Source organism: Sander lucioperca, chromosome 3, assembly GCF_008315115.2.
Source record: "Sander lucioperca isolate FBNREF2018 chromosome 3, SLUC_FBN_1.2, whole genome shotgun sequence".
Taxonomy (NCBI): Eukaryota; Metazoa; Chordata; class Actinopteri; order Perciformes; family Percidae; genus Sander; species Sander lucioperca.
This window is the reverse complement of record NC_050175.1, coordinates 24336490-24408578: the sequence shown is the minus strand read 5'-3', so window position 1 is coordinate 24408578 and position 72089 is coordinate 24336490. Positions and strand designations below refer to the sequence as shown.

The 72089-nt window shown below is 38.2% G+C and overlaps 2 protein-coding genes and 1 long non-coding RNA gene across 4 annotated transcripts in view; 2 read left to right on the top strand and 1 right to left on the bottom strand.

Annotated features, from left to right (window-relative positions):
* Positions 1-1816, bottom strand: part of LOC116067667 (vitamin D 25-hydroxylase) — a 3797-nt gene extending 1981 nt beyond the window's left edge. The window contains exons 1-3 of the mRNA XM_031324134.2: positions 1456-1816; positions 735-876; positions 1-609 (exon numbers count right to left, since the gene is read on the bottom strand). The exon at positions 1-609 is cut by the window's left edge and continues 24 nt beyond it. Coding sequence (XP_031179994.1) covers positions 1-609; positions 735-876; positions 1456-1692 — 988 coding nt within the window. The 5' untranslated portion in view covers positions 1693-1816. The remainder of the gene's footprint in view (positions 610-734; positions 877-1455) is intronic.
* Positions 1817-12074: 10258 nt separating this feature from the next.
* calca (calcitonin/calcitonin-related polypeptide, alpha) lies at positions 12075-15639 on the top strand. 2 transcript variants are annotated; one of them, XM_031276633.2, is made up of 5 exons: positions 12075-12214; positions 12630-12721; positions 13104-13229; positions 14582-14763; positions 15617-15639. In XM_031276633.2, the coding sequence occupies exons 2-4, from the start codon at positions 12636-12638 to the stop codon at positions 14742-14744; spliced, it is 375 nt and encodes a 124-aa protein (XP_031132493.1). In that variant the 5' UTR covers positions 12075-12214; positions 12630-12635; the 3' UTR covers positions 14745-14763; positions 15617-15639. The 2 variants fall into 2 exon arrangements, with proteins under 2 accessions (XP_031132493.1, XP_031132492.1); XM_031276632.2 differs by lacking the exons at positions 14582-14763; positions 15617-15639 and adding an exon at positions 13840-14362.
* A 1496-nt stretch (positions 15640-17135) lies between these two features.
* LOC116067708 lies at positions 17136-46136 on the top strand. The gene is made up of 3 exons (XR_004109295.2): positions 17136-17673; positions 44441-44573; positions 44893-46136. It is a non-coding gene; the product is annotated as an uncharacterized LOC116067708 (long non-coding RNA).
* Positions 46137-72089: the final 25953 nt, after the last annotated feature.

The following is a 72089-nucleotide window of genomic DNA, read 5'->3' as shown; positions in this document are numbered from 1 at the left end:
TGTACAGCATGGCCCAGCGCAGGGTGTTAGTAGTGGTCTCTGTGCCAGCAATAATAAGCTCACCAACTGAGTAGATGAGGTTCTCATAGGAAAAAGAGGAGCTGGGTTCTCCTGCATTCTGCTCCAACTCATCCAAATAGGCATCAACATAATGGCGAGGTGCATGTGGCACCCTGCCCTGTGAGAAATCCTTTATAACTTGCAGCAAGAAGTCATACACCTCAGCAGCATTGCGGAACAGCTTCTGGTGTTTTCCAAAGGGCACATACTCAATCCAAGGGAAGGCGTTGTAGAGGAGGGCCCAGCCGCTTACTGCTAGCTCCACGTTCTCACTGAATATCTCAATCATGTGCTGGAAGTTGCGGTCGTCGTAAGTAAAACGCTGTCCAAAAATGATCAGGTTGGTAATGTTGGACACAGCGTTGGTCACCAGGTGTTTAGGGTTGAAGGGCTTTCCTTTGTGTTCATCAATGGCATCGACAAAGAACATGCACTCCTCTGAGATCTTCCTTTCAAACTGTCTCTGGCCGCTGCCGAAGTAACGGAAAGAGTTGCAAGCCAGTTTACGGTGTTCAATCCAGGCTTTGCCATATTTACAATTGAGAAGCCCTTTGGAAGTTGGAGAGAAAAAGAGTAAAACAGAGGAGTTTAATAATGTATCATGGCAGCTGCAGTTATTCAGATAATGTTGAATGACAAATAGTATGCATTGCAATCATATAACATCATCTTACCACCCATTTTGGTCATTTTTACAAATAAAGGCAGCGATGGGCGATCAGCAAACACCTCACTTTGATGGTAAAGGCATTCCCTGACACAGTCATATCCGGTTAATACCACTGTCAAGATGCCTCCCAAGTCGAGACTGAAAATCTGAAAGGTACACATTGCAACATTAGCACTGTACTCCTTTTGTTCTTTGCACATATTTCTATGCAAACAAATGTTTGTGTCAAGGATTGTTAGATTTATACCAATTGTTGTCATGTTGCATTTTGCTTGTGTCCACTCTTTGGCACTAACGTTAGTCTCCATGAGCCAGACAGGAAAGTAAGTGAATAAAACAGACTCTCACCCCTTTTTCTACATTTACAGATCCAGCTCTATCCAGCTCTGTGTCTTAACTATGTTTAACTTAAAATACCACATTGTGCCACCAAAAGGACGTCTGTGTCTTTGTATGTATTTTTGGGAGGGGGCTTTCATTTTGGGGAACCCCTGTGAGCCGGTTATTCTCCTCCAAATGCTACAGACCGCTAAATGTTAGGGCGAGTCTCTTTTGTTCCTTTCATAACTAGTTCCCTATGTGTGCATGTATGTGTGTGCATGCGCAAGAGTGTCATAAGAAACCTCTTGTAGGCTATAAGGTCATGCACTGCACAGTTTGCAGAGCACTCAGTTAAAAAGCACTGCAGTCATAAAATGCGCTGTAGGTTGAGTGCGAGTCATTACCTGTCCATGAACGTCACTCTGCTTCTTGAGGAAGACGTGCGGCTCGGTGGCCAGAGACATGATGTTTCCTATCACTGGGATGGGAGATGGACCAGGAGGAAAGCCCGGGGGTCTTCTCTGCTTGACGAGCTGGCGAACCAGCAGGAAAGCGAGGCAGGCGACAGTTAAACAGCCCACACCGAGCAGAGCCTGGGCGCAGGACACCGGCACCAGATACGGCGATTTAATTGAAACCATCTTCTCTAAAAGTTGCTCTTCCACTGCTAGACTACCTCTGCTGACTCCGGCTTCTCCTCAGAGCAACCGAAGCACATATGTAGGCTATCATCTTGCACATTTTCTATCCCCCGCCTCTAAAGCCAAGATTGGCCAGAAAAGTCAGAGTCAACTGTTGGTGAACTTTGTTCTCCTCTTGATCAATATTTTTGGTGGTTTTATGGTGTGTGTGTGTGTGTGTGTGTGTGTGTGTGTGTGTGTGTGTGTGTGTGTGTGTGTGGGGGGGGGGGGGGGTTAATGTTTTTTTGTTTTTTTTAAGTTTTTGGTTGCTTTTAATGAACCTAGAGGGAGCAACACACCATAAAAGCGACAAAGCAACAAAAGACTTCATCAAACCCATTATTAAAGTTCTGAAACGTTAAAAAACACTTTCACAAGCAGTAGCCTAATAACTGACATCAGACAATCATGCAAGTAGGAAATATATCATATATAAGCCTTTATGGGAGACTGGGGGAATTAAACCGACGGGCACACGAGTACCCATTTCAAGGAAACTAGACAGAAAGGCACAGTCTGGAAGCGGCTTTCCCAGTAGGGCTCAGGGTTTAAATTACAGGGGTGGGGGTGGGGAGTCTGACCCCTAATTAAAGGGATAGTTCAGATTTTTTGAGTATGAAGTAGGCTACTTATCCATAGTCAGTTTATTACCATAGACCAGGGGTCACCAACCTTTTTGAAACTGAGAGCTACTTCATGGGTACTGAGTCATACGAAGGGCTACCAGTTTGATACACTCTTCTGAAATAACAAATTTGCTCAGTTTGCCTTTAGTTATATATGATTATTAATGATTAATGATAGTCATTTATGTGAAGACACTGATCACGTTAATGATTTCTCACAATAATTATCAACAATGACTTAACAAGGTGGGAAACAGATAATATCAATATTGAATTTCCATTTTTAGAACAGGCCTGAGGGCTACTCATGTGGGCCTTGGGGGCTACCTGGTGCCCGCGGGCACTGTGTTGGTGACCCCTGCCATAGACTGTATAAATAATGGAAGTAGCAGCAGTGACGTAACCCATTAGTTTTTTTGGACTATGGAGTTTGAAAAAAAGTTTGACATTTTGGCCATCACATCTTGGTTTTTTGAAAGGCGCTGTGCTAAACTAAACGCTAGGAAGCGCAAGTTTAGTTTTTTCGATTTTCAACCAATGAAGCAAGTCATTCAGCGGAGTTTTACCAGCGGGTAAACGCGCACTTTCAAGTTTGAATTCATCTGTATGAAGTACACAGAAAATTGGCAAACTTTCCCTTAAGTTACCAGCTAACGCTAGCACTAGCTAGCCAGCTTGGTTGTCAAGGTGCTACCGAACACTGAGCGAGACATTTTTAGGTGACCAAAATGTTCCAATTAACTTTGATGAAGTGAAAACACGCAATAAGAGGGTCAACGTTTAAGACGAAAACATATGGACAGCACCCAAAAACAAGTTCACAGCTATTTTAATGTAGCCTACACAGTGCCATGGTTAGCATTGCTAAGCCTCTACCATTATTGATTTATCGTCTATTTTAAAATAAATGGGACCATGTTTACAAATGACCTGCTTTATTGAAGAAGCCCTAAAAGTAGTGATTGAGACCATAAACTCATTATGAAAAAGTTTACTGAGGTAATAAATCAAGTAAGAGGTTGGGTTATTTTCTCATTAGTCTGGATCAACAGACTTCATTTCCAGAATAACCACTGTCTGCTGGATGTCCCTCATCTTCCGCTCTCTTTGTGTTGACATTCTTAAACTCTGTTTGCTTCGTAAAACAACAACCACAACCTACGAGCTAGCAAGCTATACACTGAAAATGGCAAGTGTAGAAGATAGTAGTTGCAGTTCCACATTGTCTTCACTTTCAGGATCCGGAAGTGCCAGGTAAAATTACTGTTTTTATCAAAGAAGTCTGGTGGCATTGAAGAGAGCATGGATATGTAACAGCTTCAGTTTCCCCATTGGAAAGGGCTGTCTGACAGCAATGTAAAGCCGTGATCATTATCTAAATAAACTACACTTAAACTGATATTGTTTTTCTTAGGTGGGCCTTGGCTGAAACTTGTCACTATATCCTGACAGTAGCACACACAAACAGATAATCTGAAAAAAACATGTTCTTCTGCCACCTTTAGTGCTTCTAATGGCATTTGCAAGTTTCCACCACGCTCAAAGATTTACAACCAATCAGAGCCAGTAGTCAGAAAGTTTGTGACCAAATTGAGCCAAAACCAAGCACCACCAACCGTCTGACCAGATAGAGCAATCGTTCTCATTTTACAGTAAAACAGTACACTAAAATATGTTTCTGAAAACATTTGAGGCAAGAAATAGGCAATGTAGTAAGAACTTCTTGATTCATATTTGATCAGCGCTGCCTCGTATTACAGTTTGACCACATTTCACAAGCAGTCATTGGCATTGGGTTAGATACTTCTCGGCTCTGGTTGGTTGTTTTCCTTATGCTATTTAGAGCAGCAGGAGGAGGCAGAGGAACGTGATTTATGTATACCATCAGGTTATAGTGACAATTTGAGAAAATATGACAAGTTATTTTTATGAAAGTTACCAACTATAGCTATATATATATATTATATATTATATATAACATCCATGGCACTGTCCTCGGTGCTGAAGTAGCAGGCGTATTGGTAATTGCGATTTTGCGACTTTTTCCCACACTTCTGTCAGTTTTGTCTTGGATCAATAATATTCTTGTTAGCTAGTTGATATCACATCCTTTCAGCCTGTGCGAATTAAAACCATCTTCTCAAAAAGTCTTTCTTCCACTGCTAGACTATCTTTGCTGACTCCCTTGGATTCTCCTCAGAGGAACTCAAGCACATATGTACTATTAGCATGTTTGGAAAGTGACCTTGGGTGTCATGAAAGGCGCTTTAAATAAAATGTATTATTATTATTATCTTGCACATTTTCTAGCCCCCTGCTAAGATTGGCCAGAAAAGTCAACTGTTGGGGAATTTTGTTCTGCTCTATAATAATAATAATAATAATAATAATAATAATAATAATAATAATAATAATAATAATATTTTTTCCATATAATTTCTTTGGTTATAGGTTGAGTTGTTGGATACTTTCAACAATGCATAAATCAGACTTGCACAAGCAGTGGCCTTAATTGACATCAAAGAATTATGTAAGCATTATTTAAATATGTCATATTTGGGGGAGACTTTGGTGGACTGAACCGATGGGCACACCCATTGTCTCCAGGAAACCATGGACAAAAATGCACACACAGTCTAGAAGCAGCATTCCTAGTAGAGAGGTGCATGGAATATGCACATTTGAGATCAATAATAGGTTTTGCAAATTTTCTCAGAATTTTAAATGCTCCTGCTGCTGCTTGGATCCTAAAAAGAACAAAGATGAACCATAATAGAACAGTTTGAAACTAAAATAGATAATGTAATTATGTTAGAGAACTCTAACTTTAGGTTTAACTGTTTAAGCTAAGCAAAAGCACTCACACGCAATGAAAAATTATGCTTAGTTAAAATAATAAATAAATAAATAATTAGTATTATGTACTGTAAGCAATCAAGGCGTTTGGGTAATTTTTACTGGATGGAATTAAAATGAAGTAGATTATGTGCACAATAGTTAATAATGTAACTGTCAGTCTTTATAACAGGCAAAGACACAGGACCGCACTATTTATATTGCTCATTATGTATTTTGCTGTATATTACTCATTTAGGCAACTTCATGGGTTCGAGGGGTTACAGGCCACTTTATCTTAATTGTTAGTATGTTGCTAAACATAATAAAGTTTGAGGTAGAGAAGTATTTCTGGAAAGTATAGCTAAACATTATGTCAATGGCTACATTAATTAAGACCGCAAATAAGCTTTGAATGAAGAAGGCAAAGCACAGATTGAAATATAGAAAAAAGAAACAAGGCAATAACTTCTTAGGTCATTGGGATAGCAGTCAGAGCAGAAGATAAGCCAAGTGTCATCTGGGGTCACTGCCCAGGTGAACAGAGCCTCCCTGATATCCCAACTCCCCCCACAATATCTAAATGATCCCACACCACTGGAAAATGAGCTGAATGGGACACAATGGAAAAGTATTTTGAATAGCATTATTTTTTGTTTTTCAATATGCACAGAATTATATAAACCAGGATGAAGGAACTATTGACAATTTTCTCAATACAAGAGCAGGAAACAAATTTTCTATTATATGTATGGGAGATATGTTAATGAGTAAAACCAAAACAATGATACAACAACTTCAAAGTCTATTTTTTTTTCTTTATGATTGTCACTGTATTACATTTATTTATGTTTTCTATAATATGTTCACCTATTTTCTTGTTTAAACATTCTGTTATCTGTGTCGACACCAGTTTCAACTCCTTATATATAATGTTGCCAATCCTGCTCAGCTTCAATTCATACGAACAAAGATTTTAACAAAATGAGGAAACTGAGTGAAACACACACTTTGAAATTGTCACTGAATCCCACATCAACCACAATATTACAAAATGTACTCACAGAAATCGTAACAGACTGAAATTGTTAAAAGCGATGTATCAAATAAGATTTGATCTTTCGATTGAATGAAGTTTTTAAAAGCCTCTTTTGTTCGTCAAAATTGAATTAAATTAGGTAAATGAAAAGCAAACACGTTTTTGTGTAACCCTGTTTTGTTTTTAAGCAAATAAACTTTGACCCAGTAAGCTGCTGCAGTTTCCTTCACCTAAACATGTCAAAGGTTAGGTCATGCACTACGTTTGGAGGTTAAAGGTTAAGGCAGGCACCGCATTCCAGACTTGCATACTGGTGTAAGATTTCTTAAGCTTGTTGGCTAAAACCTGGACTCCTCCAGACAATGCAGGACTGTGTGCGGATGTTCTGAAAATGGGCATAGATTTTTAAATCTAAATCCTAAAAAATCTGTATCTTAATTTTTAAAAGTTGCCAATATATTTGACATAACCCCCTATACAGTTTCATTTTTGTCTACACATTTTGCCTATACCGTCTGTAGATGGAAGTCAAGAATAGATAGAGCTTGCAAGGATTAATCCAGGAAAATAAAATCTCATTCATGGGGTTTTAAACTATAACCAATTTGCACTTTTGGAGAACCATACTGTCCACTTTGCTGTGTGGTCGGTTCATCACGACTAACTCCTCATTAGATATGAAGTTGTTTATCCAGCCGTTCCTGCCTGCTGAGCAGCTGGTAAGCTTTTTTTTCTTAGATGCCTAAAATGGTCTCTATAGACCTCTCCCAGTCATTCAGATTTGTTAGGGCTACCTAATGAGGACATTCTTGCAAATTACTTCTTTGCTTCCTGCCAGCTCCACACACTTAAAAGCTGTTCTGGAAGCGTTACACATCTGTCAAATTTAATCAAATAATCATGTTCTCACTCTTGCATTATCTTGATAGCGGTCAGATTAATCACGACCCCAGCAACAAGAGTGTCCAGGTGGTTAATGTTGACTATATTTGGCAACATGTATTCAGAAAAAATCACAAACCACAGTTATTTGAAAAATATTTGACACAATCACGACTGCTATGCTAGGCACTCTAAAGTTTAAAACATATTTTATTTATGTTTATATTATAAGATATTCATTTGAGCTGGAAATCAACAGAAAATGGGGTAAGAGAAGCCAAGGATATACAGGTGTAACATAAGGAGTGACAAGCCGTAAACATTAAAATAATCAACGTCAAATAATGTGTTCTTATGCCCTGAGGTAAAAGTAGGCAATATGGATTGATACTTATATATTATATTCTTAAAGGTGCACTTCACCAATTTTACACATGAAGTTCAGTTTATCATGAAGAGGTCTACTTAGCCTGTGAAAACAGTTGTAAAATGTCTTCTTTGGTTCTGGAGGGAGCTTTTCAAAGTTTAAAAAAATAACCCCGATGATGTCACCAGCTTGCAAGTAAAATAAATACCTTAAAAATGACGGTATATTTCATCACCTAATACTACCATATATTACTATATTGCTTTATTTTCACACTTAAAAGCTTGCTCCTTTGGGACTGGACCAAATTACTTATCCCCAAAATTTGTCTCTAAGAACCACTACCTCTGTCAGCATTGGAGGATTTTGGAACATGTTAGCTGATACTGCAAAAAAATATGTGATTCATACTTACAACCTGGCAAGTAATTTCAGATTAAAAGCCCACAGCAGTGCAAATGGAATCATACTGCCATTTCCATCAGTTTTGTGGTTCCAAATGAATATGTTGTGCTTAGGGGAGTGGACATGCTAAGGTGTTTGTGCAGATCAGGTAGCACAGTTGCTGTCAGACTTGTTGCACAGGACATTAAAGTGGCAAGGTCATACCATACACCACATCTACAATAACAGCTGTGAAAAAATAACTGTGTGCAATACATAACAGTTTCAATGTTTGTTTTCTGTGTGCAATAAGATAATGTGAAAAATCTCAGGTGCAATAATAAAATGCGATATCTATCTAATCTATTACCCAAGTAGTCGTTTTTAATACAGTGGTTGTTTCCAGTGCACATTTACAATTATAACTTTATTTATCTTACAGCAGTTTTGTCTTTTATATTGTTCTACTTTTATATTTAATATTTATTTATATAGTTATATATTTTCTCTGTATTTTTTGTATTGTATTTCTTCTTATAATTTTTGTAGAGTTGACTCTAAGAGCAATGCACAAAAACTACCGGTACGCCCCTGTAAACATCTATTATATGATATTTTGGATCTCATTTGTATGTAAACCTACACGTATCTGCTAGACTGCTCTCTTCCCAACATAATTATATCTCCTAATACAAATGATCTAGGTTCCTGTGATCCTTTTCCTCTCTTATTAAGGATCTGTCTACATTCTTGGACAAGGAGCACATTTTTTATTTATTTCTTGCTGACCTAGTAATTGCTCATAATGTTGAGATTTATTCAAGGTCCCCTCTGCAGGTGCTAATGGCCTCTGTTCAGCTTGCCATCTTAGACTCAACACGAGCGTGGAGGCTATAAATGGCGAAGACTTTGCAGATGACTGATGCACATTTCATTTCAGAATGATCCATTTATATGCTCACATTTTCACAATCCTTATCTGCTTACTTTAATATTTGATATTTAACTGTGGGATCATTCCAATAAGTGGAATAATGCAAGGGGTCGATATGAGAGCGCATTGAAGGAAATTCTCTTTGGTGCTTTTTATTCCCAGCCAAGAACGGTGCACTTTCATTTTGGGAGAAGACACATTCACACTCATTTAGCTGAGACTGTCGCTGATGAGCACTGCACTGAGCGTAACACTGCCCTCTCTGTCATGAATGCTCTCCTGTGTTGCAATTAATTTTCCAGGCCAATTCGTGCATGTGAACAGTGTGAGATAATTGCATTCTTGACAATACATTTTTCCCCTTGGAATGTATTTTCTCTGCCTCAACTCACATCCCTGGTCAGAGCAGGCAGTGGTGAATCAAGGCCTGGGAGCAGCGTGAGTGCAAAACAGCATGGAGAGTATTTACTTTTACACAGACGAGTGTAAGGTGGATCTTGACTTGTTATTAAACACTATTTTTTAAACATCTTGAAGGAAACAAAAACCATGCCAATGCTATTCGTGGACTTTTCATCAGCTTTTAACACGATCCAGCCCCACATTCTAATTGATAAACTTATCTATAATTTTAGTTAGATTAGATTTTAACATTGTAGGCTGGATTCCTGACTTTTTAACATCCAGAACTCAGAGAGTGAGGGTTAATGGATGCACGTCTGGGGAATTGATATCATCCACTGGGTCACCCCAGGGCTGTGTCCTTTCCCCTCTCCTCTATATTCTTTGTACCGACGACTGCTGCTGCTGGGCACGAAAACAGGTCGATTTTAAAGTTCGCTGATGACTCTGTAATAGTCAGCCTCCTACATGACAGTGAAAACAGCCACGGTCCTGTAGTTGAGGAATTTTTAGATTGGTGTGACAGTGCATTCCTTCACCTACATGTGCAGAAAACTACGGACATGTTCATTGATTTTAGACAGCTACCCACTAACATCAACCAAAATACCATGATCAAGGGGTACAGACTGTAGACTCTGCTGAAACCTAAACATTTCTTGGGACTATAGTGGATCACAAACTTAAATTTACTTTCCACTCTGAAGCTTTATGCAAAAAAGGCCAGCAGCGCCTGTACTGCTGCCTGAGGAGATGGTCCAACTTTCATGTCGATAGGTCCCACATGATTCTGTTCTACAGATCTTATATTGAATCTGTCCTGACCTTCTCTCTTCTCTGATGGTTCAGTAATCTTAACATCAAGTCCGAAACTGCACTAAACAGAGTTGTGAAGATGAGCAACAAGATATTGGGAGTTCAACAGTGCACTATATGTTGAGGACGTCAGAGACGTTGACAAAAGGGGTTGGTGATGTAATGTAATGGATGCTGATGTTGTTGTTGACTACCTTGTAAGGCTGATAAGCATTTTTCCTAACCTGTGTAGGCTACTTTGACGCTGCTACCCATGCACCTTGTACTTGTATGTATTTATTTGTTCTCATACTGTAACAGTTGTGTTCCAGTTTTTACTGTTGTTCAGGCTTACTCTATTACCTACCCCCCACTCGTGACTGTGTGTATATCTCACATGTATTTATGTGTCTTTTATGTGTTTATACCTGCTGCACACCCAAGCGCCCTTCAGGGACACAAATAAAGTTGAAGTTGAAGTTGAAGTTGAAAGTTGGCACTTTTCATGGAGGTAGAGACATCCTTCTCAGCTGCTTTAGAGAGGAGTTCACGTGACTTTTAGCTTTTGTAATTACAATAATATTGGTTAATTTGCAAACAGTACAGTAAGATTGTTTGAGCACTGACATCCAAAATCTATGTAATATACACATTTTCTATCTTCACATATATGCTTTACTTGGTTGACATTGCATGAGAAGCTGGAAATAAGATCAAAACCATAATCATTGTGTGTGTATAGTTGGAATCTCTTGTTCTAAAGTCTTTAGTCCACCATGAACAGTTACTAACATCATGTGGAGCTGTTGGAGACTAATTTAGTGCTTCTGGTAGGGAGCCTGCAGGTCTGTTCAATAGTACTAAAAGGCTCATCTACACTAATGAATTTCCTTGTGACGCAAAAACTAACTGGGAGGCAGGAAGCTTTATGACACATCATCCAATATTGTTACATAAAGGGAAATTACAAGATGGCAAGAGACCAACAGCCCAGTATTTCTTCGGAGAAACTGGATGGACACTACTGAAGTCTATGAAGGTTTAGTTTATCCATGGAGAGTATGTGACGCTATTCCCATATAAAAAAGGCATTATTTTATCTAACCGTGTTTAAATTATGAAAATGAGCAGGATCAAAACATTTCTCTCTGTTAAGTTAGAAATATAATTTGTTACATAGGAAGTTAAAATCTACTTTGTGCTCTGTGCTTCAGAAATTGCCAGCAAGGTTCAATGATCATTAGATCTAATGACAAGTTGGAGACAAATTACTTCACTTTGGTATTTACCGGCACACTTCTAAATTGTTCAGCAGTGTGTAGGGCAATATTATATTGAAAGATGTGAGGGAGCAAATTCTTTGGCTGTTAGATGTTGTACTGATGAATATACAGTATGAGCCATGTGCTTGGCCTTTGACCCTCTTCCCCTTGCCACACTAAAAATGCAACTTGAGTGAGTGACTGCAACACGTTCTTTTTGTTCAGCACATTCCATGCCATCTGGCAATGTAATAAAATATGACTCACTTGTGAACATTCACTTTCTTTGTAAATGTGATGAAATCCATTTTTTGCCCGCTCTGTATGTAAGTAAAAGTAGGTACTGTACACCTATAGAACCCATGCCTCTCATTGGCCCAAGTCGTGTTCATCTTAACCACCTAAAGATGAAATAGCATCACATTAAAAATCATTTTGACTTATTTTAAGGAGGCACTGGTGAATTATGCTTAAATTCTCTGACCAATATAATTATACACCCTGTAATATCAGGAGATTTACAGTAGGTGGGTCCACATGCACATACCATATTAATTCTCAAGAACATGAGACACTGACTATGACAGTGAGTTATTTCTGTCTTATTGTTTTCCCACTTACCCTGCTTAAAGAATGACTTAACTACAAATTATGTACCAACTAATTCAAATACCTGGCAGCTTTCTGTTAATTAGACACATTGATGACCATACATTGATGTCATTTGCATACAAGCTCTTTTATTGGCTTGCTGTAAGTGAAGTAGGACTTCTGATTGGCTAGCAGTTTGAGGTAAAACATTCAACTGGCCAATAGACTACGATCAAGTGCTCACTCACTTAATACAGAAACCCACGGGGAACATATATAAAACCCTGCACTGTGGGGAATGTTCAGCAGATTCACAAGTGAGACTATCATTGAATTCTTTATTACCAAAAGATCTGCTATCTCACGGTGAGTATAGATAAAAGATTGCTTTTTCAGTTGATTGTGCAAATTGTGTTGTTTAATATCAGATGATGTGTTTGTAGTAGACTGGATAACCACCTATACTGGTGGATTTATTACTATTATACTATCTATGGTAGGCTGCAGCTAATTCTGCTAATGGACAGAGCTGCTGTTATAGCTACTGGCAAAGCGTCCAGTGTTAGTAGTATATCACCAATAACTCTTCTATCTGCCTCTGCAAGTTCAGCTGCTTTCACAGCAAGGGAGTGTAAGAGAGAGACAGGAAGAGGATTCATATAGAAGTGAATGCATGCAGTAGATGAGAAAGTCCGTACGAAAAGAATGCTGTGGGCACAGATCACACAAAATTATTTTTAAAACTTTTCCTTGCATTTGGTATTGTGTGTGTTTTCCACAGGGAATCATGATAATGCAGAAACTCTGGACTCTCCTCCTTGCCTATGCGCTGATCATTTGTCAGATGTATGTCACACAGGCAGCTCCATCCAGGTCAGAGTTGTGGCATTATTCCTAAAAGTATAAAACATATTTACCTTGTAGAAACATTGTGATTTTGTCAGACTTTTTTGATGAGTTTAAGATTATTTCTGCAGAACGCTTTTCCTCGTTTACCATAACTAAATACACTATATATATTTACATATTATAAACTCAAAATTCCAAAGATCAGTTTGCTTGCTTATGGATGTAAAAATGCCATTTAACTTCCTGTGAGCTTTTAAAAGGAACAATAACATCAGATTACATAAAGTTTGCATTGTATCCCTACTGTTGTATTTGTCTGGACAAGTTATACAGTTCTTAAACCAATGATGCTGCAAAACCAGAACTAGAGAGACCAAATCTAATCTACTGTAATGTGTATTTTCAGAACTAGTAAGGAGTCTATGTCAGATGGAATCATACTATCGAATGATGATGCCCAAAGGTTACTCCGCGCTATCAAGGAGTTCATGCAGATAACTTCAGATGAACAAGACACAGCTGATGGAAACAGGTGTGGCTTTTAAAATGTTTAGGTATCATCCAAGTATAGTTAACCGTGATTATAATAAAGTTTAAGTACTATCTATCTATCTATCTATCTATCTATCTATCTATCTATCTAAAGCCGTTACAATCAATTGCAAAATATAACACACTTTTGTTTATAAGCTCAACAGCTCCAACTTTGGTGTTTATTATTATTCAAGGTATACAGTGAAATTGATGCACATTAACTCTCAGTCATAATCACTTAATGCATGGACTGCAGTTATTCATTCATTCATTCATCCATCCATTTATTCAGTATAAAATGATGTGCCTGAAAGACAGTGTCCTTGGTCAGAAAACTGAAGAGAGCATGATATCAAATAACATGAGAGAACATGCATGATAGACATTATTACAGAAAATGAAACTTAACAATAGCATGACAACATAACAACAATATTTTGATTAACAAGAGATCTTTGTATGCCTGTTGGATCTGTTAGCATGTGTTTGAAATATTAATTTAACGCATGACTTTTTGGAAAAACATCATGCATGTAATTTTTAATATTTATCTGCATGCCATGGTTACCGTAAGCCTGTTTCTGCATGTTTGTCTTTGTCTCTAACAGCTTGGATAGAGCCATGTCTAAGCGCTGCACCGGCTTAAGCACTTGTGTGCTGGGCAAACTCTCCCAGGATATTCACAAACTACAAACCTACCCCCGCAACAACGTGGGAGCAGGGACGCCTGGAAAGAAGCAAAGTCTATCAGAGCAATATGAAAACTACGGCAACTCATACAACTAAAACTCTCAATTTTATTCTATTCTTTCTGCCTGTCTGTCTGAGTTAACATATATGCTTGTTCATCTAGCACTATCCATTCACAAGACTGCTGATGCATGTGGATCCTATTTGTCTGACTAACTTCATGGAAACACTCTTGCTTTAATTTTGGCAGACATTGGATTTTGACACTTTTGAGACTATAAAACTTAGAATTACTGTATAGCTACAAACATACTGTCACTTAGGTGGTTCTGTACATTACAATAAAAATTAGAAACAGCTAAAAACATTGCTAATATTAAATAATTGTTCTCTTCATGGTAACTATGTTTCCCCTTAAATCAAATCATCTTTTACATGGAAGCTGTTTTTTAATTCATTCAAGATTAAAAACATACATAACTCATTGAAAAAAAATGAATGGAGAAAAGGGTGAGCATGGACTACCTATAATGCACAACAATTGTCTGTATATTTTCTCATTGTGTTTATTTGGTTGTTGATGATGCTAAACAATACTGTTCAACATGTGTCTTGAGTATCATAATAATCTGTGTTTACTATCTTTTCCATTCTTACAAGTAATGCAACAGCACAGAAGCGGGCATGCAACACATCCACCTGTGTAACCCACCGCTTGGCTGACTTCCTGAGTCGGTCAGGAGGACTGGGACACAGCAACTTCATTCCCACCAACGTGGGTGCCCAGGCATTTGGCAGACGGAAGAGGCGTGGCCCTATGTGAGCACAAGAGCAGATACATGGTGTGTTAACACTCTGTACATCAGTACTATTGCTGGACTCATTGAAGCTTACACTGTAGATACAGTACAAGAGAGCAATTTGAAACAAAATCATTGTGTTTTGAAACCAAATTGAGAATTACAGTTAGTAGAAAGGCTTCTTACTTGATTTTTTTCAAACATAAAATGCACTTGTATTTGACATATTTGGTGTTACATAAGTGCAAGATAGTCTTTTACATTTTTTATATATCCATCAAGGGAAATCTCAAAATATATTAATATTAAATACGTTAACGAATATATGGCCACATGTGGAAATTGGTTCTCTGTCAATCAACCAAGTATCAACTAAAGCACCATATACGGTCCAAGTGTTGTTGCGTTTGAACTTTACAGATTTGTGAAAGGTCTTTCATTATATGTAACAATTGGAATTGTAGAATTCCTGTAATGGACATTTTAAATGTCCTGAAATGAGATATAATGGTCAATTATGCCATGTTTTTGTTAAGTATGGACATTCACAAGTTACTCTTGCTGTAATGTGGTCATTCATATACCACAAGCTGACCAAACCAGATTTGCCTACAGTGCCAAAAAGTCACTGACTCCACTGTCCTTTTTTGTGACAGCTTCAGAGTATGAATTCTATAAAAAAAAGGTATTTACTGCGAGCCATTCTGGTGGCCCAAAAGGTCTACTACGGAACTTTGATCCCCATATCTCGTACTGCCCATATTTTCTATTGCGCTCTATTGTCAATCTATGAAATAAATCCAAATGCCCCACAAATTATTTTCTGAATCTGAATCTTTTCAGAAGTTGAACTATATATATTTTTTATTTTCCTATCCTCTCTTTGGCTCTCTAGGACCAAGTGCCTCCTTTGAGTGACAAAACTGCATCATCATCTACCTGCAAACACTTGGAAGCAGGAACTTATACAGTACTCTTCACAAACATGGACTGATCTTGCTTTCAGACTACAACCAGAAAGTTGTATAAAGTATTCATTGTTAGTCTGTGCTTAAAAACAGAGAAATAACTAGCATCCTCATCAGGGAAAGGTAACTAAGAAGATCTTTTCTTTGCTAAGAGGGATGATATTTCTTCTCTGTCTTGGCTTGTGGCTCAACTGGTCTTCTGACCTGTATCTACAGTACGGTGTGTCGAACTGGAAGTCGTATACTGAACGTCTGCACTACCAACAAAACCTTCAACAACAGTGGCTGTCTTGTGTCTTGCTGTAAAACACTTCATTACATTTCATTAAAGTGCACAACGCAAGTGTGAAAATGTACTTGGAATTCTAAATATTGTAATAATCGTGAATTCAAAGCAGGAATAAATTGTATTTTAGCTACATTACGCTTTCATGTCTTACTGTGTTTTTGTTTGATTGGGTGATATAAGCTGTTAAAACCCATACTGAGCTTTCCAGCAGCAATCTATTCATTTAAAAAAGGTTCACATAATGTGCTACAGTATGAAAAACAAGGTATAACATCAAACCATGAAATTTAGGAAATTCACTTTATATGGAAATAGAGAGGACACATTGCATTCACTACACATACATAACTGGAACATTTCCAAACTTGAAGAAAGAATATTTGTGTTATATAATTCAATTGTGTGAGTTGTAAACTAGTGTTTGATATTTTTTGTTTTGAGAAACAACGGTAGGCATGTCACTGAACACATGTTCATGTGCATGTTTTATCTTTCTATACCTGGCTCATTTTTCCCTCTAGTGGTTACAATAAGTTACAACTTTTTCATTGGCTATGGAGCCTCTCTCAAGAGCAAGAGTCTTGAATGTGGGGTAGCTTCTCCTGCAGCATCACAACATGTTTCCTTGTAAAGTGTGTATGTTGTTTCAGTAAAAATCTATTTAAAATGTTTCAATGTACTTTCTAAAGCTTCTTACTCACCTAAAAGTAAAAAGGCTTGTTTTGTGTATTAGTTCACAAAAGGTCCATAGTGCCCCATGCAACAGCAATATGATTGGCTCTATTAGCAGATTAGCCAATAAAGATGACACTTGGACACACCTCATGGAACCATGTAGACCAAAGTACTTTTAGTTGCCTAAGCTAAACCATACCTTAACCATTTATACTTTTATTTCTTGTCATGATACAATATTTCCTCATTTTTTTAACCAAACAGAGGCGTTTGCCTTACCTTAACCATACTACTTTTTTTTACATGTTCGAAATAATACACATTTATTCATACTATCTCATTTTCATAAATGGCATTTACACATTGTTATAAAATGTATAAAAAATCTTATTGTAATAAATCGCCGCAGAACCAGAGATTCGTCTTCCTTGTGAAACCCTGCTGACTACATTACCCATAATGCACGCTGTCTATTGCTCCAATTAACGAAATAAAGCTCTGCTCTCTTCCAGTTTGTGGCGAAGAAAACAATATATTTGGAAATACAGTGGTTTTGCCTAAACGCCTTTTCATAGTGGTGATAAGTTAGAAATGGGTTAAAAAAAATGCGGTCAAATCCCTCTAAAGTCTAAGTGGCTAGCAAAGAAACATCGGCAAAATAACAACCAACACCTGATGCTAAAAGGACGTTAGCCACTATGACCGAACAGTTAAGCTAGCTAACGTTACCATCATTAAGTTGGGGCTAGTGCTAAATTGGCAACTTTGGTAGAGAGAAACATACTTCCTTGGACAAGGAAAAAAAGAGACTTGCCGTAGTTTCCAAAGGTGGCAACTATGGATGCAAAGTTTGCCTAACCCAAGTATTCTTAATATTGAACACACAAAGATTGACTATCAGAATAATTGCGCACTTTTACAGTCACAGTAACATTAACGATAAGGAGCGCAGAGGTTACCCAGAAGATGCCGAAGAAGGACAAAATAACCTGACCTGAGGGAGTGACGTTTCAACTCAAAGTAAGTAATTGTTTTTTACACATTGCATTACTATTGTTGAAGTTAAAAAAAGTTAAAACATTGGTGATGTTTTAGAGCAATATACTTTTAGGTCAAAAATGTAACTTATTTAATTATTTAACTTATTCATGTGAGAGTGAGTGAGACTGAAACTGAGCTGAAAATGATTGTTTCAATGCTTAGCCTAATCAGCATTCGACTGCCTCACCCCAACCCTAGCTTCTAAAGAATTGAATAAGTCACGTCTGTTATTTAGCATAAAGGTAGAAGCTCAAGGAGACCTATTGTTTAATCAACTTTGAGAGCCATCCCCTGTTGGGCCAGACAAAATTAATGAAGTATTCCTGTAGTTTGGAAACAATTGACACTGACTTGGTAAGATCCTGTGGCCACGAGACATATGGATTAGGAACACCTTTTCCCTTGAAGACATCTGACCAATACGGAGGGATTTAATTTGAGGAACCACCCTCAGCTCCTTAGGATAAATTTGGAAACTTCACAATGGTTAAGGACTGTTTGAATGTGTGCATGTTTGGCAGTCCACTGCTGGCATTGTTTTATTGATGTATTGTTTTGTATTGTTTGGACTGCAAAATTGTGACACCACAAGGAAGCATGCTTGCAGTCCACTGCTGGCAGTGTAACATTTGTTTTTGTCATGTCGTTTTCACCATGTTGTTTATTAAACCTTTTGTTTAACTTTCAATTGGATCCTAGCCTTCTCCTTCGTCCTCAGAAATCAAACGAACACGTCGTCTCTTTTAGATTTCTTAACACTATGCTGTGAACATGAACATACTGAAAATTAGCGTTGTTGTTTTTGTTCTTGCTGGTGTGTGTGCCTGTGTGGGTGGCATTTGTAACATATTTGACATGGTTTATCAATAGATTTAACATGGTAGGTGTTTTTTTATGTTGAGCTCAAAAGGCCAATGGCAGCTCATCATGTTCACCTTGGCCTGCCTGTAAAAGCTGACACTGCTCTCTTTCTTCAACTGGCATCCACACTGCTTCTTTTCATTTTGCACTTTCAACTGTTTGACAGCACACACTTCACACACCACTGCTTTGCTGGCATTTCTGATGTTGCTGATGATTTCCATACAAACTTCTTTATTTTAGATCAAGTTAATGATTTTTGATAAATCAAATACTTTGTCACATTCTCTAAGCCAGTTTGTGACACTACCGGTTGGGGTAGTATTAGTTTTTTTTAATGTTTCATCCATGCATTCATCAACCATTTTGTTATTCCGTGAGTCTCTTTGTAAATGTTGGGTTAGTAGCCTATACAACAGCCATTAAAATGGCTATTGCAAGGAGGGGGTGTTTCTGTCCTTATTGGCCAAAACAATATTAAAATATATGCCTACTGCAATGTCTTTTTTTCAAGATAAAATCCACTTACTTTATCACAGTAGTTACTGAAATGCATATCGTTTAAGAAACTGAAAAAACTAGCCTGGCATAGCCAGAATAATTAGCAAATGCGTATTAAGGCATGGTCACACATGCGTGAATGCAGGTGAGTGATCATCACCTGCAAAGGTGATACAGGCTGGTTAGACACAGCAATGATCAACGTCTCCGATTTCGCTGGTCAAAGTTCCCCAAAGTTGAACTTCCATGATGCAAATTTGATTTTGCACTGGAAGTGAATTTCGTATTTGCCCCTTTGCTCGCATAGAGTGTAAGTAAACGGGATGTGGATAATTGCCAATGTTAATTTTGTGCATGTAAGACCCTGTCCATAGCCTAGAACCTCTGTTCATTTTTGATGACAGTGGGAGGTCCCGTTTCCAAGGTGCGTTATCAACATTGACATATATATAATGGACCAACAGATCCCGTTGCTCTGGACGGAGACCAGTGAAGGATATTAGAAGCACTTTTCCAGGGATGGCTGAGCGTTATTGCGCAGCTTCCAACTGAGAGAGACGACGTAAATGTGCCGTGAGCAACGTGTCTGAAAGTTGTAAGTCTTCTGGTAGCTGTGCCAAGACAAATCTCAATCATTCTGAATATTGCAGAGACGGAGAGCGTAGGTATATGTAAGGAGATAACATAGGCACAGGCTAATTATTGCTAACTAAAATGCTAGTTAACATTAGTAATTAAACTTAAACATCTAATGTGAGACGAAACTGCCTGTGCGCTTCTCCTGTACTATACGGTAATTCCTCTACTATACGACAATCGTTAGCCTATTTTTACAAAAACGTCTGCTACGGAGCTATAACGTGAGGTACAAGGTAATGGAGCCTTTTATACATTGTCGTGTTTCTTTAGAAATAAACAATGGACAAATAGTCTTTAAACGCTTCAGATGTAAAGTTATTCGCTGTCAAAGTGGCGCCAAAATGAATGGCAGTCAATGGAATGCTAACGGGAGGTGATGGCTTGGTAGCATCAAAATGGCGCCATAGGAGGTTTGCGGTCCGAAGAGAAGCTTACCCCCTTGGTTATCAACGGTGCAGACCAAAATGCCTCTGGACACAATTGAATTGATCTACAACCAGTCAGAGCAACGTAGTGCTGAGCGACACATGCAAGTTGGGGCGATGCTTGGTCTGTTTTGAAGCAGGAAAAAGATGGCGGCAGGGTCACCTTCTCAAATTACAGCTAAATGGTAAACTAAAATGTGTAGCAGAATCTTGATTCGTAATTGATCAGCACCGCCTAGTTTGACAGTTTGATCTGAGTTTTGTGAGCCCGGTGCCTTGCACTGGACAGAGAATGGCAGTTACATCCAGCCAGGGCTTAATTTGAGCCGGAACACGGCGGAACATGTTCCGGCACCTCCGACGTTGGATACGGAACCTTTTTTATTGGATCCGGCACCTCCTGTGTCACTATGAAAAATGAATCGCCTAAATGAAAAAAATAAATCACTGTTTGTGTAGTGTTCAATGTTGTTTTCTGTCTTGTTAGTCTTTATTTCCCATTGAAGTTCCACAAAAATCTTGTGTTTGCATTTTCGATGCGTTTTGAGGCAAATTTTCAGGGTAAGACAGATGGGGGAGAGGGACGGAGGGAGGGGAGGCACTTCAAGTGACACATGCACTTGTGCTGGTTGAGATTGCTGTTAGCCTCGTTTCACTCAGGAGAAAGACAACAAAGTTTGCTTAACTTGTTCAAATACGCTGGCCAGTTGGATCCCAAACAAGCAAAAATCGTTTCCGCCGATCAAGAATGTAGAGACATTGCATTTGCATACCCATGCAGTACATGTTCTGAAATAAAATAAACATTGCCCTGATGTACACACAGCGTTGTTTAGGTTTTTTTAGTCAGAGAAGCTACGTAGGCAGTGTAATTTTTTTTTTTTTGTTCAGTTACCTCCAACCCCCGTTTTGAGTCGCCGGATCCACCCCCCCCTCTGCGCTCTGGGACCTTGCACTTTACAAATTAAGCACTGCATCCAGCAACCACCTTCAAGCATGACGCTTCTCCATCAGTCATCGTCTTAAACCCGCCCCATGTGAGATAAACGGACGGGCCAATCACAACTGTTCTGGACGGACTGGGTTCAGGACTGATCGGAAATGTTTTTTGAATGAAGGAGGCCAGATGCAGCAAGAGCAAATGAAACATGAGCTGGCAGATTAATCTGGTTTTCAGGCTAAGAAAATAATGCTTTTTTGGTTCAACATATTTAAATAGTTGGTTACTGTGGGGTATAACGACTATACGATATACGTCTTGTAAGTGTCCTTTATAATCAAAGGCCAACTAAATAAATATGTACAGAGTTTTGCTCTCTCTAACATCTGTCTGATATTGGGTCCTCCACTTTTGCAAATGGTTTATTATAGCAACAGTTACTCTGACCTTTTCCTGCAGAGCAAAGAATATCCCCTGGAACCATTTGTTATAGGCTTCTCAGCCCCCTTGGGTATTGTCACTTTTTCTCTAGAGTTCCTGTGTAACAGACCCTGAGCTTCACAGCTCCTAGTCTTTCCTAATTGACATGCTTGTTCTACCAGTTGTTTGACTCCTCGATTCTCAAATCTCTTTAGGGAAAATATGCTTCTTTTTTTTTATAACTTAATATATCAACAACAATTTAATATTACAACATGACACAAATACACTGTAGCAATGTACAATGTGGGCATTAGTCTGTTTCTAAACAATACAGATAAATGATAAGGGTGGTTGTTGAGGTAGGTGGGACACCTAAATAAAAGTGTGACTTGTTAGGGAGTGGTGTAGATACGTAATATCAATGTCAGTTAAATTTGTGTGGTAGGTTTGGCCACTTTTACTGACACATTTGTATACAGTTTTCGATTGTTGGACATTACATTTACTGATGTGTTCTTAAAATGTGGGGATCTGGGTATCTGGTAGCAGTTTTAGAAATGTCCTGTGTGTCCACTGGACATATGATGGCACGGAGTATTTATTAACAATGACACAGTGTCATTGATGCGTTCACCTGAAATCTAGTATAGCCAGTATCCTCCAAATGCAGACCTGTGCAGTGTTGCCAACTCTTTTCCAATGAAAGTCGCTAGCACCAGCTCTAAAAGTCGCTAGATGACGTCATACGCTCATTTGCAATCTGTGACGTCATTACGCAATCATTTGTATAAAGCTTAGTGGTTGTGTCAGCAAGGTAGATGGAAAGAAATAGAACTCTTTAGCCAAATAATCACAAATTCAATACAGGAATTTATTTTACCTTATAATTATTACTTAGGTAGCCTATCTTTGAAGATAAAAAAAGAAATTCTACAAAGGGAGGGAAAAAGATCGATAAAGAATTCTTAAAGAAGGCTTGCTTGCCCAGGTCCAGGCCAGCTCAGCGGAGTCTTTCTCTCATCTCGTCCTGCTGTCTCTTCTACCTACACCGGCCCCCGCACACCCTGTCCCCCTCCCCTTCTAACTGCCTGTGCACTGTGCGCAGTGCTGCTGCACATGAACAGAACAGAAGACTGTTTTGGCGGCTACAGGAGAGACATACCTCGAGTGCTCGCTGGACAATACTGGTGACTTTTCTACAGAAAGTCGCCAGATTTGTCACTAGTCGCTTTTTTGAAAAAAAGTCACTAAGGGGGTCTGAAAAGTCGCTAAATCTAGCGTTGGCTAAGTTGGCAACACTGGACCTGTGTCAGTCAGGCCTGACCATAGACTGTATAAAATAGGGCCTGGCACATATTTGGGTGTTGTTTCCTAGGTATCATTAGGTAGCTTGGACAGTTTCTGCCATTTTAGCAGCCCTGCTTTTTTGATGTTTCCCTTTTTTCCCTTTCTCATTAAACACTAAGTGTACTATAAGCTTTCAGCAGGGATTGTCTGTGCACTTGTCTGCTGTACTATACCAAATATGTCTGAAGTTTAACAAAGAAATGAACTTAATAACCGCAAACTACATAGGGAAAACAACTAGTCACATGGTGTGTGATTGCCAGTGCTTAATAGAAAGTAAATGCATACTCCAAACTTTCCATATACCATTTTTTTTATATGCAGTCTACAAGATGTTGTAAATATTGAAAAGTCAAACTTGATCCTGTGGTGGTTGAAAAAAATAGTATGTTTCAAATTTGCAACATTCTCCCCTGAGTGTTGACAGACAACACATATCTCAGTTGATTAGACAGATGCGAATGTGGCTACTTGGATGTGAGTAGCCATGTGCAAACTCCCAAACGGAGCTAATGAAGGAGATGAGGGCTAGTGTTAGAGTTAGTTCAGAGCCTTAGAGGAGCTCTTTGAGATGCCACGTGTCTGGGGACAAGCATCTGTCACTTTCGCCTCATCACCATCTGGATGACAAACTACAGTATGCTAGTTAGTGGCATTATCTTACTTTCCTTGTTTAGCATAGGAACACAGACTTTTTGTGCTTGCCGGCTGGTGGTTTGGTACAAAACCTTTCTATATGGAACGATACGTTTTAGCTTCCATCACAGGGGAGAAAAGGCAACACTATGTCCATGAAGCCCTGCCTTAACATTGCCAGGACAATGGAATAGTGCTAGACAGATCGGTTGACCAATATTATCGGCCGATATTGGCCTATCACAGACATATTGGTATCGGTATTTGCATATATGTTTTCCGATATGCATGCAACATTTAATGAAGAATAAACAATGCTTTGAGTAATTTAGAAATGCTGTCATAGCTATTTATTTTGTTTCTTTATTTAAATGGTAAGCAACTGACTGATACTGAATATGTTTATTGAGCTATTTATTTTATTTTCTCAGTGTTCATTTCTAGAATTAGTTGACAATATAATACATTGCATGTATAGAAATGTTCTTTAATGAAGTTATTTGTTTAGGAAAGCAGCCATCTGAGAACATTTGCATTGTCATATCGGTGCAAAATTGGTACACAATCCACATAGAAAAGGTCTGTTTTCATTCCAGCTCAAAAATTCACTATGTTGGCTGCAATGTCTCAAAAAGGCAATGTCAGTTGGGCCCTAAAATGGAAATGGATTATGGTGAAAAGTAAGCTGCATGTTTGTATCAGATGCTGACCTTTGCTTTCACCAGTCAGCTCCACTGGAGGAGTTGGGGGTTGAGAGCCTTGATCAAGGGCACCTCAGTGGTGGTCAAAACGAGGCATTGCAAAAAAATGATAACTAACTAAAACTGTAATGTCTGCTTGCAAAACTAACTAAAATAAAATTATCGAGTAAATGTCCTTAGTTTTTGTCTTTGTCGATGTCTTTCATAGAGCAAATAACGTTATATCTTTTAGAGTTGACATTTCCGACCATAGACCTGTTTTATACAGTCTATGCCATAGACATGTATAGTTTCCAACTGGGAACCCAGAAATTCCGACATTCCATGTCAAATTGAACTCAACATAGTCCATGCCTGGCATCATGGCGTTACCGAAAGTCGGAAGAAAGCGGCAGAGACCTATTTGATTATGACTGTTGTTAGAATATATTTTGTGAAAGTGTTAAGAAAAGGTTTTAGAGTTCATGGTGCTGACCTCAGTGCCTCTGTTTCCCTGGGTTATGAGAGGCCATCTAGTTTTACAGTGATTAGACATTATAAAGGGAGTGTGAGAAAGATCCTCTCTGATCGAGGGAGGGAACGAGGCAACAATGGTCAGCACTTTGCAAGCGCAGGATTTGTGACACTGTATGGAAATGACCTGGCTCTCATGAAAACTCCTTAAAGTTTGCAGGAGATTAAAACACAGGTGTTCAAAATCCAACAATAGCAGCTTGTTTCTTCTGAGCTGAGAATTGGAAGTCAAGGTCATGTTTTTATACAGTGTGTTACAAATTAGTCAGGAGCCGGCTGGCGTCAGAAGATCTGGACTGGATCCAAACTGATGAGAGCACCACCAGGGATGGGACAGAAATGGATAAATAGACAGTATCCTAACTTAGCAGCACCTGATGCTAGGAGAGACTCTCTCGGTCCGTTAGGAGATATAGACTCTGCCTTTGTGTATCAGATCCATGTACATGTACTTGTATTCTGCAATATCATTCACTAAACTTGTTATTAACTTTAACTGGACGAATCCTGATCTTGATTGATTCCTGAGTTTTATTTCTCTGATTTACCAGTAAACGAACACAAAGGAAGAACGCAAAGCCCCCTTTCCCCGAAACAGAAGCTAACCCTGGTACAGGGCATGGATGTATGGATCCAGGGCCAGGCAGCATGACAGAGACAACAGCAGGACAGAGAACACTACAGGAGGACTTTCACCGGCGACCCGATAGCTGCTGGTTAGTACATACACAGGAACACCAAAAGTGGGGGGAAGCGTGGGTTAATATGTGGATTGATACTGGGATGTCTACACAACTGTGCGAGTCGATTGACTTCAAAATGTTCGCCACTTTACTCGAACCAAAGTTCAAAACACCTGTTCATATATGTCTTCTTTAGTCTGTTGGCTGTTTAGGTTTTTTCCTGGCACACGTCACATACACATTTTGCACTTACTGTCTTGTGTAGATTGTTTACATATTTGTGCTCATCATATGTACATTTTATGTACTGGTGTTATTGTTGAATACATATTTCTAAAATTGTATGATGTTTTTGTTGAGTTATTATTACACAATACTTTTTCTGACCTTTTTGAATCCCCTGACAAATAACCCATATTACAAAAAAAGACTAAAACTAACACTAAAACTAATACAAACTAAACTAAAACTAAGCACTTTCAAAAAATAAAAACTAAACTAGCAAACAAAAAGTAAAAACCTAGCCATTTTAATTATTTCCATGTCATTTATTGTGTTATCTATTTAGTATTTCTGCATTTATAACTGAATTATAGTGAATTTTAATCCCTGGGCCAGTGCATGGCCAAAAACGTATAGCCTAAACTCTAGAGTAAGGCGCAAGTGCATGTAAACCCACTATCTGCTTCTCTGCGCTGCAATGCCACCATATGGCAAAATAATAATATAGCATGCAAAGATTTGCTGTGCTGCATGTAATTCTTAGTGGTCAGAGAATGGAGATAGCAAGTAGTCATACTTCTTATTGAGATGTAACAAAATATAAGGGAGATTGAGCTGCCAGCACAGGGGAGGTTCATATACTCTAGTGCATGGGCTCAGTCAGAGGCAGATTTCTCAAAACTCCATGCTTTGACTCTGCAGTTTTACACAGAACAATACTAATCTAATCAAGGTTTATTTAGTGTTCTGACATACTGTGTGCAAAATATTTGATAATGAATATTAATACACACTAACATTTTGGACATCAGGATTCTCTCAAAATATACTGACTTTCTCAATTTGCATCATGTGTGTTTGTCTGACAACATAAGAATATATAAATCCATTGGCCATAATCTACTCCAATACTAATCTGATTTCAACTTTGTTCTCTTAACCTTTTCATCTGTCCATACAGTATATCAGTGACGTGTTGTGCTGAATTAAAGCCCTAATGTGGCCTCAACGTTTGCCAAACATACGCCTATTCTCAGTTCCCAAAAACACATTCTGCCGGCTTGAAGAGCCTTTTCAATAATGGAACGCTTTCATATTATATTCATAATGTGCTATGGTGAACACTGCAACCAAGTCTTCTGGGTTTAATTTAATGTGATTTCAGGGCCTAATTTGGCTTCCTACATGGCAGTGGTAATGAAACCTTTGTATTTGATCTAGATACACTTCATTTGGATATTACCAAAGACTTCCAAGATTTCAAGATAACCTTTGTGCATAGCATTAAATTCAAAGAGAAAAATAACCTCACCAGGGCTCTACGCTCACATTTATTTTTAGGGGCACTGGTGCCCGAACAAAGGACAGGGATGCGTCTGTGCTTCATGAATGCACACCTTTTTAAACTGTCTCCTAATTATTTTAAGGCTTTAAAATTAGGGTTGGGGTTTTAGCATTGTATTTTTCTCAATCCAGTATCAAATCTTCTTATTTAATCTGTATCCTTTCAAAGCTCTTAGTAAATCTATGCATATTTAGTGTTCACCTTTTTGAAAGTTACTAAAATTATAAATAACTAGAAGGGAGAGCGCAGACTTTCGTCAAAGCATGCCCTATCTTTTTTCAATTTTCTGAGTCGGGAACTCATTTTTCCAATTAATCCGAAACCACATGAATGCAGCACAATCGCCCTATCTTGCAATATTACCAAAGGTGGAAAATAATTAGTGTATCCACCCCGTGATTCGGATCAGCTCCCAAATGTAATGGGTTCTTCCTGGGCCTATGCGTGTAAACAAATTGTAGCTACAAATGAGAGGTAGCACTTGATTCATCCTCAAAGAAGCTTTTGTATTAAAGATGCTGAACGATCAGTAAAAATAAATATATCAGCATAGTATAGTATAGATATCAGCAGAATATATCTAATGTTGATTAAATAAGTATTTACACATGGAAATGCCATTAGCCTATACTGACTTTTGGCAAACCTTATTTTCTAGATCAGAACTAGAAGTTGAGCTGCGTAATTTGATATGATATGAATGACATTTTAACCAGGAGATTTTGACTCCTGAAATGATGTGGCACAATCATCTGATGAGAAGATGCATCACTCTGTTGAAATAGTTGGAAATACAAAAACACTCAGTCCAGTCATGATTGTACAGAGGTGATGCTTCTTTTACCTCATAAACAGTCTTTCGCTGAGCAATAGTTTTTCACATTTGCACACACAGGCACCAGCACATACAAACATAAGCTTGCACTTGTAAAGCCCTGCCCATGGCTTTTAATTGTGCTAGGAATACAGGTTTCAAGATTTATAAACAGCCTATTAGTATTATTTTTCAAGCCTTACTAGTCTATTTTTCCAGTGTAAATGTTACTCTAATAACAACTGATTATTATATCTCCTACTGACCATCAGCCTAAGTGCAAAACCAAACAACCTTTCAAAGGACATTGTTTGCAAATGCCAAGACTCCACTAACTTCATAAGACCATATTGCTCTATTGATTTATTAAAAGAAGTTCAAACTTCTATCTAAAATATGTAATGTCTGTTCGTATGCTCAAGATGGCAGCAAAGAGCCATACAACTCTGCTGCTCAATTAATCAATATTCTATTTATGAAGCATATTAAAAAAACGTTTTTTTTTTTTTTTTTGTTTTCTTTTCTTCTGTGCCAGATTTATACAGTACATAATTAATGCAGAGACCTTTCCTTTCTGGTTGTAAAACCGTCTAATCAAACAAATTATTCCAGCAAGAGAAAATTCACGGAATGGTTTAAAGTGTGAGGATAACTAAATTAATTTGTGTATGAGATGAGGATAATTGATGATATCTCAGTGTCCATGATGAACATACCGAACACTAAATAGCAGTATGTTGTCTCATCCAAAATGATTAGGTTTTTCTCTAACTCTAGAGCTGGTCAATGGCTGTGAATATGTCAATATCTGCATGTGCTGTGCAGTACAAACACCAATGCTTATTTGCAGTCAAGTTGTCGATAGTGTTAACTAGGGCTGCCACCTCTCAGTCGATTAGTTGACTAATCGGTCGTTTTGGTCTTAGTCGACTAAGATTTCTTTAGTTGATGAGTCATTTTTTATGCTTATTCATGCTTAATTACTCATTTCCAAGAAACGTATGAGCACATTTCTGGTAAACACAAGATTTAAAGTGGTGCTTTTGCAGGATTAATTGTGGAGAAAGTCAGTTTTACAGATGGTTAATTAACTACATTTATATTGTGCTTTTCTAGTCTTAACCACCTCTCAAAGAGCACAGCTCTGTCGATTACATCAACTAATCGATTAATCGACAAAATCATATAAGTGTTAGTCGACTAAGAATTTCTTTAGTCGAGGACAGCCCTAGTGTTAACCACTCTTCCTTAGTTTTATTACATTAATTATTCTAGTATTTTGACAGCAAAATCAGAATAATGTCAAGAAGTCAATTCACTACCCTTTTTATATTGAATTAATGCATTATGGCAGCAGTGTTATTGATTATTGAGTGTACGAATATCATCATGGGAATCTATAAATGCTGTCATACTTATCATATTTGAGAGTAAGAGACATTCGCTCTTCTGCTTAACAGCTTACTTGACACCCTGGTTATCAAACGCAAGCCATCACAGCCCTATTGGTCAGTTTCAGAACTTCAGCCATCACTGGGGCTTATTCACCATGTGGATTATATATTTCTAAAGACAACATTAAACAGACTTTGCAAGGCCTGCGTTGTGCTCTGTCAAAGATTTAGCTCCTTGCACACCCGTCTCTCTCTCTCTCTCGTTCTCTCTGAAGGCCTCCTTTGTAGGCATAGGAATGCCCTGTGTGTACTCTGAAATGTAAAGCAGACCTTCTATTCAGATGTGCATGCTGCTGTTGATAATGTGTTTAATTCTAAATGACAGAGGGATTTATCAAACACTATGTTTGATAAAGATGCCTATCTGATATTCTCTAAAGGAGACGCATACAACATGCAGTCCTAATTGTTGGACTTGTCATTAGGGCAGCGCCATGGGACCTTGTCTGATAATGAAATGGCTGAAATGGTATGGAATTCATCTTGTCTTGTGTGTCTTCTGATCTTTCATGCACATATAGAAGCTGCAGTTATAATCTTACAGCACAACAACTGGCTATATTGCTCACAGTTAATATCACAAGAAAATAACTCGACCACTTTTATATACGACATTGCTGGAGAGTTTGAGTGGCTATCGGACATTTGGAAGAATCAAGACTAAAACAGAAAAAATGGTGTCATCTCGAATAATTTACAGACCTGTAAATAGCTTGAACAATTATTATGCTGTTAACAGTTTGATTCATGAGCAGGAGACAGCATTTTGTTACTTGTTAGTATATATTTTAAGTTTTTAATTTTATTTATTTCAAAAAGGGACAGTGTATATTAATGAACATTTCGAAGAATGTAAATATACAGGATCATAGCCAAAGGCTAATTTCCATCCTTAGTCCCTGACAGGTTGATGGTCCCTATAAGTTAAGTTAAATAATTTTATTTTATGCCTTTTATCAAACAAATTTTTTTTTTTTTAGTGTGCATTAAAACCTCTCCTCATTCCTCTCCTTTTGGAAAATGTTTCTGCTAAACTGACACTAGAGAGAGTGACACTGAGACCTCCTATGAATCTGTTTTACTCTCACACACATAAACACAAAAAAGGCAGGCAAAGCAGGAAACAAAGGTGAATCAATATGCAGTGCTGTTGTATGCATGATCCAACAATTTAAATATTTGCTATTACTGTCTTGTGTTCCTAAGTGGTCCTTACTAACACATAGTCTAACCTAGTATTTAAAGCCTGGATGGTTTTACCCACAAATTCTGTACATGTTAACCAGCCTTAGCAGTACCGCTGGGTACCGAATTCAATACATTTTAGGCACAGACCGAATTGCCTCTAAAGTATCAAGAATCAAAAATGCCTCATCATCAATACCCAATTTCAATACCTATTAAATTTCATCAGCATCAGTGAGCCAATAAGCATGCAGCATGTTTCTACCAAGATCTAATAATGTTTGTGATTGGCTGTCTAACGTTACATGTGGTAAAGACACGCAGGAAAAATTCTACGTTACGCACAGAGGCAGGGCTCACATAGTAGGAGCTGGAAAAATACATAAAAAGATTTTTGCCGTAATGTTGTAATTTCTTTTTGTTCGGTAAAATTGGTATCTATAAAAAGTATTGTTTAGGAGTATTGTTTAATCGAAGTCACAGTATTGGTACCGGTATCGAAAATGTTTGAACGATACCCAGTCCTACTTAGCAGTTAGTTCCTATTATGTAGCTGAATACTGTAGCCTAATGGTCACCTTTGCCCTTATATCACACAGCACACACCACAGATAGATGCTCACACGCTGCGCATGTTGTCTCCCAGCCACACTTTTAACTTCAAAGCCCTGCTCACCCTTGTGTCTCAAGAGGAATGGAGGCACCATAGCAGCCAGTCTTCGCTGCTTTGCCATGGTTAACTATGACCGCAGGCTGGAGCACCTCCCCATGCCTCCTGATACCAGAGCAGGGGTGGTGGAGGGGGGGTTGGCGTCCTGTAACTCCACAGCACACTGCCTTGTGCCTTGCCACCACATAACCTGTCCCTGCGAGACAGAGGTGCATTATGCACCGCGTTACAAGGCTACACTTGTTGAGCACAGTGTATATAGTATGTATAATGAAAAGGTCACCTGTGTACCAAAGTGTGCTTGACTAAAATGGCTCAGTATGGATTTCATAATAAGAATATTGCTATAAATATTAAGAAAAACATATAAAGAAAAATAAGTTTGTGTGTCAGAAAAAAAGAGATTGGAAGGGTTGAATTGTATAACTTTGGAAGGGAACATCAGGCACATAGTCTAAAATTGATGAAAATGAGAATTTCTTAAGATTTTTAAATTATGTCTGTATGTGTGATGTGTTTGTAGGCACAGTGATGCTTTTCTCAGGTCTGGAAAGTGTCCTCCCTGTTGGAATGGTTGTGTTCAGCTCAAAGGAACAATGTGGTGGATTTACTTTATTATGAACAAAGCCTTTGTCTGAGGTGCTCACATACTGAACGGGGGTCCAGAGTCCAGGAGCAGCTTTGAACTATCAGGTCAAAGACATCACAGAACCGACGCGCTGTTTCACATTCATCTTGTACCTCACACAGGAGGCCCGTCACATTTGTCCTTTTGATTGTCCTCCATTTCTTTAAAGGTCTGGCTGGAACCATAGGTCATCTGGAGGCTTTTATGTGGAGAAAAACACATGTGTTCTTATTCTTGCTCTTCACTTTAGGGGAAGAACTGCACAGGGGTGAAGGCATTCACTTTTTAGCATGGCTCTCTGCCACAGTAAAAAAAAACACAATTGAAATTGAACTACAAATCCAAACAACCAATTCCATTTAGCGAGAAAAGACATTTTAATTAAAAGACAGAAAATGCTTTTCACATATCAATAGAAAGGTGGGCATAGATATGAACTCACTGCCATGAAATATGCAAAGCAAGCCCACCACAGAGAATAGCTGAAAACACAGGTTCTTTTGATGTTAAGTCCTTTGGTTGTGTAGGTCTTCATTCAACTAGCCTGTGGATGTTTTAACCTTCTGTAAAACTTTCTCCAGCACTGCGCTCTCCCTCTCCACACCAGAGTAAGGTGAATCTGCAGTTCTGCCCATGATTTTTATTTCAAGAACGCAGTGTTTCTCTTTGCCGAGGTTTATGAGTGCCCAACGTAGTATTTCACTATCCTGTTGACTGTGGACACCAACTTTCTGTAATGAGTGCAATTCAGCCATTACTATCTTTGGTATTTTTGCTGGTTGTATGGTATGGCCTCTTTTGTGTATGTTTAAAGTTCACTGCCTTTATTGATAAGTAAAGACAATTTTGGAAGTAATTGTTCTTCAAAGAAATAAGTAATACTAAATGTATCACAGTTGAAAACAAATTACTTGACGCACGCACGCATTCTCTCTCTCTCTCTCTCTCTCTCTCTCTCTCTCTCTCACTCTAACAAACAAAATAATAGAAATGGGACCAATAACCAATCAACCATGGAACACGTATCCTTTGACTCCAGGCTATTATTGCTTCGATGAGCCCATGTGTGTTGTGCAGTATTGACTGGTTCAGTTTTGATGATCCATTCTCAGATGAGAGGAAGCATGTCAGTGCACCGAGCATCACAAAGGGCAGATGAAACACAAGGCTGCACATGCTAGAGCAGATAATTACAGCAAAATATCATCTTCACTTAATCTACATTTTCCCCCTCATTTTTCTTGTGATATAGTCTCCTGTTGGAACTGTAAGGACCAGGCAGGGTCCCGGCAGTGAACTAGACACTGCTGGTCTTACAGGTTTAAGATGCTCCTGAAGAGAAGCTCAGGATTAGTTAGTATTCACTGGACATAACAAGGCCTTTGATGTAGCCAGTATTCTCTTTACTCACCCAGAGCATCAACATTTAATGAGACCTGATATCAGCCTTTTTAGGAACTGTGAATATTTCAGATAAAAGCAAATTGTATTCACCAATACCAACAGACACAATGAGGTGGTCAGAGGTGCATTGTCACCGGTGTGCTATACTGGAGCTATGCCTTTGTGAAATGGTAGATGTTCATTAAAACAGGCCTATTTCACTCTCTCGTAATCAGCACCACATATGTCATGGGAGGATACTGCCTGGAGCAAAAAACTAGTGCATAATTTATAACTCCAGGTCAGGCTGTGCAATGAGTGCATATTATCTCAACAAAGATGCATTACTCTCCCATCATTCCATATTTACAATTATGTCTTGATGTGCCGCTCATTTAGCACACAATAGTGCAATTAGTGCAATAATCCTCTAGATGAAATTTCAACATGTAAGAATTTTAAAATCGGTTGTTAGTCTATCAGTACACATTAAAATGAGATCTTAATATAAGCACCTTTTTTTTTTTTTTTTAAAGTCTTCGGATGTGTGTGTGTGTGTGTGTGTGTGTGTGAGAGAGAGAGAGAGACACACACACACAGTGTGCAAGAAAGTGTCACAGTGAGCTGTGACACTGCAGGTGTTTAAACTGTGGTGATGTAATTGGTCACAAGGGGAATAGAAACAAGAGCTTCACAGTCCTTGATTTGATCCCTTGGTTATTGATTTCTCAGTCTGCTTCTAACAGAAATAATTGCCACATGTAATGTATTATTCAATTACAAGACACTGCTCTCAAGTTTGGGTTTGATGGTTCTTTTTGAATCACTGAGACCTATAGATAATTCAACACTGTCAGCCCATTAAGCAGCGCGAATATTAAAAGGTATGCGTTAATCCTGCCTATTTATTAGCAACTGTGACATTCACCAGTACTCAAAGTTCCCCATTTTCAGCCTTTGTATAGTTGAAGGAAGTGGGCTTAACTTTTGTTGAAACGCAGGCATATTCTTATTGTGACTCTTATCTGTTATATAGGCAGTCGACTGTTCTTTGAAGCCAAATCATAATAATGGAAACAACACTACTGCACAGTACCTGTGATGAGGTTAGAGTATGACATGGGCGTTCCTTAAAGGCTATGCGTTCATCATTTGTAACCCAGTGAGTCAGACAAACCTACTGGACACATAACAGCAAGAAATACTTTTAATTCTCAACTTATAGACTGTAGAGTGTGATTGTGAACCTACATTTTCGATGGACACATTCTTTGAGCACACATTCTTCAGCACATTCACAGTATATTATATAAACACAGTATGTTTTATATTATAGAGATTTGGATAGGCACATGCATTTTGGAAGTAAGACATTTCTCCTCACCAGATTTTCTTTTACTTTTTCTCTTTATCACTCTGTTGTGAGAGTAAAAAAATCAAAATTGATCCAGCAAAGGGAAAACTATTACTCTTATTCTCTACGCTTCAATTTCACACTGGATCCTATCCCCCATAATGCAACTTGATAATGTCTTTTGTTAGGCCTGCCTTCTCTGGAAAATGCTTACATTTTTCAAACTTTACACGGAGTTTGTAAAAGAGTGGTTTCTTTATTTGGTGTTTTAGTGTATTTTTGTCACTACATTCAAGTTTAGGAGTTTTGGTGTACTTGATTGACGTAGAGATTGAAATCATATGATTTTTTTAGGTATGTGTCTGTGCATGCATGTACACAGTTTATGAAGAAAGTGCTGCTTTTGTAAGCTTAATATACACTGAGATATTATTGTGATGTTCTTTGGGATGTTGCCGCAATTTAATGATAATAATTTGTTTTCTAGTACACATGTTTATGCAACCATTTCACCTTTGATTTTGTTTTCTTCTGGACATTAATGCAAATATTGATACTTTCTTCATGGTGTGAAAATCCAAAATAATGTATCTAGACTACCAAATGCTTAACTGCTATTATATATTGTGACTTAATAGGTGTATGCTACCCAGAGTATGGACCAGTTTCTATTCTGTCTACAAGATCATACTCTGCTTCATTAAGCTCTGAAGAAAGTCTATCCAATGCTGTGCAGCACTGTGTGACACAGTTTAATGATCAGCCATCCAGCACTTGTTTACAGGCTTACAGCTCTGCTTTCCCGGTCATGTTCTGTTAATACCCACTCCTGTTAATATTTATCGTCAGTCTTAATTGGTTTGATGTCACTACACTGTTGCTGCTGTCGGCGTGCTTGTTGAACTGGCCTTGGTGTTGTTTCAAAGTCTTTATTATTGTGACAGTCAAGTCCTGTTCATTAAAAGTCCTGTTCATTAAAGTTTCACTTTCCATTTTCATCAGTATCAAGCTGATTCTGTAAATGCAAGGGAGCTGCGGAAGAGTCAAACCCTGCAAGCGATCACAGGGGAGGTGCATAGTCTGTATAAATTATCAGGAATATGAACTCGATCGAAGATGTAAATTGCACCAATGGTTAGTTATGTGGGGAATTGCCATGCATTTCATGCAGCGATAATAAAAATGAATTTTTGAACAAAGGGATCTTAAAATAATATCTAATCTACAGAGACTACCCACATCAAACGAATAATTAGAAGCTTTGAAATAAATCTTTGTGGTCAGAAGTGTAAAGCACTAGCCATGTGAATATTGTACTCAATTCAAGTTTGTCAAAAGAAAAAACAAAACCAGAGTTAATTAACGGTTATTAGAGGCCTTTTCAACTTAAATTTGACTTTCAAATATTAGCTCTTATATATAAACTATGCTTCCGGCATCTGCAAATTAGCTTTAGTGTCTCTCCTCTAATTAGTCCTCATAACCCACACACAATAATATTAATAATTCAGAAGCATAAGATGTATTTAGGATTAGTCATTAAAGTGCATTTTATTTGCATTGTATTAATCTGATACACATCACCTTTGCAATTTAATACAACTATAATCTTAGGTCAGGACAAAATTAAATGGTGAGGTGCTCATTAATATTTAACTGTGGGTATTTTAGTAGCTTTCACAGGGCTTTCAAGAAGTTCTCACTATGAAAAAAAGACTACAGCTTTATGTTCTAAAGCCCAGTTGATTTTAGGTCAGACCCATTTTAGATAGATAGATAGATAGATAGATAGATTTTTTTATTGATCCCCAAAGAAATGGGAAATAACATTGTTGCCGCAGCAAAATTTCAGACACACAGCACACGTACAGAGTAAACATTAAATAATAGGAAAAAATATACATGAAATAAGCCCTATACTTTATTTTATTTTACCCAAGCCCTATACTTTTAAATGAGATGGGGCTTCATCATCATCTCATTAGTTGATCACTACAACATATTTGTCTTTTTTCTGGTCTTTCACATTCAAGCCGGACATCACACTACAGCAAGCTTCAATTCCCAATATGTAATTTATAAACGTAATATCTGTCAGTTGTACAGTAAATAATCTTATATAAAGGCACAGCCTTGTATTTGTACAGTGTTTCTTGGGTGAAATAAAAAAAAAAGTGTGGTTTAGTAAAACCTGCCCCCCAGCTCTCACACTTCTCTCTCCCCCACCCACTTTCCCTCCTATCTCCATCCTCCTGCCATCTCTCTCTGTCAACAGTGATTTTGCCTCTTGCCACTGATCAAACGCACCTGCCAAGCCCTGCTAACATTCCCGAGCATGTTCGCTAATTACCCACAAAGCCTTGCAGATTTATACTCCTAATAGGGAATTTGCCTCAAATCGGGGGCAGGGTTGTACTGCTTTACAATGGTATTTATTTACTCATTTGGGAAAGAATCTCCTGGGATAATGTGCATTTTAAATGTTTTAAGGCAAATAAACTTCAATTTTTTTACATGACTATGGCACTATTCTAAATAAGTGTATCCCTGTTGTATTACCATAAACAAGGGTAGTAAACAGGGTTAGAGACATTGACATAATCATCTCTTGATTTGCATCTAAGTTAAGCACTCACATCATACAAAGCCGTGGCATTACTATCAGGGTTATCAACAACAAAGCTTAGCACTGATTATAATCCTCTTGTTTCAGTGTACATGTAATTAGACAAAAGAGCCTTTTAACTGTGCATTTAATAGGGGAAATAATAGATTAGTTGCTTTACTTAACAAATTGCCAATTACCTTTTTATGTTTAAAAACACTACATTTGAAATCATGTTAGATTAAATGTCCTACAGTTTCAAAGTTCTTTTAGCATGGAGACTAATTTTCTTCGAGTAGCTAAAGTGCAAACTCAACCATTCGTAAGTTGCATACTTATGATAAAAACAAGTGTCCTGCTTCCCTAAACATCCTGAAAGAAATAGCCATCCTGTGAACCCTTTCTAAAAGTGGCAGTCACATATAGGAAGTTATAGGATGAGGCCAAAAAAATGATACTGTTTTGCGATAGTGTCTGCACATACAATTTCAAATTAGCTAAATCAAATAGGTCATTGCATATGAAAGGCTTCTTTCAATTAGTTTTGAAAGGGTTGAGGGCAGTCAAACTGTTATTTTCTATGTAACAAATGTCTGCACATTTATTTATCTTTGCCAAAAGAACAAACTCAACTCTGTATATGGCAGAGACCCAGCCATTAAGGGCTTCATCTGAGCCTAGCCAGTTGATATAAGCATCAAATATCTTTTTTGTCAGGAGGAAGCAATCACTAGGGAGAGCGTTTACTGCCTATCCATTTAAAAGAGAAACAAGTTTTCCTTAAGCCTGCTGCTTTCTGCATGGTTAGTTCCCCAATGCTGCTCTAATGGAAGGCAACCCACTCTGCCAGTTCTCAGCAACAGTAACAGCAGCATGGTGTGGGGAGAGGAAGAATATGTTGTAGAAGAAGTGCTTGAATGCTCCTCAAAACAAACAAGCCTGACTGTCAGCTGATCAAATACTTGGTCACCATACCATCATTATGGAGGGACAAGGGGGTAGGAAGGCTATGCGATGAACCCACTTTTAAGCCAGCGTCTTTTCTCACGCTTTGTCAGACAAGCCTAATGCACAGATCCCCGCGCAGTCCAACTCTATTCACTGTACTCAAATGACTACAGGATATTGTAACACACTTTACACTGAAATCAAAATCAGAGTAACACTATTTGGTGACTATTTTAAGCAACAGGTACTAGGTGCAATAGTTAGGTAAATCCTAAAAAGAATTCTCTTTTCATACAAAGCAGGGTGAAAAATGTAATTGAGTACTTAACAGGTGGCCACATGTGAAATATAAATCCAAACATTAAATGAATTGTATAAATGTGATTTTCAAGTAAAATTTAGCAAATTTCAATGGCTCATTTACAGAGAATAATACTTAAATACGAAAACAGGTAAAATCAAAAGGTTGGTTTGATGACTGAGTTGTTAGCGCTGTCTCCTCACAGCAAGATCACAGGTTCAAATTCTGGATAAAATGGAAAATGGATTGATGTCTTTAAATAGTGTGTTGGCCTGCAACAGATAAACAGTTACAGCGTTGATTAATAAAATTGACTCTACAGGAGCCAGTTTTATAAATAAAAATACATAGACGTCTACCTGTAAATCACACACACACACACACACACACACACACACACACACACACACACACACACACACACACACACGCACATACACACAAAGCCATGAATTCTTTTTCAAAGGATGTCAGTAGGAGAATAAGCAATGGAGACACCCATGTTTGTAACCTGCCAGGACCGATCCCCCCAGCCTGCCTTCAAAAGCAAATGAAGAGTCTTAATAAAGCCTGCCATAACATGAGATCTTTTTAAGTGAGACACCCTCCTTCCTTTACCAGTCTACCCCCTGTGGAGCAAAAAACCTCTCTCACCAATCTCATTTCCACCGATCAATAAACTTAGTCTTCTGAAGACAACCATGCAAAGCCACAGCTCTACTCCTTTTCTTCTCCTCATTGCAAATTAGAAACAAACATCACTCTCTTATTTATGCCAGACTCATTAGATGCGGGTCTAAACAATATTCTAGAATAATTCCTGATTTGGCTTCAAAGTTGCATTTAGCAATTAACACTTTCATGGCATTTTCTTCAATAGTCATTCAGGTTATTACATCTAAGATCTCAAAAGAAGGACCATTTTTTTTGGTGTCACAAGGCCAGATTTGAGCCATTTAACAGGTATTAATCATTCAAATGAAAGCCAAATTGAGTTTACTATTTATTTTCTGTAATCTAGGACAAAAGTCTAAAGTGTAGAATTGTATATTCAGAATGTCATTTGCTTGAGTTGTGTGTAATGTACAAGCTGTTTTTATGACTAGTACAAGTGTTGCACTGAGACTGTCAGTGAAGACCAGATGGTGGAGCCAAAAACTCAGAAGAGAATAAGTCTGATTTCTAATTTGTTCCAAGTTTCTCGGAAGGCTCTGTAGTGTGTAGTCTATATTTGTGTGTGTTGGTATGTGTGAGTGTGTGTAGGTTTGTGTGAGTGCATGTGTGTATAAAAACGTGTGCATGTGTGCATGTGTGTTTAGCCTAGACTAAAAACACTCACTTGAGAAACAGAGAACAGGGCTCATTTTCTAACCACCCCCATCGGCTGGTTCTGGGCTATGGATGAATAATGGCTGAATTCAACTGTGCTGAAACAGAAACACATTCCACACACTCTGCAAAGCTAATAGCCAGAGCAAAACAACCACATTTGAACATTTACAATTAAGAAAGCTCAGTGATTGAATATCTGGGTGACTGGTAAGTCATGCCTTGGAGTGAGATAAAACGCTGCTCCTGGATATTGCTGAATGCTTCACAAAACCCTAACTATGTTTTAGATGTGCCTCAACAACACTAGGAAATGAGTCAATTTGACAGGAAAGCAACATTTTGTTTGCGATGTGAGAGCATAGGGAATATAGACATTGGCATGTCTAGCAAGAAAATGTCTATGGTTTCAAATTGAAGCCACTGTTGAAGATATGCGTTCCTGGTAGGTAACTGACTGGTGAGTACGATCTCATCCAGATCTATTTGCACCATTATATAGATCAAGCAATATATGAGGAAATGCTGTATATTCTTTAGTTTTAATGTTTTATAATATATGTTTTTATAATCATACAAAATAATTATACTTTTTTTACGTGTCAGCTTTTGGCAGCATCTGAAAAATACCAGTTATAGTACAGTATAGTACTAGTTATAGTCATATACAGCATATTTAGTCAGCACATAGTTTTTTCATCATTTTGCTGCTCATTCTCTTGCATTTCAGTAGTTTGGTCTACAAGGCAGACACAAGACATTTTAAGATATTGAGATGCTGAGGAAGAAAAACCTCTTAAAGTCACCCTGCTTCTACTGGGCATAAAATATACATATATTGTACATTTTACCACCTAAACCCTGTGTAAATCTTACCTTTAAACAAGCTTCCTCAATCATGTAATAGAATGGAAATACAGCACCATGTGCATTTTTTGTTAACATATCATTAGTTAGCTTTGTTGACAAAACTACAAATAAGCACCTAATAATAATCTCTTGGAGATGCTCAGGTTGCAATTTAAATAGCTGGACCAAGAGCCTTATCTTTGCAGGGTCCATACTCTCAATCAAAGTGTAATTTGTGTGTGGGGATTTAATGGAATTGAAGTGGAAGTTATACCACAGTAATCATTTGTATAATTAAGAATTTTAAATTACTGTTATAATTTGCAAGAAGATCTAAAACTAAAACTCAAACATGACTGGCTGTAACATTTGGCGGTCCATCACACACACACACACACACACACACACACACACACACACACATATATATATATATATATATATATATATATATATATATATATATATATATATATATATATATATATATATATATATATATATATATATATTTCCCTCCCACTACAAGGAAATCTGTCCAACTGCATTCTGTTAAATTCTTTTTAATAAAGTAATCCCGTTTTAGAGGTAAATGTGTTATCTCGTGTATCAGTGTTTTAAAAATTCCCACCGCACCAACAGGCTCAGGGATATTCAGGTCAAGCACACGGAGGATCACAAACAATCAACTTTGCGAAGAATGTTGAGGGAAACATCTGCAGATTCATTTACCCATGGCCTCTCAGATTGCTGTGGCCATCACAAGTCCTAATGGCTTTACCTGGTGGCCCTTCATTCACAGGACTGACATCTCATGTAGTTAGATTTGGCAGGTGTTCATTCCGCAGAGCATCGGTAGCATACTTCTCCATTTTATCAGACCCTGGTTAGAGAGCTGGCCAGAAAATAATTTTGGTGCAATTACCATATGTTGTGATTGTGGTTTTGGAGCAACACTACAACATCTGTGTTATACTGGCAACTGGGGCACCCTGAAAGAAACTTCCCCAGTCTACATTCCTTCCCTGCATCTACTGAACAGGTGCTCACTGCAACACTGCTCCCCTATAGAGGGGCTTTGGGCCGGCCACATGGTTCCTCCCTGTTAAAGCTTTTATATACACAGGGCATGTTTGTAAAAGAGTAATTACTGACTTGCAGAGTGTAAGAGAATGCAACAAACAGCACAGTCATCTCTTTGTGGTCTAAGGTTTTAATGAAACGATACAATAGCAACTCACACTTTTACTCTGACTGAACAAACTCTTTTCCTAAAATGTCAATCTAGAGTAGTTAATCTAGAGTATGTGATATTTGTGTACAACATAACACTTTCTTGTAATGCTTATGACAATGGATTCAGTCATTTGCATACACAATTTTGGATTAGTTGAGATAGGTAAATACGAAAATAATTCATAAGCCTTAAGGTTGAAGACACAGGCCACACTCCTTGCACAATTTTGTGAAATACACACACACACACACACACACACACCCCCACCCCAGTAGAGGCTACAATAAATGATGGCAAATTGGCAAATGAAAAACAGGCCGTTTGTAAATGAACCCACATATGGGGATTCCCTGGCCTAAAGAATCAATTATCTCTTTAAACTTGTAACATCTATCAACATTTGTCACAAAGCATACAGCAGAGCAGGTGGTAAGCTAACACACCGTCCACAGGGGTCCAGGCAGTGCAGCCAGCGGGCTCCCAGTCACGGTGGTGTGTACTTCTGTGTTAAGTGATGTCTCCCACTACAGGGCTGTGCCGGTGTGTCACACAACCACTCAGACCCTCAATGTACATGTCATTATAGTGCAGCAGAATGGCAACTGTCACAGAACCTGGCTATCTATTTCAGACTGGCTCAATGCTGTATGTGTTTAGAAAAGCACACTTTGATTTTCTCACCAAATCAAAGGCTTCTCTCTGCTGTTTTCTTCGTCCACACCCTCCCTCAACTGTAGCCAACAGTAAATAGACAGGAAGTTGTGGTGGCTGATACAGTAAATCAACAACTTTACAAGGCAGGACCTGAACATGGACCTATTTCATTTTTCAGTGTTAGTCTCTGATTTATTACATATGACATGAACACATGAGGGGACGTTTAAGTCAATCATTCCAGCAATGTCACCCCACTAATTCAGAGCTTGCACAATTAATATTTTAATCAACTGAATTCATACAACAGCCTCCATAATCCTGCATTGGCTTCCACATATGTCAATTGAGAAGCCAACTAAAATTACGATGCTCCCATTATGTAGCATTTTAATAGAAAGTAAGAAAATGTAAAATAGGCAAAGTTGTTGATTTTGATGAAGTTTATTCAGAAATATTGTGTATACTCACTGACTATCCATTTCCAGAGGTTCCTTCACATTCCCTCTTGTTTTCTAACAGTGCGGCTGGATCTTTCACTGTAGATTCTCAGACACACAAGATGCACACAAAGCAGAGACAAAGAATTCAATAAACCAGAAAGTATTAAGTGAAACACTGCCAAGATGACAATCTGTTTTCAAGAAGTGTGTAATTAGGAGACCAACACATTTTAACATCAATAGAACAGCAGAGGAAGGAAACGGAAAGAATTAAACACTTAGAGCATGACCACAGCATCGTGTTTGAATAAATGGGAAGAATAAGTCAATTAAAAAGGAGCTATTTCAGTTCATAAAAGATGGGGTAAACAGTGGGTTTGCTGCAGAAGAATAAGCAGAATCACATTTTGTACAGCTATAAATTTGTCAGGGGACTGCAGAGAAGACAAAGACCTGAACATTATCTCAAAGACTAGTTTAAGAATAATTAAACTTTCATGGTTTGAAATAATTGAATTATCCATAGAAATGCAGACTTTATAGCTGCAATTTTACCACAACGACATTCATTATAAACACATGGAGCCATATTCATTCTTTTCGAAATGTGTCTCTGCTCTCAATTCAACAAATAAAGATAAATGAAGTGCTCCTACACATTTCAGCTACTTTAACACAGCAATATCAAGAACCCCTGGCTGTTAGATCATTTTAAGCAGAGTCCTTCAAGAATGTCTACAGTATCTTATTTCCCTGATATGGAAAATTAGATTATTGTTGCTTTGTGAACCTGCCACTAATGCTTGTTGAAAAAATATTCTGAAAGCAGACTAAAAGTGTTGCAGCTGTGTGAAATAAATGCATTTATTTCAAATTGCATATGATAATTAATTATCATTTTTTGTTGTGATTTTTTTTTTTCTTCATATTGTAAGCAAACATTAGCTTTGAGCTCTTCCTCCTGGCAAGCAATACTGTCGTATGCCAAATTCCCTTCACAGTGACAAAGGAAAGTCTAAAAAGCCGCTGAGCACAGACAAGCTGGAAAATGTTCCCATTCATATTCAATATTTAAATTCCTATCCGTGTGTCTGTGTATATGCATGAGTGCTCGGTGATCGCAGCGTACCGATTGCGGCTTGAAGTACTGTAGATTGCTGGCTTTGACATTTTCCCATTGTGCATGGTGGTGCAGCAGGCAATAATTGAATATCAGGTGCATAAGCTGCTCTTTAATTTGACATGTGTGCTTGAGGCAATAAACACATGTGGTGCAGTGGGGGCTGCATAATTGCAGAGGAATAAAATATCATATCCAGAGTGAGAGGATCATTGTATTAGGTACCCAAAGACGGCTCATTTGATCATTACGCCAAGGCTAAAGAGGTTGGCTAATTAGTTGTCATTAAAACTCACCGTCTAATAAGGGCTCGCTCTTGCATAAAAAAAATGTACCTATCATATGATGAGCGAACAATGCCCTAAACCCTTTCAAGCCAATCTCAGCGCTAACAGCTTTGAGCAATGGGAATACTGAAACAGTATGGTGTTTTTGCAAAGTAAGGATACTATGAGCTTGTGTCGTATGTGATGTGGTTGCTTACCATTGCTTATAAGAGAATGCCTTGTTATAATCATACTTATATGTTTTTGCAGATCCCAAAAAATCATCAGCTCAACAGTGGCATATAGGCTGATGCACTTAGCAGAGTAGAGGACAAGATCGAGAAGAAGTAAATCAGTGACCGGAGATAAAGAAGACACAGCAACACAGATGCATTATATCAGTGTAAGTGGGAATGACTTCTTCAGACATCACCCTGGTGAGAGGACCCCTGAAGTCTCAGAAACCATGGGTGCCTCTTGCCATGACTTTCAAAGATGGCAGAAAGTGCTCCAGTGAGAGACCCATGCATTATTAGCTGACAACCCCATATAAATAATAAGGCACATAATGCCAAGTGTGAGTGCTTGTGTCTCCACAAGGACGCTCAACAGGTGCACCTCTCGTTGCTGCATTTCCATTTTGTTCAACAAAGAGCCTGCCTGTGCGAATGACTTCTGTCTGAAAGCTTTGCCTGATCATTCTTTTATGTGCCACTTCCCAGAATGCACAACATTCACAGGACCTCATGATAATAGGCTCGTCGGGACACAGAGAAAGGAGCGAGACGCTTGTCAGAGTGGATACATCCGTGCCTGACCCGAGGGAGATGGCTCAGTGCACGACACATCAGTTACAGGACACCGAGAGACCCTCTCCCCCACCTCCTCGCAGGCTAATGGTTTTCAAGTTAGTGAGGGCCTGTGCTCTTGTCTGGGCCAGGCCTGTTGTCATGTGAAATCCATTAGAGGTCGCAAGCACACAGGATGGGCGGTCGATTGATAAGGCAGCAGGAGAAGTGAGGCAGAAGCAGGGGAAGAAATGAGAAGCTTTTTATCTCCTGACTGTACTGTACTCTCCTTGAGGACTTTGTAAAGCAAACTGAAATAGAGTGGAAAATTGATGGAGATGTCTTACATTATTATTGTACTTCTGAGCAATGGCTTGTAAGATTGTATTCTGAAATGGTAAGACAATTGAAAATAGTCTCCTATGTAATCAGAAACATGTCAAAATTGAAGCTCTCTTTCTGTCAACAAAGATACAAGAAATAATGTTGTTTGAGTCTAACATAATGTCCTTAAAAATGGTCATACATTTACATATTTACATCCCAAATCCACCAATGAAAGTATTTCAACTAACGCTTACTCACGCATTGCAATGATTGCCAACGGCAACCTAAATGCTATTCTCAAACAAAGTTTTCCCTTAATTTACTGATAGTCTGTTCATCATTTAACTTGTTTACTCTTTTTCCATTCTTTTTTAATTCATAGCCTGTCTTCCAAAATGTCAAAACTTCTTCCAAATCTTATTTCTCAAGACTTGACACTGTTACAAACTGTGGAAGATGTGTTGGCTTCAGTGACAGCACACTAAGTCATACTGTGGGTTTCTTGATTACATTAATTCACAGGCAATTTAGTGGGGAGCCACCGGATAGTTGAGAACCAATCCATATGCTATTTATTTTCTGCCTATTTTTTCATTTATTATATTTTATGCACAAGGAACCCTGTGAACACCCATTTTTCTGTCGAATCAGTCAAAGCAGCAGCATCATTTTCTCTTATTTTTTTTTTTTTTTTTTTTTATACTTCTGAGCACATTAAGTAGGTTTCTTTGTTTAAAGTGTCATTAATAATCAATCCTGCATTCTATTTTTCAGGCCTGTTTTCCTTCATATATGAATGATAATTATTATCTTTCACTGTCACACAAATGCGCAAGGTGGTACAATGCCTCCATTAAAAAAAAAAAAATTACAGGTATTGAAAAAGTTTATCATTTTATTTACTCAAATAATTGAAGTGCTCTCGGCATCCTGCCTGTGAGATTTCTAAAAGAAGTATATGGATCTGTCAGTTCCTGTATTCTCTCCTTAATCAACACGTTACTACTGTACTGACTGGTTCTGTCCCTACTTATTTCAAGAATTCAATTGTTCAACCTCCTCTGAAAAATATATAATTTCGAACCAATCTCCAAACTGCCATTTTTTTTCTAAGGTTCTAGAAAAAGTTGTTACTGAACAACTGATTGCTTTTTTAAATAGAAATGGCCTCTTTGACACGTTTCAGTTTGGGTTTAGTGAAAACCACAGTACAGAGACTGCACTTCTTAAAGTGATGAATGACCTGCTGGTTGCAGCTGATGCTGGAAGATCTTCAGTTTTTTAGTTCTGTTAGATATACAGTGCTGCATTTGATACTGTTGACCATTCTATTTAATGGGTTGGCATCTCTGGTTTAGTTTTAAAGTGGTTTTATTCCTGCTTACAAGATAGATCTTTTAGTGTAGCCATTGGTAACTTGCTGTCATTCTCTGTGAAGATGACCTGCGGGGTAGCAGGGGTCTGTCTTTGGACCAGTCTTGTTCTCTCTCTATGTTACCCCTGGGGCAAGTCATCCACAGGCACAATGTGAGCTTTCATTCATATGCCGATGACACTCAATTGTACCTCTCTATTAACTACACTCAACAACTGCATCCTTGACCTCAAAAGCTGGATGGCCCAGAACTGCCTGCAGCTAAATGTTGGTAAGACTGGGGTAATTATTGGCCCCAACACAGTTAATGCCTACACTTCAAAACATCTGGGCTCTCTGTCCTAAAACATTGCCTAAAACTCTTGCCGTTATCTTTGATAATAACCTTAGCTTTAAACAAGCATGTTAACACATTTTCCCAATCTTATTTCCCACAACTCAGGAGAATCTCCACGATTAGGTACATTGTATCCAGTAGAAACCTTGAGATTGCCATACATTATTTTATTTCCTCTTATTTGGACTACTGTAACTCAATCTACATGTGTGAGTCAACAGATTTTACACAATTTACAGCTTGTCCAAAATGCAGCAGCCAGACTCCTCACCAAAACCAAAAACCCAAAAAAGAGTCAACATTACTTCTATTTGAGCTTCTCTTTTGAAAATAGACCTTTTTTTTATCTGGATTGTGCACTGACTTTGCACCCATATGACTATGCGAAGGTGCTCAGAAATCTGCTTTCTTAACAAAAATAACTTTTTTAAAGCATATTTAACATTATTATACATTAAACATACAATGTATTACATTGTCAACCAATTTTAGAAATGATCACTGAGAAAATAAAGAATAAATTAAATTAAATAAATAGCTAAGAAGAACTGTATGTTCAGTATCAGTCAATTGCTGACCATTTGAATAGTGAAAAAAAGTTTCAATAGCGATGCATATCGGACAGCATATGCTGAAACCGATAGATACCGATATGTCTGTGATCAATATCGGCCAATAAAATGGCTTTTAAACTTTGGCAGAGTGTGCTAATGTATAAGCACCTTAAGACATAGAAAATGTTTCTTTTTTCATACAATGCTCCAGTTTCATCTAATGCTACCTGCAATTAAGATTACATTTGCTCATTTGTTCAGATAACTAAAGCACTAGTCAACAAGCTACTGGATTTTTAAGCTAGTGAGAGTGTCACCAAAGGGACTTGAATCATCTTTAAATTGTTGAATTGAATTTTAAACTCAATCACTTCAAAGACCAAATTATTCAAAATTGTGCTGCTTCACTAAAAGAAAAGCAGAAAACATATTTGAAACCTAAATGTTTTGATCCATCATGACAATTCCTTTTTTATTTTTTTTTGTATCTTATACATTTGAGCTAAGTTTACATACTAATAATCTTGTAGTCTTATATATAAAAAAAAAAATCTGCATTTGTTGGTCTATTTCTGATCATACACCTCTTCATTATTGAAAATGTAGCCTAGGCCTTTTTTTAACCAATGGGTTGTTGGTAGTTTCAAATTGTTGCAAGGTGACCTTTCTGGTTACATTTGGGTGAAGGGTAGTGTGTGTGGAGATGTGTGTGTATCTGTTTGTGAGAAATGAGCTGTGCACAGTAAATGTGCATATATAATTAATGGTTTATACATGCTTTAATAAGTCATTTTGTTTGTCCATTCCATGTTTGCCTACATATGTGAGTGAAGATAGTTGTTACATAGCATTTTCTAAAATTGGAGCTTCAATTGGGTCTTTTGAAAGATGCTACTGAGCTGCCTATGATAATTAGAGAGCTATGACCTTCTCCTTAGAGCCAGGAGGCTGCTTGTTTTCTCTAGCCCTCCCTTTTACCATCACGCCGGCCTGCCACAGGACAATCACTATATCAAAGCAAAAAATATTTAGCCAAAATTACAAAAACACACAGCACAACCTTTGAATTACGGACCATAATATATGCAGAGTCAAATAAATCGTCGTGCTTGACCCCCGTAAAACCCTTCCCATCCTGCTTGCTTGTAGTTTAAATTTTTCATTACAAGTTTCCAGGGCTTCAAAGTAGCATCTCAGAGCTAATCTGTTTCTTCTCCTCTGACAAAGACCTGTTTCAAATTATCCTGTTGTTTGGACCTGCTTTGCTCCCTGTCTTTTACATCTAAATGTCAAAAATTGGATTAAATACTGTGGCACTCATCTGGCGTTGCCGGCAGGAGAGAATAAGAGGGGAGAGTATGGCAGAGGGTGTTTAAAAGCCCTTTAATTAATCTTCCCCATGGATTTTGTTTTATGTCTGATCTACTGTATGAGTCATTAGCATCTTGATGTCCTCCAAGAAAACATTTAACACTTAAAACTTCTGTCTGTGTGTGAGTGTGTGTGTGTTTGTTGGACAAACAGTGTGGTAAACAATGCAAACATTTTAACGTGTTGTCTGCTTCATGTGTGGTCTCAGTAGGAAGAGAAGAGCTGAGTTGTGAGTAGACTGACGAGGGGTATCCTTATGGAAGGACCCGTGCATTAGCCACACGTCTTGATACATGTGAGGTTATTTAATGTTTCTTAATGACTTCTGTAATTTAATTCTGTCTAGATCCACTGTGTCACTGAGGACCTTTCTGTTTCATGTTTCGCAGACATGTTGGATCAAGCTGAGAGATTTGAAAAGCAGAAACCATATATATCTTAATGCAATAGACAGTCCTACTGTCGGGTGTACTTCAGTATCCTTATTAACACATACCAATAACAAACCAGCAGTGGGAGAGTTTATAGCATTAATTGGGTTATTTCTTCACCTTGTTCTGAAGTCATTAATACTGATAGTAACAGTGTCTACATTGTGTTAATAATTAGAAAGCTCTGTAAATGTGTAGTTATATTTTTGTAAATATTGTCTATTTTTTTTTTTACTGTACAATGGACCTTTCATTGTGTCCTGAATAAAGTCATTGTTATTGTAACATGAAAAAAAGCTAAATACATCCTTTTTATTGTGGATACATATGTTGATTGGAAATGACACTAGGGTTAAAATCACTTTTCTCGAATCTTATCAGGGCATAACTGATTGCCATTATGGAAAAGAGGAGATTTTTGTAAGTTGTTTTGGACACTGTTAGTTGATGGGTATGAGCGTGTAATCTTCATCCTTAGGTCCTACGAAGCAGCGGTACTGTGACAGGCACATGCCAGAGCTGACACACAACATACTGTATGAGAGCGAGGACTCAGTGTAGCTGTGCCACCCAAACCAAGTCATTAGGCTCCTCACCACCTGCACAGTTTCCTCCTACGTAAAGAGCTGTATAAATTAATCACACACAGCCTTATGCACTTTGATGCAATTCATAATGCACATTAATGAGGGCTGACAGCTGTAACTAAAAGGCAGAATGATCACTTACAAAATCACATTGCAATAACAAAAGTCATTTGCATGACTTTTTTTTTCCTGTCATGCTCTATTTTCATCTTTATCTAGCTTTGATTCCTGCTGTTTTATCAGAGGCCGAATGCATGTGAAAAGACTAAATGATCTGCAAATTGATGCAACACTTAGGCTGTGTCTCACTCCAAAGTATGAGCTCTAATTGTACATTGTGTAGGCAAGGTATGGCATTTATTGATAAAAAGCTTTTCTCCACACCTCATTTCAATCTCAATGTCTTATCAGTCGCCTTTGTTAAGTCACTGCTTGTAGATGAGCGTTCATAGGTTATGCAGTTACTAATTGCATTCCTTTTTTTCCATATGTTTCTGCACAGGGCCAACTTGTCTTTTGTTGTGCTATATTCCCCATGCAAGACCAAAGTGGAAATAAATACAACCAAACATTGTGCTCACATGAACACATCACGAGGAAACCATTTGAGCTGACCTTCAGAGGTGCTAATTACATTTTGGGCGTGTGGCGATGGTATAACTGATTTCATTCTTCATTATGGCCTGTAATGACATTTCTCAGCTGTCAGAAGCATTGCAGGGGGCTTGCTTGTGAGGTTTGGGATGAATTAACCATTATACCATCATAGAGACAGCATAACCATAAAGGAGGTGGAGAAAAGCTCAGAGTTTATTTTTCAGAGACTGAAGCTTAATGTTTACTGCAAAAACACATTTAGCAAAGCTTGCTTAAAAATAGATACAATATGCTTTTTGCCATTCAGCGGCTTATAACAGGACATATATGACCTTCCTGGCTGCAGAGCAAACCCATATGTGTCTGCTCCAATAAAAGGCTTTAACAGGATCCTAAAGAGTTAGTAAGATGTCAGTATGCGTAGGTCAGCTGCAGTGCAAAATCTGGAGTGGAAGATATACAGTAACACTACAAAGAGGTCAGCTGCATTGGTGAGGCCATGTACAGTGACGAGGGATTTTCCCTGTCTCTGATTTACACACATAGCCTTGTTAGGAAAGCAATAGCATTTTGAATACCAGTTCATTTGCACACAGTAAGCAAAGCAATGTTGGACTGGAGGAATTGAGACAGGCCCATAGTCACCTGGGGTCCGTTTCAGAAAGCAGGTTTAGTGAAAACTCTGAGTTTGTTAACCCTGAGGTGAGGGAAACTCTGAGTTTTCCGTTTCAGAAAGGGAGGTTAATCAAACCTGACAGAGAGGGGTAACTCCAGCCCGTTTCAGAAAGAGAAGTAACTTAACCTCAGAGTCAGTTACTATGGTAACTGAGTCTGGGAACCTAACCTGGTCGGGAGCAGGTTTTCTTCAAGAAACCCCGAGTTTCTCTCAGTCTCCTCCCTCTGACACAGAGCGATTTCATTTCCTCATTCATTCATTCAGTCTGTATCAGGCGCATTTTAGCGCAGTTTATCTGCATAAATAAAAAAACTTATTGGTTTGCAGATTATAAAACGTTTTTTTCTCAACATTGCATGTCCTTTTGTCGACAATCCCGTTGATGAAAAAGCTGTGTTACTTCACAGAGAGTTTACGTCGGGAGATGATATGAGTCCCGACTAGATGTATTTTCATTTCTACATAACCGATTTGAGAGGTATTTTCTTCACAGTTGATCAGATTATACCTTATCCGTCCTCATATCACTAACATCCACTATCGTGGACATGCTTTTACCAGCAGATTAGTTGTGTCTCGCATTACGTTTTTTGCTAACAGTAGTTTTCTTTACAACATTGGTGATGCAAAGCATATTAGTAAAGCCACTGTATGCAGAGCTGTCAGAAGAGTGTGACTCGCTCTGAAACGTTTTCTTAAACGTTTTTTGTAGTGTTCCCTGGACACAAACCAGTGAGAGCCATTAAAAAGAATGAAATGATTATAAATTATATTTCTGTTAATGATCATGGTGCTGCAGGCTTAGAATGGGATTAGCTTACTTTTTCGCCCGCAGGATTGCACCTAAATGAAATTATAGGTGTAATACCATTCCAGTTTTCACCAGTAATATTAGAGGTTACCTGTGATTAAATATGAAATTAATACACTGTTACATATCTGGACAACTGGGCTGAGCTGGGAAGGATGACGTGCCTAAGCCAGTGTTGTGTATGGTTTCATGGCGCCGTCTCTAATTTCAACCCTTCCATCAATTCTTCCATCCTCTTAAAATAATCTGTCTGGCTATCATCAAACTACTATGGACCCAGCTTCTTATGTGCTTATCCATCCCGCTTAGGTTTGACCCATCTCCCAGAACAAATAATCTTGGACTGAATGGAACCTGGGTCCCTGCAATCCGACATAGGTTATCATGTATCCAATTTCAACCCTTCTGACGCGAGTCATTCAGCAGAGTTTTACTGGCGGATAAACGCAGACCTCCAGGTGCTGGTGCAGTACACAGAGCTGGTTAAAAATCGGCAGATATCTCTTAAGTTATCAGCTAACGGTAGCACTAGCTAGCTAGCTAGCTTGGTTGGCAGAACGCTGAACAGACATTTCTAGGCAACCAAAGTTACACGAAGGGTCAAAATTTAAGATGAAAACATGGGCAAAAACAGGTGCACTGCTATTTTATAGTACTTTGGGCCATGGTTAGCATTGCTAAAGCTTTGGTTATACTCGCGTGCGTCACTGTGGCTCGGTCCTCCTTAAATGGCACGCGCTACGAGCATGCACGGAGACGTTCATGCTCAACGCATTGTTTGTTGCAGTATTCTCCGAAACCCCAGGGGGCTCATAAACAAAATAATCTGTGTAGTAGAAGAAGTAGTAGAGAAGAAGAAGTTAGCAGAAGTAAAGGAAAGCAGGCTGCCTGGCAACAGTAGTAAACACATCCATGATAAAAACTGACATACCACCGACGTACCGCCATACTGTAATTATTAACGTTTATCTCCAAATTGAAATTACTGTGTGCCTCTAACACTGTTAAGAACACTCTTTCCATGATGCTGTTTTTTAGCTTTGACAAAGCGATCTCTCATGTTTTTCCACACTCTCCAGCAAATGCTTCATATTTTAGGCTGTTTGACTCCCTGTATTCTGTACATAAAGATTCATACAGATGTTTGTACAGGCAAACCTGCTTGGCCAGTCTTCCCATGTTGAACTGCAAGCGCAGTTAAAACTGTAGAAACTGGTGGCCGGGTTGGCTCAGTGGTTAGAGCAGGCGCACATATACTGAGAGGTTTATGCAGAGCCTACGGAGAGCCATTTCACTCCCTATTTAGCTCCATTGTACTGAATTTGGTTGCAGTTCCACCAGAGTTCCACTGGGGGTGATCGCAGGCGAGTGCAAAATAAATGGGACTCTGTGGAGCTAGATGGCTAAATTTGTCTCTTTCGCCTGATTGCCGTTGACAAATTTCAGATTTGATTGTAGCTTTTGCAAGTTCAACATGGATTATAGGTCAAAAGTTGAATGAACGAGTACTTATGTCCTTTTGATTTCTTACAGGTTGAGTCGTTGTTGCCCATAACACGCTAGCATTCTGCTAATGAATGCTGATTTGTCAGTGAAGGACTCATTACGACCAGAGATCCCACTTGATGGCATCCAAAGCGGAATGTCAGAGTGAATATTTCAGCGTGGTCTTTAAACATTAGCAAATCTCTTTCTAGCATGTGTATTGACAGGGAGAGCCTAACCTGTCAGCTGTGTTGTCGATGCCTTGAGAGAAAAAAGGAAGTGACTCAGAGCTTGCCGTAAAGCAGAATCTCTGGCCGTACGATGTGTATGACGTCACTGACATTTTAAATGGCTTTTTAGAACAAAAAATCCACTTTAAAAAAATCTAACACCCAGCAGTGTGTATTTTCTTAGCCTCCCCTTTCGAATGCAACATTCAAATTACTAGACAAAAAATTATATCCTGAGAAAAGTGGATTTTGAGGGGTATAGCTCCATACACCACCATTCATTCTGCACTCGCCTGTGAGCACCCCCTATATGGAACCAGAGTGGAACTGCAACCAGTTCAGAAGCCGGAAGTATCAAGAGAGTGGAACTTCTTCCCTTATTAGAAATTCTTTGGTTTATGCCTCGACACAGAGGTCCAAGGTTCGAATCCGACCTGTGACAATTTCCTGCATGTCTTCCCCCTCTCTCTCCCCTTTTTCACTTAATAATAATCCCCCCCCCCAAAAAAAAATGAATATAGAAACTGAATTATTTTTGGAGCCAGTATAAATTAGATAGAATGCAGGTTTAAGGCACTTCCGCATTGGCTTAACTTTTCAGGCACGGAAGTTGTTGCTTGGTTTATATGCATGTTTGCGCATCTGTTATCACACACTGGGTGAAACGACAGTATAAAACAAGGTAGGAAGTTCCTTGAAATCACTAAAAGTGGAATATATAATTTTGTTTAAATGCTTTACTTTTGACAAAAAATTGACTTCTTTAAACTGGTGCAAGTGGAGACTGCACCGGTAGTGAAGAGCAACTCCAATGCCAAGATTAACCAGCGACAGCAGCAGTGTGAATGCGCAGCAATATGGACACCTTAAATGCACCTTACATTTCCGAACATATTGTAAAAAGTTCATTGTGTAAGGTCTTAACCTTGGACTACCTTCCATGTGTAGTCAACCTGATGGGCTGCCTCAATTTTATTCTGCCTTTTTACTGATTAGCATAAGGTTGTATACAATGATAAATATATGCAAGCTAAACTAGAGGAATTTCATTGCTAATGCTAATTTTTTATCATTACGTTTTAAGTTAATGCAAACCAAGAACATTCTTACAGCAATACTTCTGCTTGGATGGACCTGCACTTGTACCCTGCCATGCTAGGGACTCTAATAGCAATGGTGGAAATTCATTGAGAATGGGGGTGGGTTTCTGGGTCATTGGGACCTCATGTCATCCTTAATACTACTCCATATGAGGCCAACCAAGTGAAACACCAGTGTCTTTGTTAAATATTCATCCCCTGTCAATAATTAAATGCTCATTATTTGAACTTGAAGAGTGCTGTGATTCCAAATTTAATGTGCTTCTAATGCATGGGGCGATAAGGCACGGCTAATAGCTAGGCTGCATGATGAAAGGTACTGTAGATGTCTACAGCCATACCCATTCTTTTTCAGTTGAACAGGTAAAAAAAGAATCCGTGTTTCAAATGAAAAATTTACAATCCGTTGTCCAGCCTTTTTTGAAGAACATCTGAGGTTTTGTATTCTATGACTGTACACGATTTTGAACAAATGTCAGAGAAAAGAAGCTTGTTATCTCAGGCCCTTTTAAATTGAATCCTCTGTGAAGGCAAGATACTTTTTAGGAGATCTGTTCCTGGAACTGCCACAGCACAATCAACCACCCACACAGGAAATAATGACACATGAGCCAATTTAGGTGATAAGATACAGGCAGGGCATGAATACACAAATATACAATAAATATGCAAACAACAAGATCTGTTACCCAAGGGCTAGGGGCTCACATGATAATACAAGTATTGTCCTGCAGCTATGTAGCACACTCAACCATCGTGCATGGTGCATCGTGCTATCAATTAACTCCAGGAGGAAGTCAGTGCATCAACAATCTTTTGCCTCTTTCTTAAAACTTTAAAGAATTTTTAAATACATAATCATTTCCTTCTTTGATGTCAGGCATTTTTTATTGTTTGTTGTTATTATGATCTGCACTATGAACAACTGAGAATTACCAGCTGTTTTTACAAATGTCTGAGTATGTGTGTGTGTGTGCACTTGTGTGTGTTCTGGTATGGCTTAAGGACCTGTCTGTGATGTAAACACAGGGAGGGTAAACACACAGGCAGCTTGTAGTCTCCATTGTTATTATCCTGTTTGTATAATTAGCCTTATAAATTGCTCACATCAAAGGCGCTGTCCCTTATATACTAATTATACTTCCATGCCTCTGTTCAAGTAAAGGAGAATGGAGTGGGGAGGGGTGGCTCTGGTTCCCCTCCCGTTGAGTTTCTGCTGGGCATTGGAGGATTAAGCAGTGTAGCGATGTCTGGTGTTCTCTTCCCCTGGCTTGTCTTTGTGATGCTATTTTCTGGAGATATGTTGTTAAACTGCCAGAATATAAAGGCTGCTGTATGCTTGAAATGAACTAGTTTGCAGAATGGGTCGTCTGACCACGTTGCAAGGCAAAAGTGTTTTGTTCCAAGCAGCCGCACTTGACACTGTTGGACAATCTCTCCTTGAAGGCATCCATGGTGTTGCACTTGATTGTACACACAAAAAGTTACAGGGGTAGCTGTGTGAGGAAAGAAAAAAGTTAAAATCCTGCATACTCTTACCCTTTCTGGCCAATCATTGTGTGAAGTGGATGTGATTGTTGGTTTGTGAAAATTTCAAAAACAATGTTGGACACAGCCCCCTCAACTCCGATATTGGAAAGGTGTGGGGAGAAGTGAAATCGGACACTGTTTGACCATCCGACAAGCACTTCAGTTGATGCATAATGACGTCTTTAACCTACTCATGTCAGTAACTATAGTGTGTACAAACCTAGGAATGACTGCCTTTTCTTTAAGTGCTCCAAATTCATGGAATGCCCGGTAAAACAATTTAAAAATGACTGATCTTCCTACTCTTGGTATATTTAAAACTATGATTTCTGAATTTTACACATCTCATTGTAACTGTTTTAGCTACATGTCTTGTTGTTTTAGTATTTTATCCCATTTTATCCTCTTTATCCATATTTTATCTTTTTTATCCCTATAATCCTTTTTATGTTGGTTGGTTATTCTTATTCATTATAATTATGCTTGTTTATGTGTTTATTGTGTTCCTCTGGCTCGTCGTCACTGTAAAAGGGCAACCTCAGTGTCTCATGAGTTGAAATAAAGGTCAATGAATTTATATGATCACTTCATAAGATGATTGTACTGCAATGTTGTGTTTCAAAAGCACTGTTTGCAACTGTGTCTAAACTAGGCAAGTCACCACAGATCACCACCGGATGCAACATTTTTCCTGTCACCTTCTATCCTTTCCACACAGTGACAACATAGTGAATATTGAAGTGCCTTCAGATTAATTCATCCCTCTTGGTTAAAAAATATCTACAGTACATTTTAATGACCTTTATGACCTGTAGTAAGTGTACGAATGGGAAAGTGCTGGAGTACAGTATGTGCTGATTCTGCTGCACTCTGGGATGCTGGCGTGAACAATAATGGCTTGGCAGCTTAAAGTGATGAGAGACAGAAAGTGTCAGAGGGGGTTTGCACAAATTTGATTGACAGTACCAAAGCTGCCTCTGCCATCAATTTAATGGTAATTATTATTTAATGTATATTACTTAAAAGCATATGCAAAATTAAGATTTAGTCACAAAAACACATTTTATATGGTATTTAAAGAATAATATGCATAATATATTTCTAATTAATATTTATGGCAAAGAAGTTCAAGCATTTCTTGTCTTCAGCTCGTCCTCTGCTGAAAGCGTTGACTCTCATGATCTCAATTAATAACTAAAAAAAGTAAGAAAAAGAGGATGCAGCACAAAACTGGAAGCATTTTACACAGAGGATAAAAACCTGCCAAGGGGAATTTTTCTCAGATTCACTTATGTGTAAGAACAAGAGACTGGCCTCCTTCAGGCTATAATTCAAGAAAGCACGCTGAAAATCTTTTTTTCATGATAGATTTGAAAAGAGATATTATTTGTTAAAATAAATGTTCAATGTAATCTATTAGAACGAAATCCTTTGGATGGAAATATAGGTCTGCATTTGTTTTTGTGTGACAGATTTTTCTTTTCAAGCAAAAAATAAATGTATAGGTCATAGTTAATAAAACAAACAGTACCCAATAGTTTCTCAGGCTGTATTAAGAATATAATCTCTCTTCATTTATTCTTTCCAGTTTGAAGTGCAAGGTAAAAACATTATGGACCTGGCTGTGCAGTGATTACACATTCGGAATTTGATAGAAATGAGGATCGGTGATTCTCCCAGTATTTTTTTTTTCTCTCCACCCACACCTACTTGTGTGCGTCCAAAGAAAAAAACAAACAGTTTATGGATGACACAGCTAGCTTACCAGTAGCTGCAGCTGCACATTTCGAGACACCATGGCTGCTGCCGGAGATCAGGGAGAAACAATAAAACTGCAAAAGGTGTGGCAACATTTTGCCTTCCCCGTGAGTTAAGTAAACAAAGAACAGTAAAGCGCGTGGGTGCCAACAGGAGTTCATGGTGCATTCAGGTGCACCTCGTGAACTATGAAGATCTCAAGCTGTTGTTGTAAAGTACCATTCTGCCATCTAGAGGCTCTTCTTTTTGCTGTTTAACATTTCTTTAGCAATTGACTGGTAAAATAAGTTATTATTACATTTTAAATACATTATTTAAATTTGACCATATGGCCATAGTGTGGCACACTTAAAAAATATATGGTTGTTACTTCACACTTGATACAATGTAGCCTATCTTTTTAAAAAATAATTTGAAAATGTAAATAACAGTTGTCAGTAGGGCTGCAGCTATCGATTATTTTAGTAATTGAGTATTCTACTGATTATTCCATTGATTGATCCAATAAGAAACACTTTTGCTTTATAGTAAACAGCAATAGTAAATATACAAGAGAGGTTAACTTTTTTTTAGAAAAAGCAAAATTTTTATTGCCTAAATTGCATACAATAACAGGGATAGATGCTAATATTTTTAAGCACTGGCCGCATGGGCCACCAAGCCCCTTATTCTGTTGGCAAAAGTACATTTTTGGTGGCCCAAATGTAAATCTTTTTCACCCCCTTCCCCTTCTTGCCTCTGGCTCTTTACACTGGATATGCAAAAGAGCTGTTCACCCTGCCCAGGTAAATGTGACTGTACAAAGCTTACAGCAGGGCTATTCAACTACACTATTCAGGGGGACACATTTTAAGAAGGCTACTGAGGAGAAAGAATAAAGAATGCAGACCTCACCGGCATTGTCTCCACAGCAGCTAAGTTTCCAAGAATTTGTCAAAATTTCAAGATTCGTAGCAAACTAATAAACAGTTAGACTACAAACAGACAGCTTTCGTTTTAGCTTGTTTGTAAAACATCGCTATTTGCAGAGTAGCATAATGTAGTTGTGTAAAACAGCGATGTGGACTAGAGCAGCAGACGTTAATGTTACCTTGTGTCGGGTTCGCTCCGTAGACTGGATGTTTTCTACTGAGATGATGTAGCATTGACGCCCTGCTATTGTGGTAAGCACGTTTGATTTTACAATAGACACACTGTAGAGTTTTCGTTTTTTTGCAGCTTGAAATGATCCCAAACTTTCTGTTGTTTTCTCTTGCCTGTCTACACTCTTAGCCCCTCACTATTTTTGCCCTTTTCCTTCATTTTGTAATCAGCACCGTCATTCTTGTGTGCGCTAGTAATAATCATCCGTGCGGAAACACAGTGAGCCGTACAACGATAGTTACATTGATTAAATCAAGCTTTGAGGCAAATAATTTTTCAAGTTACTTGAGGAATCGTTTCAGCCCTAGTTGTCAGGGTATAAAACAAACGATCAATCTGGTGATCTTTATGAATCAAGACTCCTTAGTTAAACAATGTCATAGCAGCCAATGCTGAAAAAAAAAAGTTGAATTGTGGATTTGAGGAATAGTGAAGTGACTGAAGAATCTAGATATGACTTACACAGGGCACCACTTCCTTAGTTTGGTGTATCAGACAAATCAGCAGTGCACAAAACAAAATGAACATAAGTGAGCTTCCCTTTAAGGAGCGTCAAAAACTGTGTGTAAACCCGACGGGCATTTAATGAGCTCAAAGAAATGAGCTATTCCTAAGCTGAGAGAAAGCACTCAATCAAGCACAACGTTTCAAAATAAGTCATGATTGTTTTCTTTGATAATAATGAAAGCAGTAGAAAATTAAGAAATGAAGATTGGTACCCTCCTCTGTTCCTACCCACAAACAGTGACAATGTGTAGAATAAAAAAATGTCAGAAATGTCAAAAAGGCAGCATGGCAGACATACATGCTTGCCCCTAAACCCCCCCCCCACCACAGATCTGACATGATGACAGAGAGAATAAATGGGGAAAAAGGCACGTAAGTCGGATTTTGACTACAAACAACGATTTAATCACCTAAAATCTACACATAGACTGTAATAAAGTTAATGTGTCACCCTGATCTCTGTACTAGCTTTGGTGCAAAAACGGCCCCAGCAAGACTAGCAAGTTCAGGATTTGCCACGTTAGAAATACCATAGGAGACAATATAATTCAACTGGCTAATAGCTTGTAAATATTTATCTGCTCTCTTTGTTCTATTACTGCCAAGATTAGGATTCTTGACAGCGTGACTGACACATAGATGAGGGTTTGACGGTCTGTCATCACTCACACTGAAACCCAGTGTTAATATGATTCAATTATAAATGAGTGCATGAATGTTATATCAGAATGGGAGAGCTATAAGGGAATTCAGTGTTGCTTTCCAACATCAACAATTCTACCATTTTAGTCACCCCTGTTCATCTTCAATCACTGCTAAAACACAATGCAAGGGAATTCCAGCATATCTGAGTAATGTTAATGTAAGTCGTAATCTCGTAATGTAATCTCTACAGCCCCATTCAGGAGAGGTCACTCTGAGAGGACCAGGGAGAAAACTAGTTTAGAAGAGGACAAGGACCAAGGTTAAAAGATAAAATAAATCTGTTTAGTTTATTTTCTGGCAACCCCCTGAGGGAGAGACCATGAACTGACAGCCCCTATGTAATTCTTGACAGAGGAAAACTTTGTATACAGACAGTCTCAGCAACATGTTATTAAAAAGAGGAGCATGGCCGTGGAAAATAAATAAATAAAGAAAAAATACTGATTAAATTTTAAGCAGCTGGCGGGCCGATAGTTTGCCTGAGGCATATTTGTCAGTTTCAAAGGGTGTTTTTATTAATTTTGTACTTTGCATTTTGTTAGTGGAAAGAGCTAACTCCACCGGGAGCGCCACAAGCTATAGCCAGCAGAGCCTATAGCAGAGAGAAAGGAGACGCAGAGCATGCCAAGCAGATCCTGCACACTTAGAGAAAGAAATCAGCTCTAGATCACCAGCATAACCCACGGACCCCCCACCCTCTACCCAAACAACACACACAAAACACACAGACATGTTCACATAGAAGTAATGTATACACTATGTACACACGTACAAATCTTTATTTCAACCGTGCTGCATTTATATTGTACATAACAAACTTGTTTTACCAAATAAAAATATAAAACTTAAATAAAAATTGTCCTGTATATGCTACTGTATAGATTCACCTCCCTTGAACCGTTATCACTGCAATAGTAATGCTGCTGCCTAATTTCCCTGTCTTTTATATGAATCATCAACTAGTAAGGATGCTGATGTTAAGCCTGTAGGCTTTAGCCTCAGTCTTTTTTGCATCTTTGCAATGCTGAGTTAGCATGAAATCATGAATGCAGCTCAGGGCCACCACTGACCTTTTATGGGCCCTCAGCAGATATTTCATTTGAGTATTTTTATTACTAACTCCTAAAGTCAGTTACTTATTATTATCACCACTGATCAGTTTCTCTTTCTTTGGGCTACATGAATAAACATGTGGGATCATGCCGAATTCAATGCTCATTACATCACACTTTGATAAATGTGATTTTAGGCTATAGAAATGAAATTGACTTGACATTATAGCAGTATGCATGGATATTTACATTATGACATGAAGCAGGGGTTAACTGAACACTGATGTGTGATAAATTTACTGTATTTATATATATTTTTTTAAACTGTTCAACATAAGCACAGTCTATACAGACAGACTTTCAAACCCTCTGTCAGCTCAGTGTCAGCGTGGTGCTCTGATGTACTGACCTGAAACCAGCATTCACAACACAACCATAGTCCGAGCTGTACTCTGTTGCTAGCACTGTCTGGAAGCAATACACCTTTTGGCTTTGCTAGACAGTGCTCTTGATAGAGCAGGCTGCAACTGAGTATAACAAATTAATAGGTTAGGCATCTTAAAGGATTAATTGCAATAATTAAATGTTTTTTTTTTTGTTGGTTCTTTTATTTATTGTTGATGCAGGAAATTGGCATTGCATGCCATCATCTGTCCATTTCGCTAACTTGTCAGCGGTGTGGTAGCAGGCTAAAGGCCCCGACACACCAAGTTGGTCCAAGTTGGGCCGACGGTGAACGACCGTTGCCCTAGTTTTTGCGGTGTGTCCTGCACCGTCACCATGTGTTGGCCTTTGGCGTCGGCTGAACAGCCTATCCATCTGATTGGCTGTTCAGCTTGAAAACAGTAGTGAGGAAAGCAAACCAATGACTGTGAGAGCGCACACAGAAGGCTCTTCTCATTTTTCATCTCATCTGATCAATCTAATACACATACAGTAGGCCCTAAGAGCTGTCAAAACTGGCCAAACATTACGATTGAATGTTCATTCTAAAAACACATAGAATATGATATGATTAGAATATCTATTTTTGCACAGTATGTCCATAAGGAGGCAAACCTATGTACGAGATACATAACTACTTGTGTGGGTGTATTAATTTCAACATTAACATGTCTTCTAAAAGATCGGCATATACATTACAAAATAAACATTAATAAACCAATGTTCTACCTTGACATTTAATATAAAGACTGTAACATTAGACCTCTCTCTGAACCGTGGTGCTAAATGAACCAGCTAACTAGCCGGCCGGCTGGCCTCTAAATTAGTAAAATGTAACAACTTAATATTTTATTCATACCCTCTTGTCACATTGTAGGAAAGCACATTGCTATCGCCAGAGTGACAACTTTGTTTGGCTCATTTTCTGTGTAGGATGAAGGCATGCTAGGTGGGTGGAAGTAGCAAGCTAACGTTAGCTAACTAACTAACTAACTAGAGATGGTCAAATGGAGCTTCGTGAACCATTTTCTCTTTTTTCTGAGCCCACTAGATAGGGCTCTCTCTTCAACAAAGGGTTGAAAACTCACTGAATTGCCATTCCTTTAACCTTTTTCTTTGAACAGAGAGCACCATCTAGTGAGCTCAGAAAATAAAGACAATGGTTCACAAAGCTTCATTTGACCATCACTAGCCGTCGGTACTTGGTACTTGGCCGTCGGCTGTAGTCTCTGCGGTGTGTTCCAGTGCAAATTTTTGGCCAAGACAAGTGCGACGAGGGCCGATGTGAGGCGACCTCACAGTTGGCTTTTGTCGCCGCTAGTTTCTGGCCGTCAGCTTGGTGTGTCAGTAGCCCAGACGCACAGCCACATCCTCTCACTCCTGTGCCTGGAGTACATCCACAGGGAAACCATATAAGACATACCATGTTGTATTGTTTTATATTTACCTGTACCTTTATATTAATTGTAGTTTTAAATTTAATCCATGTATATTACACTACCAAGATTTTTAAACAGAAATTGAAGTACAGTATATGTCGATTAAAACACATCTTGGAAAATGAAAAAATGCTGAGTAAATTTCTACCAAATGTAAATATTGTTTTATATAAATGCTTTTTGAAAGTAGCTGGTACGAATAGAATGATGTAAAAAAAAAAAACTCAATAAGAGAAACTTTGAATTCCACAAACTCCGGGCAGACAGTATCAAACAGCATTGAACACTGAGCAGCAAAGGCTGCCCTTAGGCTATAATTTGCAGAAGTTTTACCTGCTGCTGGCTAAGACTGAATGCAAGTGTGAAGACAAAGCTTAGAGTGTGTGTGTGTGTGTGTGTGTGTGTGTGTGTGTCTCTCTCTCTCTCTGTGTGTCTGTCTGTGTGTGTGTGTGTGCATACACACACATTTGTGCACAATTCACACACAACACAATTTTCTATAAAATTGCCAGCATTTGGGTCAGGCAAGCCTGCTAAACCCACCAACAGCTTTAATCATCTTAAAGAAGAAATAGCCGTTGAGGCATTTGATGGCTATTAGCAATGTGTGTTGCATCTTCAAAATCACCTTTCATTTCAAAATACTCATAAAGCCTTTGTGTCAAATCAGTCAGACAGAGCAGTTTGAAGTAGATGCTACTTTGTTGTGTAAAGGTGAAGAAGTTAATTAGGTGATGGGAAGGTGACTGATGCTATGTACATACAGCACATACGACCGGGAGAGAAGCCAAGTGGGCGGCTAATCATGCCCTCCACCCCCTTACTCTTGCATTCATCTCCAACCATATGCTTTTGAAGTCAAGGCTGTCAGGAGCTCTGTGACACGCACTCAAATTTCTTGGATTTCACAGAGAAAGTATGCTTTGTTTATCATGGTTGATTTTGAATAAATCTCAATAAAACACTAAATTACATTTAAGTGATGTGTTCAAAGAAGCTCAATCTAAATAGGATGAAGATAGAGGCTTCTTTGTTTGTTTGTTTTATAAGAAAATTAACGCATGTGCTATACAGTAATGGAGCAGGTTTGACTGTGCATGTTAACTTGAGCACATAATAATGAGAGACAGTGACACTAATACAAAAACATTATAAAATAAAAATGACTGGGTATTTTGTACTGAAAGTTAAATCAGTAATTAGGAGTTTATAAAATAATATAGATGTGTTTGTTTGTCAGAAGTCATGATGGTTGACTACTTGCGTCTCAGAAGCAATTACACAACAAAAAATCCTAAAATGTGGTACCAGTATTTGAACAGATTATAACTCTAGTGAAGGCACACACTGTTGTAATTACACCACACAATCAGGGACAATTAAAATGGTGAAATATGACTGAAGCAATTCAGGACTGGACACCAAAACAAAAAAAGTAAAGCGATAAAAAAACACGTTTAGTGTAGTGTAGGTTTGAGTGTTGTCTATTAGGGATGCACGATTCAGAAAATGTCACGATTCAATATTGATTTTTGATTCAAAAACGATTCTCGATTAAAAAAAAACAAAAACGATTCACAGTATGTAAATGTAGTTACTTTTCCCATGTGATTGCAGTAGACATACAATTAAATTTATATATATATATATATATATATATATATATATATATATATATGAGTCGATTTTTGGAATTCTATGAATCGATTTTGAATTGGTAGAGCTTGAATCGTGATTAGAATGTGAATCGATTTTTTTGCACACCCCTAATGTCTATATTTCTTTTTTTCCCTTTCGATTTTTTTAAAGATAATTTTTTGGGCTTTTCCGCCTTTATTTGATAGGACAGCTAGGTGAGAAAGGGGAGAGTGAGAAGACATGCAGGAAATCGTCACAGGTTGGATTCGAACCCTGGACCTCTGCGTCGAGGCATAAACCTCTCAGTATATGTGCGCCTGCTCTACCCACTGAGTCATATCGGCCACGAGTGTTGTCTATATTTCTGAATATAAAAGAGACATCCAATGAAATGTTAACAGATTGATCTGTATCTCTAATATTGAGATATTTGTATCTCCCTCATGTAAACCTAGGTCCATTGCTCCATTATTATTTAATGGATAAGAACATTTAGACCAAATAACATCTCATGAAATATCATCACATCAGTTGCTGTGGGTCCAACCCCGATCATCAACCTAACCTACAGTATATTATCTGATACTAGCTACAATAACCAGATATGCGTAACTAGTCGAAGCAAAAATATGGTGTTGCATTTTGCAGGTTGCCTTGAGGTTTGGTGATTATTAAAATGGCATTCATTAGGATTTTGTTTTGTTTACATACAGCAATAATGTTAGTACTGCAACAACTAAAAAAGAAGCAACAGTATGTTTATGCCTTTGCGGAATTGGATGAATTTCCCCAAATAATTCACTTTTTACTTTATTGTCCACAAGAATATTTTTTTTTGTTGCAAAAAGGGCCAACTTCTTCTTAAGGACAGTACTGTTGTTGCCAACTTGACCTTTGTTTGTGGTGGGAGTCATTCTCCTCTAGTCTCTAATCTTTTCAGATCAATTTAGAGGTTGATTATTGAGCATCTAATCGTTTTTATAATGTTTTATTTATGTTAAAGGTCACTTATTGAAAGATGCACACAATTGATGCTAGATTTAAGTTTGGGCTGAGGGAGTTAAGAGATGTAGAATGAAAAAAAGATTTTTTAGTCATGTCATGATGATTTTTAATGCATGCACAAGAAAACTGTACAGAGAAGAGGGGGTTGTTATTGTCACTTCCTTATGAGTTAAAGAGATCAGGTTCGAGACTAGTCGTGTAAACTTCACACTCATACTCTATTTTTGTGTATGTCTTTCAACCTAAGTAACAAAAACGACTCGCAACAAGTGTACTATGCACAATATGCTGTTGACTTGGTCAAATATTAACCCAAACATGGCCATCCTTGACAACAAAACTACCCTGCTTTCTACTAACACAAACTTCCAATAAGCAATAATGTGGTTGTGTCATTATTATGATGCTCATCAGTTTTTTCATTGTTTCATTTTTGTTTCATTCTTCTTTACAAAATGTTCCTTTTACTGGATGTTCCTCTACCTCTAGTGATAAACATACTGTATATCAACTCTAATATTTAATTATTTGTAGGACACAAGTAAAACTGAACCCCTCATAGTTTGTCTTAGAAAATTAGCGCAAACACTGCACTGCTTCATACAGTAATAGCTACTGGTCGCTTGCAAAAATGGCTTAATTGATCACAGGCTGTGATCCAAACCAAAGCAATTAAGATCAAACCTCAAAAACTATTATGAATTAATGAAGAAGGCATTAATGAATTATTAATGACAAATGAATTACAGGCTTGACACTTGCGTGTTGTTGATAGATGGATATATGATGATGGGATGTACTGAAAGATGAATTGAGCTCAACCATAGGTGATAATTTCCTTCTTATACTCTTCCATAACAACTGGCTTCAGAACAGAATGAAAATGAGTAAATGGACAATTAGGTGAAGGATACCATTAAAACGAGAAAAAACTTTTGACAGTATGTTGCTCTTTTGCAAGCAATCTTTAAAATGTTTTTACAGCACACTCAAAAGATAGATTAAAAAATGAAAACCCTGTAGAAATGAGCAATAATCTAATTTTTTAGTAGGTTGATAGCAGATTTTTTATATTTAACAGTTTGTGCACCATCAGTTCATGGAAGATTTTGTTTAACTTAAACAATTTGGATTTTATTTGCATATGTGACTAAATTGTATAGTCATTCTGTTGGAGGGTTGTTTATTAAAGATTCCCTCACTTAAGTAAACAAATTTACAATTCTGACTAAGTGGATACCTGAAATGGATATATAGGAAAATGCAACTCTCATAAGATGCATACACAATTTAAACATGTAAACTTTTTTTTATAATTTATCTTTTGGGATTTTGAGTAATGTCTGTATCTCCCCAAAACTCAGAACCCTAAGTGCATGGCACAGTTGTTTTTTTCGACTCTAGAAGTAAACTGTTGTGGAATAAAAGACCACACTGACCTTCCATTTAGTGTTAGCTTGTGCTTGCAGGATCCCTGGTGAAAATAAGGCAGATTTTGAACATGCAATATTAGAGGTACAAGACCTTGTTTCTCTACTGTGTCTCCCAAAGCCCTTTCACTGTCTGTGGAGCTCCCCTGCCACCTCTCGCTCTCAGACATAAAATAATCCACAGATGAAGTGCAGAGTTCAGCAAGAAATACAACATGACAGCATTACAGTACGAGTAGCGTGATGGCAACTTACTGCAGTACCCATGTTGTTGGAAGGCTTGGACTTAACAGAGCAATTTATTTGATATTATAGTTGCCAGTTCTGTTATTTATACAACAATAAGCCAAGGAGAGAAATTGTACAAAAAGCTGATGCTGCAGAGCTATCAAAGTTAATATGATACACCGCCTCATATACATTAAATTTACAAATGCGTTTTGAGGGCCTTATTTTTATCATTTATTTCCAAGCCGCGGCTTATTTAAATGTTGTTTTTTTCTTGTCTCTGCTTCGGTGGATGGGGGGAATTCTTTACTTAATTCCATTAACTTTGTATTGCTGCTCAATCTTTGGTGCCCTGAGCATCAGTGCTGTGGCTTGGCTGTCTTTTAGCAGTTCTGCTTCAGTGCTCTTGGATAGAACATGACAGTTACATTAATGTCTCCATGTAAATTGCTGTCTACATGTAGGAAACAAGCAAAAGGGAAAAAAGAAAACATGGAACATTTATTGCCCCATGACAGGAGGAATTACAACAACATTCATTGTGTGGAGCCCCAAATGGCCAAGTCTATTATAGTGTACAGCAGTTTCACTGAGAATCCAACCTCGAAGATGGACAGCAAAAAAAAGCAATGACAGAAAACACTCACACAGTGCTTTTAACTAAACAGTAGAAACATGAAGGAAATAGGGGTCAGGGTTCCTGTTACATCAATTTTTGTGGGGAGTACTGTCTGTGCTTTTCTGAAGCATACGTGGTACTGAAGGTACCCTATGGAGTTTTTGACAACTAGCTGTGTTGTAGAGTAATGTTTTGATGAGCGGGTCCCCAAATTGTTTGCGTATGTCGTACCAGCATGCACACTACGGGCACGTGGGTGGTTTAGTTGTTATTTCTCATGACAGTAGTTCATACCTTTCATGTCTCACCCTTTACTTGTTAGACTTGTGGTTGTATGTATTTTGTGGAATCTCACAACTATGGAATGAAAAAAATTATTTAATGGTCAAACAAAATAAAACGTGATGGTTTCAATGTTTCAAACTGTAAAAATAATGGACTTAGCATCAGTGACGTCACCCATTGGTTTGTGGACTGCTGTTTTGAAGCCGGCAGTTTGTCCTTTGGCTGTCGCCATCTTGGTTTTTTGGAGCCAGAAGTGACCATATGTGGTGGAGTTGGGGAGGATGGCGTGGCTAAGCCAGTGACATCTGTGGTTTCAATGGTGCTGCACTAAGCTAATTGCAAAATTTTCAACCGGCTGACGAGAGTCATCCAGCGGAATTTTGCCAGCGGGTAAACAGTGACCTCCCCAGGGTGCAAAATTTACTTTTTTGTTCACCAGTCAAATGGCTAGTGAATGTTCAAATTTTACCAACCACTCAATAAATTACCATTGTTTGTTTGGCTGGTGAGTGAATCAAATCTGCTAGCCACTTGCATATTTTATGTGGCTGATGGATGGTGCTAATTCTATACCTTGCCTCCGGGCACCGGCGCGGTTGATCTGCTTGTACAGCAGTATACAGAGCTGGTTGAAAATCGGCAGAGTTTTCATAAAGTCACCAGCTAACGCTAGTGATAGCTAGCTAGATTTGATTGACATGGTGCTAGCGAACGCTAAACAATTCAAGTTCAGTTCAATTTGTTCAACTTCTGACATTTTCAGGCGACCTAAATGGTCCAATTAACTGTGATGAAGTGAAAACACACAGTGAGAGGGTTGAAGTTTAAGACAAACACATTGACAGCACCCAAAAACAAGTTCACAGCTATTTTAATGTTATGGATAAGCATTGGTAAGCCCCTGTCTGGATTGATAGGTCTGCGTGTAGCCATGCTTCCAAAGCAGGCCCTGCTTTATTGTCTATTTAAAAATAGAAATGGGACCATCATTTACAAAATGACCATCATACTGTATTTAAGAAGACTTGGAGTGAGCGATTGAGATCATAAACTCATTTTGAAAATGTTTACTGAGGTAATAAATCAAGTGAGAAGTAAGGTCATTTTCTTATAGACTTCTATAAAATCAGACTTCTTTTTGGAGCCAGTAGAGTCACCCCCTGATGGAAATTAGATTGAATGCAGGTTTGAGGTACTTCTGCATTGCTTCACTTTTCAGCCTTCTAGATTGCCACTTGTTTTCAATCCAAGGACAGTGATAAACTCAGTGGACTGCTCTTCTTGGCTTCTGCAGAGGTGCACTAGCTGGCAGTAAAGGAAACCAGAATATTTTCCATTGTTTAATGTGTTTTTTTTTGGCTGACCTCTTTCTGCGCTGGTGCTACAGACAGCAGAATAGTAAAGCGACAGAATGCAAAAGTAATGCAGGCAGCAGGAAAAGAAAACTCTAAATTAAATGGATAAATCAAAATGGTCATGTGAAAACATGTAGAGTAGATTATGATGAGGCCCCTCCTCGGTGAACAACATTGAAGTCGGAGTGAGGATTTTATACTAATGCAGAGATTAACATTGTTTTCACTGGACTACGTTACAGTTACGTAGTTTCAGGACAAATAGCCATAATAGCTTATGTGGATGTATTCTTGTTAAAATGTACACATCATTTTTATTTTATTTATAATTATTATCTTTCATCTTAAAATAGGCATTGCAAATGACTTAAGGTGTAAAATTCGTTTTAACAGTATACTTTAAAAGGACGTTCTCCTGTATTGGGATGGAACAAGAAATCGTAGACAGAGATGTCTCAAAACCTGGGAAGACAAAACTAAAATAATCTCCATGGCTATATTCCACTTGGGTACAGGCAGGGGAAAATATGATTTGCTGTAATGTGGGTGGACTGTCCCTTTATGACCCATACAACATGTTTTGGTTACACTTACATTCCATAGTTTACCTTTAAAGCAGTATAGTGACTGACTGGCAGGTGCCCTCTTCTTTAATAATGTACCCCCTTTAAAATATTTTTCAGCCAAGCACCCCCTGAACAGTGCCAAACATTTTTAGTATACAAAAGGCTATATAAAGAGGTACAACACTGTGCCTGTTTAGGCTAAAGAACAACTTGTGATCAGGGCTTCTGCAAAAGATAGGCTTCCTCTCAGTGAACCTTTCCTAAACAAATAAAGATTGAAAAAAAGAAAAAAAAACTTTGTAACTGAAAAACACTTAAATGCTAGCATACATTTAAAATGCTTAGAATCCATCACTAAATTCTTTTGTTATTATAATATAATTATTTTAGGAATGATGCATAAGAAAAATCTCACGTACCCCCTGCAGTATTCCAAAGTACCCCTAGGGGTACTAGTAGTCCCATTTGAGAAACACTGCTCTATACTATAGAAAAAGCACCAGAGGCTGAGTGGAGAGAATTTAGGTATCTATTACTTATGCCATATCAGATGTTTATGTTATGATATACATTTAGTTTGACCTACTTAGGAGGAACACAGAATAAATGATCCAAGTCTACGCAATGTCTTACTCATGTTGTCTGGTTCTGGTGAAAATTGCTTATCTTTACCACCACCGGCCATATCAGAATTACAGACGCACATGAAAGAGCCATTATAGAGAAAGCAATGACTGCATTTGGTTGACTTAAACTGCAACAGCATTAAGCACATCAGGCTGGTTGTTGAAGCATTGTTACCCGCTTTGTGAATATAGAATATTGCAGTTCTATCCAGTTGCTATTAATATTTTAATGGTGGTAAAACAAAGTGTTTTTGATGAAATTAATAGTACAAATAATGAACACCAAATGTACTGTTATGTAAAGAATACATATCTACTATGGAGCTACTTTAAACTGTACAGTGTTGTGATCTACGAGATCTAGACAAAGTAAAACAACATAGCGTGTGTGATCTCAGGCTATACAGACGGACACAAATGGAGAGCATGGGCTTTTCTGAAGTGAGGTGGGCATTCTAGACTTGAAAGTACATCCAGCACAAAAGTTGTGCAGTCAAGATGACAACACCGTGTCCTGAAGACATGTCCAAAGATGAGTGTCTGTGCCTTGCCTCTGTTGTGCTGGCACATTTTCAGGCTTCTCAGGCTTCTCTGACTTCACAGTAAGCCACATACAGTAGTAAGTACCTGGAGCCACCCTCATTCAGTGTCTCTCACTCAATTTCTTTACTCCTAAGAAAAGAGAGTGGCCAAGAGGTGAGTGCTGTCTTTGATACAGTATTACATCTAAGGAGCAACCATTGTGCATTTCAATTGTTTATGTTGTACCACTTGGTCAATTAATTATTGTGTGTAAAAAGGCTGGAAATAACCACTGTTTATTTATGGATCTGTGAATAATTTATAAAACTAAGTAAGTTATTGTGGTAGATGTATCTTATCAATGAAATTTCAGAGACTTGTGTCAAACTGTTAAAGAT

What these genes read in the sequence shown, in the direction of transcription:
- calca (XM_031276632.2), top strand. Translation starts at nt 12,636, where the DNA reads ATGATAATGCAGAAACTCTGGACTCTCCTCCTTGCCTATGCGCTGATC. An exon ending in ACACAGGCAGCTCCATCCAG is followed by an intron (nt 12,722 to 13,103) that starts GTCAGAGTTGTG and finishes GTGTATTTTCAG; the next exon opens with AACTAGTAAGGAGTCTATGT. An exon ending in GACACAGCTGATGGAAACAG is followed by an intron (nt 13,230 to 13,839) that starts GTGTGGCTTTTA and finishes TGTCTCTAACAG; the next exon opens with CTTGGATAGAGCCATGTCTA.